Source organism: Apteryx mantelli, unplaced genomic scaffold, assembly GCF_036417845.1.
Source record: "Apteryx mantelli isolate bAptMan1 unplaced genomic scaffold, bAptMan1.hap1 HAP1_SCAFFOLD_180, whole genome shotgun sequence".
Taxonomy (NCBI): Eukaryota; Metazoa; Chordata; class Aves; order Apterygiformes; family Apterygidae; genus Apteryx; species Apteryx mantelli.
Genome location: NW_027118533.1, coordinates 30,297 through 98,894, shown reverse-complemented (window position 1 = coordinate 98,894; position 68,598 = coordinate 30,297). Strand labels below are relative to the sequence as shown.

The window sequence follows — 68,598 nt, the reverse complement described above, 5'->3', positions numbered from 1 at the left end:
GGATAGCTCCACCCTACGTGCACCCCGTATGCCTCATCATCTAAAGTTTCTATTGCTCTATCATATACATATGCATTAAATTTCCATGAGTTATTATACATATTCATTCTATTTCCTAGAACTAATTATTACATTTACATAATCCTTATGCATGTGGTCTGACTCTCTGGGGGTCTCTGGTGGTCCCTAGTGGTGTCAGAAGAGGTGTCACTCAGCATCTTGCCATGAACTTTGCTCTACTTTTCCATACATGGTCTCAACTTGGCCTGTCTTGCTTGTCTGAGAAAAGCTGTCTTGGTCCTAATTTTGGCTCCAACTGGCTTCTGCTGGTTTACCTGTACTTTCTCAGGATGTATCAGTGCCAGCTGCACCTGTGTCCTTGGGTATGTTTGTCTGAGGCTCCTGTTGAGACTCCTTCTTGTCCAAGCTGGTAACAGTTGCCCCATTCCCCCCCCCCCCTTCTCTTTGAGACTCTTTCTTGTCTGGGCCTTTTGGTAGCATGTGCTGGGGTGCACATGTGCGCAGGGGTGGGCACGTGCATATGTATGTGGGTGTGTGCACCAGGGTGTACATATGTGCATGCATGTGTGCACTGGGGGTGTGGGATGCAAGCAGGCATGTCTATATGTGCACAGGGGTGTGCATGTGTGCACTGGCATGCATGTGTGCACATGCATGTGTGCATGGAGGGGGCCGTGCGCATGCCTGTGCGCGCTGGAGTGTGTGTGTGCGCACATAAGCATGTGCATGGGGGTGGGCGCATGCGTGAGCAGGCACATGGACGTGTGTGCGCTGGGGTGTGGGACTACGTGCGAACTGGTGTTTGTGCAGGTGCATTGGTGTGTGGGGGGGGGCCTGGGCACATGCGTGGGGGGCAGTGCACGGACACACGCGTTGCGCGTGGGGCCGCCAGGGCAGCGTGCGAGTCTCGGCGCGCTCCCTGGTTGCACCAGGGGCCCCTGCCTCCCTCTGCTCTTGCGGAGGGGGAGGACGATGTAATCGGGGGTTCTGACATCATCATAGCTGCTCCTGACGGGCGAGCGAAGAATTAACAGGACTGAAGTTTGGCAACTGATATGCACAAGAACTGATGCGTGCAAAGCTGTTGAACAGAGGAGTTAACAGGACTAAAGAAGTCTACCAACCGATATGCACAAGGATTGATATGCGCAAGGCTGCGGATTGGAAGCATTAACAAGACTGAAGAAGTTTGCCACCTGGAATCTGCACAGACCCCCGCAGGGAGGGAAGAAACAATACGGAGGTCCTGTGGTCTTGCCTCGCTAGCAGGGTCCTCCCAAGCAGACAAACAAACAGTCCTGGGATTGTGAAACTCGCAGAGGTCAGCAAAAGCGTTGTTTGCCCAGAGCCCCAGCCATATAAAAAGAGACTTGGGAGCTAGGAGAGTTTGAGCAGGGACCCGAACGTGACCTGACCATCCTCTCTGGCTGGACTGTGAGTATTTCCCCCTCCTCCCCTTTTCCTGGGACACTGGGTTAAGGGAACTCCTCGAGGCTGAGAGTCCTCTCACTAAGAGAGCGAACAAGAAAGCTTTCAAGCAGGGATAAACAGTCCTTCCAATGAAGAGCGCAGTAATCGACGGTTTTGGGTTATCCTTTCTAAATTAGTAACAGATGGGGTTGTGTTATCCTTCCTAAATTAGTAATCGCATTATTTTAATGGATGTTACTAATCCAAGAACTTGTGTGAGGAAATAAACATTTTTTTACTATTATTATGCTACTGTCTCAGTCGTTGCTGTGGAACCTTCATAGCGTGACAGTGTAACAGCTCCTTCTGCCATCACCCCAGTTCTGCTCCCGGCTTCCACGCCGGGGTGCACCGCAGGGCGCAGCGGCACCTCGAGGTGCCGGCTGCTGAGCGCTGCCCAGAGCCCCCGGGCTTCCTAGCACGGGCTGGGAGCCCGAAACACCCGCCGGCACCTGCGACGCGCGCCGGGGCCGGCCCCTGCAGCTGCCCCAGCCCTCCTGCCACCAGGTACCGGCACCTGACGCCCCGCCGCTGCCCGCAGCCGCTTGGTATTTTACCGGGCTCTTTTCTCCCCTTTCAGACCCCACGGGGTGGAAACCTGCCCCCTGGGGCACTGCCATGCAGCCGCCGCTGGTGCCCGTCCCGCCGCCAGGGATCCTGCGGGAAGACGCTGGAAAGGAGGCATGGGTGACCAGGTGCGGAGCCACCGGCAGGCTCTTTCTCCAGCTAGCAGGGGGCTAAGCCAGCCCATCTCCCCCTGGCGGGGCCCAGGCCCGCATCTGGTGGGGCGACCCCAGTGCCAGCCCCCCACGTGTCGCGCCTGGCCGAGGACCTGAAGGGTGGTTTAAAGCGGGGGGGAGGGGGGGGGGTCAGTCCTCGGTTGGGTGCGATGCCTTCGCTGCCCCCTCACCTGGCCAGGACCCCCGGTCCCTGGCGGTGAATTTGTGCCTTGCAGGAGCTCACTGAGGGCCTGGCTTCACCAGCGCAGCAGGTGCAGGTCTGCGCGGTGCAGGCGAGGGGGCGGTGGAGCATCGTGGGGGGGTGGCGAGGCCCCTGGTTGCGCTGCCCTGCTTTGCGGCCGGGACAGGGAGGAGGGAAGGGCTTCGCCTGCTGCCACCCCAGCCGGGCACCCCGGCCCGGGCTTTCTTCTTTGCACCAGCCCCATGGCCCCGCTCCGACCCCCCTCTTGCTGGCTCTGCCCCCCAGGCCCTCGGCTGCCTTGGGAGTACGGAGGAGCCCGTCCTGGCCACTCTACTGAACACGTACGTAGTGCTGGCGGCAGCACCCGTCCCTGATGTGCTTTAGAGGGGTTTCCGCCTGCTTGGTGCGGGTGGAGACCCCGGGGTGCAGGATCAGCCCACAGCTGGGTTACTGCGGAGGGCAGTGGCAGAGCCGCCGGGTGCTTGGGTGCTGCCGGGCTCTGCCAGTTGTTTTTTGTTCCAGCTGCGCGGATGCAGCAGAGCGCCGGTGCAGTATGAAGTCATCCGGAACCTCGTCCGCCTGGGTGAGCCCGTCCCATCCTGTCCCGTCCCATCCTATGTGGTCCCCGTGCCAGGGGGCTCTGCTGGCCAAGGCGCATTATCCCTCACGGTGCCCCTGGCCCCGGCGCAGGCTGCCTGGCGGCGGCAGTGGTGGAGGAGCTGCTTGGGCGCCTGTGGGACAGAGGCCCTGCGCAGAGCGTGGACTTGCTGCTGGCACTCGGCAGCGCCCTGCATGCCCGCGCTGACGCTGCCAACCTGCTGCGGCTGCTGGGGTGTGAGTCCCTCCTCTGGGAGCGCCTGGAGGACAAGGCACAGGCGGCGCTGCTGGAGCGGCTGCACGCCGAGCCACTGCTGGTAAAGCCAGGTCTGCGCCACCGCTCGCCCCGCCGAGCCCTGCCCCGCATCTCCCCGCAGTCCGTCCAGCAGAGCGTGGCCGTGGAGGCTCTGCAGATGGAGGTGCAGATCTGGGGCGTTTTGGAGAAGTAGGTGGTGCACGGTGGCGCGGGAGCCGTTGCCTCCTGCCTCTCCGCTGCTGGGCATCTGCTGGAGATGCACGATACGTGCCCTCCCGCTGGGCTCGTTTGCCGCTCTTTTGTTTGTGCCGAGTCCCATCTTTCCTGGCGGGATGGGGTTTGGCTGCAAGGGGCTGCAAGGCAGGAGGCCAGGAGAGACGGAGACAACTCCAGTGGGATGACACCACCATCCTGGGGGACCTTTCCGTGCCTCCACAGATGAAGGGAGAGATCTCCAGGCTCTCTGGGAGCCAGGGAAACGCTGAGCTGCCTTTGGTGCTCGGCTTTAATCCTCCCTCACACCATGCTGCAGGGGACCCTGGGGGGGAAGCTGGGATGGCAGGATTGTGCCCTGTGCCTCTGGGAGAGGGGGATGCAAGTCTCCTGCTTGCCTTGCTCCTTGCTGATTTTCTCCCCCTCTTGACAGGCAACTGCAAGTGAAGCATCACCTGGTCCAAAAGCAGGCTGTGGTTTCGCTGGTAAGTCACTTTTCCCCCTCTAAATGCCCAGAAATCACAGCGCTGAGTTCCCCCAGCTGCACGCAGGTGGTGGCACAGGCTCTCCGGCCTCCAGAGTACCCGTTCCCGCGGGGCAAGCGTGAGCCGAGCTCCTGCCATCCCTCTGCTTCCCAAAGTAGATCACCAAGATGCTGTCCAAGCTCGGAGCCAGTGGGAGGCACTGCTGGAGGACCCACGGCTACCGCGTCCGGCGGATGAGGCTCTCGGCAGGTAGGATGCTCCGTGGCACTCGGAGCCGGATGGCTTCGTCCCCGTGCAGCCGCTCACCACTCCGGTTTATCCTCCTCCCTGCAGGGAGCGTGCGAAAGCCCAGCCAAGCCTGGAGAAACCCCCTGGAGCTGCGAGGCGATGGGGACCCCTGGCCTCTGGGATCCCGCCGGCAGCTCAGGGGGGCTCTCGGCAGCAGGGACCTGGTTCGGAGCGGCAGCAGAGGAATTAAAAGATTTTCTGCTATGGATTTTGCTTTTTCTCTTGGAAGAGTATTAAATGCAGCATGTGGCACGCCGGGGAGAGCTGTATGGGCTGTGCATGTGTTTCCATGAATAAGGAAGGGGAGGCCTCGCGGGGGCAGATTGGGGGTTCTGGCTCCTCGGGCTGATGGACATTGTGAAGGAGGAGACGCAGGCCAAAGCGAGCAGGGGAAGGTGCAGCACAAACTCCAGCCTTTTGCCCCCAAATTTGCCCTCAGGTGGGATGCAGATTGAGTTTTCCACTTCTTTGCAGCACAGAACTTCATTGCTTTAGATCAGAGGGAAACAGAGCCTGGGGGGGGTCTTCGAACCCAGGAGAAATCGGGGACTGTCTGAACCGGGCTGTCCAGGCTCTGCTGTTCACAGTGGGATCGAGCCAAGGGTTTTGCAGCAGCAGGGTCAGTGCAAAAGCATTTTGCCTCCCATTGCCCCAGCTCTGCCGCTGCAGAAGGGTGGGAGGGGTGCATGTGTCCACGCTGCCAGCGGTGCTTTGACTGGAGAGCCAGGAGAGAGAAAAGAAATTAAAGAAGATGAAGAAAAGCCTCTATTGCATAATTTAAATAATTTAAAATGAGCTCTGCATGCATCTGGGCTGGGGGGATGGAGGGGAGGGCTGCCCCGAGCTGCCCGGCAGGGCTCATGCCTGGGGCAGTGGCCGGCCGTGGAGCCAGGGGGACCACTGTGAGCTGACGTAGCCTGACTTTGATGCTGCTGGAGGAAGGGTCTTTTCGGGTGCCCGAGGGTCAGTGCAAAGTTTGCTGCCACCTCAGAGTCATGGGGCTGATAGTGAAAACAACCCTAGTGGCAAAAAACACCTGCAAGAAAATGTGGTGAGGGGAGCGGATTCTGCGTAAAACCATCCGGCTGCTAAGTTGTCTTTAAAAAAGAAAAAAGAAAAAGAGAAAAAGTAGAACCACCCCATTCGGGTTTCTGCGCGGCAGCTGAGGTCTGTTTCTAGCATAGGCTTCAAGGTATTACATGTGTACAAAACTATTCTCTTACTGACCTGTTTCATCCAGAAAGGCAAGAGAAGATACTGTACGTACCAAGCCAGTTTATTCCCCCCTTGAGCCAAATCTTCAGAAGTACTTGCCCATTTCAAGAAGCAGACAGCAGGATTAAAACCAGCCTATAATGGTTAGGTACACAGTTTAAGTGAGGAAAATGCTTACCCTGCTTAGATGCACAAAAGACCAGACTGTCTTTACACACTGAGTTGTCTTTGCATAGTTGGCTGTTGTTTATCTCCAGCCTACCCAACATTTTCTGCCCTAAAGCACAGCAACTAGCCCAGCTAATTTTCAGAAAAGGGCTTCAATGAGCTTGCTATCAACAGGTTGCTCTCTTCCATGGACTACTTGGGAAACTGAAGGAGGAAATTTCCCTCTCCTGCCCCAACGTGAGTGATCAAACACTGGATTAGGTGCAAATCTGTAGAATCTCCATCTGTGCTGATATTTAAAATTCAACGGGATCGGGCCAGAGCAATCTGATCTGACTGAACCTGCTTTCACAGAATCACAGAATCGCTGAGGTTGGAAGGGACCTCTGGAGATCATCTAGTCCAACCCCCTGCTCAAGCAGGGTCACCTAGAGCACGTTGCACAGGACCTCATCCAGGCGGCTTTTGAATATCTCCAGAAATAGAGACTCCACAACCTCTCTGGGCAACATGGTCCAGTGCTCTGTCACCCTCACAGTGAAAAAGTTTTTCCTCATGTTCAGATGGAAGTGTCTGTGTTTCAGTTTGTGCCCATTGCCTCGCGTCCTGTCGCTGGGCACCACTGAAAAGAGTCTGGTTCCATCCTCTCGACACCCTCCCTTCAGATGCTTGTACACATTGAAAGATCTCCTCTCAGCCTTCTCTTCTCTAGGCTAAACAGGCCCAGCTCCCTCAGTCTTTCCTCATAAGAGAGATGCTCCAGTCCCCTAATCATCTTTGTAGCCCTTCACTGCACTTGCTCCAGTAGTGCCACATCCCTCTTGTACTGGGGAGCCCAGAACTGGACGCAGTACTCCAGATGTGGCCTCACCAGGGCTGAGTAGAGGGGGAGAATCACCTCCCTCGACCTGCTGGCAACACTCTTCCTGATGCACCCCAGCATACCATTGGCCTTCTTGGCCACAAGGGCACATTGCTGCCTCATGCTTAACTTGGTGTCCACCAGCACTCCCAGGTCCTTCTCCGCAGAGCTGCTCTCCAGCAGGTCAGCCCCCAACCTGTACTGGTGCATGGGGTTATTCCTCCCTAGGTGCAGGACCCTGCACTTGCCTTTGTTGAATTTCATGAGGTTCCTCTCTGCCCACCTCTCCAGCCTGTCCAGGTCTTTCTGAATGGCAGCACAGCCCTCTGGTGTATCAGCCACTCCTCCCAGCTTTGGATCATCAGCAAACTTGCTGAGTGTGCACTCTGTCCCTTCATTCAGGTCACTGATGAAGTTGAACAAGACTGGACCCAGTACTGACCCCTGGGGGACACCGCTAGCTACAGGCCTCCAACTAGACTCTGCGCCACTGATCACAACTCTGAGCTCTGCCATTCAGCCAGTTCTCAATCCACCTCCCTGTCCACTCATCTAACCCACACTTCCTGAGCTTGTCTATGAGGATGTTATGGGAGAGAGCGTCAAAAGCCTTGCTGAAGTCAAGGTAGACAACATCCACTGCTCTCCCCTCATCTACCCAGGCAGTCATTCCATCATAGAAGGCTATCAATCAGATTGGTTAAGCATGATTTCCCCTCTGGTGAAGCCATGCTGACTACTCCTGATCACCTTCTTGTCCTCCACATGCTTGGAGATGGCCTCCAGCATGAGCTGCTCCATCACCTTTCCAGGGATGCAGGTGAGGCTGACTGGCCTGTAGTTCCCTGGGTCCTCCTTCTTGCCCTTTTTGAAGACTGGGGTGACACTGGCTTTCTTTCAGTCCTCAGGCACCTCTCCTGTTCTCCATGACCTTTCAAAGATGATGGAGAGTGGCTTAGCAATAACGTCCACCAGCTCCCTCAGCACTCATAACTCAGCACTTTGAGGAAGAGGTTGGACTTGATGACCTCCAGAAATCCTTCCCAACCTAAATTATTCTATGATTCTATCTGCAGATTGAAAATGATCTTTTTGATCTCTAAAATGAAGAAATAGGCCTACCTTCCTTGCATGAAGGTGCGAGATATTTTATGCCGTATTGACCCCAGAAATAAACTCTTATTTCAACAGCTACAAACATTTCATGTACCTTCGTAATAGTGAGTAACTTCCTTCTTCACTTCAAAGACATCTTACTGAAACAAATCAGAAGATTTATCTAAATAGAAAAACTTTAGAACTTCAAACTTGCAATAGAGCCCCTCCCTGCTCCAGACAAATGCCCAGATAAATGTTCTTTGCTTCGATGTTTGCAGAACTACGCCATTCAGTACTGCCTTTGGAGCAACAGCTCCTTCTTTTCCCTATATGTTGCAGCTGACTTGCAGCCTGGGGGTTGTGAAACATTAGTGGAGTGACACGCTGAGAAACAACTTCAATATGAAATGTGATATTCTAACACTCAGCTTGCCGCTTTGGAATTCTTTCTTCAGAAAAATGGTGTTACTGAAGTACTTGGTGTATTTATGACTCTCGATGCAGTTTAATGTCTGTAAATTAGATCTCCTGCAAGACACCAGGCCTTAATTAGGAGTCTCAGCAGATGCACTGTAATGAAGAATCTTTCTGTGAATTAATTTCCCCTACCCTTGGTTAGGGGTCCAGTCAACATCTATTCTAGGCTCCCCCTATAGACAAAGGAAGCAATATCACCTTCAGAGGACAATTCATCTCATCTTAAGATAAGTGTGATAGGCAGAAGGAATCATCCTCTAAGGGTGTCTTTGTTGTCATTGATTATAGGACATGCCCGTCTCATTCCTGCCCTTAGTACTTTTTACTAGTGAAACTGATGACATAAGTGTCCTAGCAAATTCAGTGAACCCTGGTCATGTCTGTCCCTATCAACTCACAAACAAAGCTTAACAAAGCTTTAGACTGCAAACTTTAATATAAATTCTTTTAATAATAATAAGACCATATTCATGTAAATAGCAGTACAGTGTAAGATATCAGAGTAATCAGTTCTGCTTATCTGACTCTGAAGAACTGCAATGCAACTCCGTGGAGTTTAAGTATGCCATCTGGATGTGAATTCACCTCTGTTATTAATTATGACCAAACTTGATAATTCTTCCTCTCATTAAAATCCACAGTCCTGATACACAGTTAGCTGTTTTTTCCACAGAAGATTCCTGTTGTCTCTAATAACACATCCACCCTTGGACTCGTGTCCTTTGTTAGATAACCCCTTTGTCTCATGGACCATCTAGTTTCAGGCAGCCTGCTCATCTGTGGAGCATATATTTTGCTGTGATAACCTGTTCATCTGTGGACTATCCAGGCTCAGATTATGTGTCCATCCATCGGGGTAGATTTTTCTTCAAATGCAGATAGAAAATTCTTCAAGTAGGTAATTGCTGGTGATTTGCTTAGAGTTCTGGTGCCTCTGCCTTAACACTGCCTTTGCACTTGCACCTAATCCCACATATATTTTTCTTCTAAGATCCTTGAATAATTAACTCTTTTGAAGAAAAGAAAAATAATGGTCTATTGGAAGATGTTGACATAGATATCATGCTTTAGTAAACAGTTTGCCATTAACCTCTCTCTGCTCTTCCAATATCACTGGACACTTACTGAAATTACTTTACGATAAGATGATGAAGAAAGCTGTTCAGGGAAGCTGAGGAGCCTTTGAGACATATGAACAAAGACCCTTCCCCTGATTCTGGCATGAGTTTAAGGACATCTCTACCTGCCAGAAAAGCTAGCTTATTTGTGCTACTTCGAGGGCTTAGAGGTTGTTCGACAAACTGTTGGCCTTCAGAGCAGAGAGCTGAATTGTGTTACTCAGCTGAAGAGTGATCTGCTCTGACTGTCCCTAGCAGGGAAAGTCATCAGTGGGGCTTAGGCAGGCAGAAATGTCCCAGGTAATGCAGCCCTGGTTAGACTGTGCTTACAGTGGCTGCTCGTGTTGTGGAGTGGGGGCGACTCCCGGGACAATGAATGTGCAGTGCCATGTGTAAGACGATGAGTGAGGGAAGCTCGTCTGTTTGGGCTGCACCATGAGGTCTGCAATGTATTTGCATTGGACCGAGTCCTCTTCCAGACTGGATTAGACTGGCAATGTAATGGCTTCCGGAGTTCTCTTCTAGACTACGTGAAAGCTGTGGTGTTCAGGAGATAGCTGGGTTAAAAGTGGATCAACAGGTATTGCTTGTCTGGGTTATTTATCTTTCTTTGCTGTAGTCCTCTCTCACAGTCTAGTCAGGAATATCTGAAACCTCCATGGTATTCTAGGAAGTGTGAAAATGTTTGCTTGCAGAAAATTTGTACTTCTAGATGCTGCCAGAGTTGCTCTGGGAGCTGACTGGTTATTGTTTAATAACACCTGTCAGTCTTAATGATAAATCTATGGATACGGAAGAGTGGAACATATTTCTTGCTCAGACACTACATTTACACATTAAGGGGTCTAAGTGGTTCAGGATGGGCAGAATGGGTTGCTCTGAGTGATGACCCCCAGTGAGAGGGAGTGTAGCTTTTTATGGCACCTTTACTTGCAGTCCTTCCTAAGGATAGGGAAAAATGGTCTTACACCCATTTGTCTAATAACTCTGTGTATTGAGGCAGTGTTACAGCAAGTTCCGTTTCCTTCTCTGTGCTACTTCCATGGCCATGTGACTGAAGTCTTTCTCTACTGAAGCCAGTGGCTTTTTGTTCTCTACGAGCCAGCTCCCTGAGTCAGATGGAATGTGATCCAAAACCAGAACTCAGGGCAGCATTAAGCTGCATTAACGTGGACTTGAAATAATTCCATAAACCTGAGCTGGTCACTCTACACTCTTCCTGTAATTCATAGATATAAATATAGACCTTTCAAGGGAGACAGAGACAGGTGTGATCAAACTATGGAGGCAAACAGACTTTTATTTGCCTTCATGAGCTATAGAAAGAGCCTACAAGTTTGGTTTATGCTTTGGCAGCTCATTAACAGAAGTCTAAACTTAAGTAAGATGAATCCCAGCCTCAGCATTTGTAAAAAATTCTTCTGTGTGCACATTTTTAGCCTGTGATGAATGTGAATTGGTTCAAGGATATTCACCCACAACAAAAGAGGGTAGGCTGTCCCTCAGGACCACCTGCTGTGTGGTAACTTTGTTCTTGCATGGAAGACTCGAGTCTCCCACATCACTAATACTGTAAACAGTTTAAGGTGCCTGATGAATGTGACCCGGTTTTACTGAAAGGTTAATGATCACCTTCAGACTGGGAGTCAGGAAAAAAAAGACTACAAGGATGTATGAGGTAAGGGAATGGAAACAGAACATGGAAGCGATACTGCTGAACTGATACTAGTTAGCAACAGTTGAAAACAAAGCTAGGATGTCTTCAAGGCATCAAACTTGAAAGTAAAAACTTAGGTGAAACTAATCACCTTCAAAAGTGTCACAATTGTACTTTCTCACAGTAAAGCTGTAGCTCTTGCTATTACAGAAAAGATTTTAATATTACAGTTATTTCTTTCTTCACTCTGCATTCACTTTTCTCCTACTTCTGTTGCATAATGAGCAATTATTTCAGAGTAAATTCTTCCATGAACAGCTGTACTCATCATTTTAATTTTTTAAGCACCTGTTCCAACTCCTTTGGAGGTTTTATTGACTGACAAACAATTTTCTCCATGTAACAGTCTGTTCAGTGCTAATTTACCTCCTTGGTCCTCAAGCTGTAGACTGTGGGGCTTACCATTGTATAAAACACAGATATCACCTGGTCTTGGTCAGGCAAGGAGCCAGAGCTGTGGGGTGTGTAGCTGGAGTGCCAAAGGATATGGCAAAAACTATCAAGTGCACAGGATGCACAGGTGGAGAAGGCTTTGTGCCTTCCATCGCTGGAGTGACACCTCAGGATGGCAGAGATGATGTAGATGTAGCAAAATGCATACCTCCAGTATGACAAAGATGTCACCTAAGATGCAAAATGCTGCAAGGATGATCTTGTTAACCCCGAAGTCAGAGCAGGAGAGGCTCATCAGGGGTACCACACCACAGAAGTGATTGGTGATGCTGGAATGGCAGAAGGACACCCAAAAGGCACAGCTGCTGTGTATCATTGAGATTAGAGACCCACAAGAATAAGAACCAAGTCACAGCTGGATGCTGAGACTTCATGACATGACGGCTTCGTATAGCAGTGGTTTCCAGCTGGTCATATGCCATCACAGCCAGAATGAAACATTCGTTGGTGCAAAATGTAGAGAAACAGTACATCTGGGCAGCACAGCCACCAAACGAGACAGCTTTGCTCTCTGCTAAGAGACTGGCCACAGTCCTGGGGGTGATGACTGAGCAGCAGAGGTCTAAGACCTCTGGGAGGAGGAACTCAGCTACTGTGGTGTAATTTTCTCCTACCGTTTTGCTCAGATATTTGTTCACATTAGGTAAGCAATCTTGTCTTGATACACTCTGGAGAACAACTGGCAAAAACCGATCATGATCATATGCTCCCGCTAGCGGTGAACAGCTTACTTCCTTTGGTCAACGAGGACAATACTGATTTCATCCAAAATGCCATTCTGAAATGTAATCACTTGTCTGTGTTATCCCAAACCAGCTGTAACATACATTATCTACCTAGATTGTTCCAGTGTGAAGCTGGAGCACTATGAATGCCACTAAGTCACAGTCTAATAATGGTAAATACATATGTATCAATGTTCAAGAGCTGTTAGTGGGAAGTAGGCTAAATGAGACTGGAAACAGAAGAAATAGTCTCTGACAGACCTTAAAGAGGTAGTAACATTTCCCAGTTCTTTGAATTCTTAAATCAAAATTACATATGCTTGTGAGCATTTCAATTACTACTGTTTCCAGGGTCTGAGGGCACTAATAGGCCTTAATGGGCCTGATCATCCTCGCCTGAGGCAGCCACTTGCACCTCCTGCCCATGGGCCCAGGAGCCCCATTTAAGCTCAACCCCGGGCCTTCAGTTTCTGTCTGAGCTACCCTAGAGGAGCACTGATCTCCAGCTCAGCTCAGCTCAGCTCAGCGTGCAGACTCCATTGCTCTGGACCCTGCCCTGTGGACTGACTTCCCAGCTTGACCCTGGACCTATCTTGTCACTTTGGGCCTGCCCAGTAGGCACTGGACTGTCTCTGTCCCTGGTTACCTGATCCTGACTCTGACCCGCAGGCTGACTTCTCAGCTTGACCTCATACCTGCTTCATCACCATGAACTCTCCTGGTCATCTGGACTCTTGGTTGAACTCAGCTGCCATCTCTAGGTCTTCTCTGCCCACCTTGCTCAGGGCCAGAGGGACAGGCCCTGGCTGCAGCCTCCTGAGCTTATCATTCTACACATCCTGAAATGAAGGTTTCAAATGCATTTGTCTGCATGGGATTACAATGATATTCCAGAGTAGTTGTCAACTGCACTTAAACTCCACGACTATGAAAAGAGTTAAATTCACATTCTTTTTCATTTATCATGTCTTTATTAAACCAAAGGTAAGTAAATGCAATTTGTTTGCACAGAAGAATACATCACTACAATCTGCTGCTGCTGTATCAATTCTATCAATAAATTGGACATACAAGCCACAAAGAACATGTGTGAAAATGAGGCTATTCTAGGATTCCTAGACTGTAACATTCTAGTTCCACATTGTCCTGAAATGATGTTTTGCTAAATTTCAGTCTACTTTTAAATAGAAACAGACTTTATCTCTGTTATTTCTGTTTTGTATAGCAGAGATGGTCTCTTTCCAAAATGTTGAGAAGATTTGGATTTATTCCACTCTTGCTAATACCCAGCACTCTGAAAAATAAGGAGATCTGAACAGGCTTTCATCTGGTTAACAATGGAGCTTCTATATGTAGGTATAGACATCTGGAGATCAAGGGTCTATAAGCAAATCTGGTAAATAATCCAGTCCTTACTGAAAAAAAAAAAACTTGCAAGCAATTACATAGCAACTTATGCTTGGCTCATACAAGAACTTCCAAAGTGAACACAGATGTTACTTCCCAGTTGAGAAAGCAAGCAACTCCACCTGTGTTGAAATCCAGTGTTGTAGCAGGCAGGATTAAGCAGTGGGTGTAAGAAAATGAATGGCCATCCTTCATAGCAAAGAAGCTAGAGATGGGAAATAGATCTTTCAGCTACTAATTTCTAAGGCCAGGAAAATGCAAATTTCATACTATCCAGTGCAACTAGTAAATCCCCTCCTACACAATGTAAGAGTTAGAAAAAAGAAAAAGAGAAGTACTTTTTTTTTTAATTTGATCTTAGTATGTAATATGGCTCAGATATCTTTCTCAGCTCCAATATTTCAGGATACATGAGAAAGTAACCGGGTTATAATTACACTCACTGACTTGGATTCCCCAGTTGGAAGGACAAGATGTGAGGTTTTTGCTGTCTGTGCTTTGGCTGTCTATGATATAAGGTATATGATCTCAGAAGTAATCGCCTTCACCTAAGCTCTGCATCTTGTGTTCTTCATAGTTTACAAAGAAGATTCATGGATCCCAGGCTATGAAGATGTCTCTTCTAAGAAAAGATGAACAGTGCCCAAGAAGTGCTTTTTTTTTTTTTTTTTTTTTTATTAACCTTAAAGGAAGATTAGATTGGTGAGGTCAGATGGACTCAAATCTGCTGCAGAGGTTTAAATTTGGGTGAGATAAATCAATGTGCCCACCTATGACTGGAATAAGCTGGGACAGCCTTTTGCTCAAGCCTATGACTAGATGCATAGTCAACTATCTGAAAAGAGCATGTCGGATATTTTTGTGCCACAACACTCAGATATGATGCAATGCAATGTTGTTCAGTACAATATAATGCAAGATAATACATTAAAACAAGTAGCAGCAGTAAACAATAAGTATCACCTATTTACAAAATAGAAGCTCTCCAAATGATGTGTATATATATAACTGATGGTATTATCAACAAACATTGAAAAACGGAAACTTTCTCAACCATCCTACTTATTTAGAATCCCCATTTTCAAACAAATATATACGGTCCAAAAACTTTCTCAGCTCTGTGGACATGCTATGATCGTGCTTTGCCACCAGATGGCGAAGGCACAAACCTGAGTGTATATAAATGTGTATACGCTGGTGCTGATGTTTTCCGGTAAGTTGAAGATGGCTATTTTATTTGTTGGATTTTCTTTAGCCATAGTAGGGCGCTATATTTTAAAAAACTTTTCTGAAAATTGTCATAATTCTCCTGCACAAGTTAATTATGAAAAATCATACAAGGGGACATCCATAGGTAAAGGAGGAAGTGACACAATCCAGTATTATAGCTGGGGAGGCAGCACAAGTATTTTGGGAAGCAGAGTAAAGGGAAGACAAGAGGGTTTTCTTCTGTGAGGTGAATTGAATAACTGTGAAACTTCCACCTTGCAGTAATTAAGTTACTGTGCTCCTTCAGCAAATTATCCATTATGAATGTATTAATTATGTCACCAAATACGTCAAAAGTTCAACATCTGCCAACAAGAGAAATACAGGGAGTTACATTATCTGTTTGTGTTAGACTAACTGACTCTTAGGATTCAGTTCATCTCGCCTAAATTCAGGCATCCTACTGAAGTACCTCATGCTGGTGCCTGGGTGGTTTGAGATCTCTCAGTAGAGATAAAAGGGAGAAATTAGGGAGGATTGTGGGTGAAAACACTCATGTCATCTACCAGGAAGTATGTAAAAGCTTTGTCTGAATCTAATCTAGTCATCTAAACCCCCTCTGTACTCAATGGAGAGAGACAGGCAGCTCCTGGAGATGATTCAACCCACCCTAAGGAAGAAGCACTCTGTGAAGATGCTAACTTCTTTCTCTCTGATGAACACAGAGGAAGCCTGATTAGCTTTAAATAGGTCACTTGCATACAGCTAAAGCTCAGTAAGGAAGTCTTCCCGTATGTTTTCCCCAAGTGTTTCACACCTATGAGCATTTGAAAGAGTAATCATGGAGCCTGGCCTCCTGCATTGCTGTGGTATGGAAATACGGTGTGATGCCATGGCGCAGAACTGCAGGCTTGGGAGGGTAAGGCTGGTGGATTTCCAGGGCAGGATTTTTTATTTTTCTTTTTAAACACATGCACGTGCAATTTCACACATGCTTTCTCCATGTCATGTTGATTAGGCTCCATGCATCCCAGATTTCGGGATGTGCATAGTTTACTGTGCACATAAAGACAGTCAGAACAGCACACAGTGCAGCTCAGTGTGATATTTCAGAGAATGTGAAATGCATCTCCTGGACATAGCTGTGCAGTAGATCCAGACCCATCATGGATCTTGAGCACATGCCACATGTCTATACAGCAGATGGGATTCATCTCCCTGCAGTTAAGCTATTTAAAAGTTAGGTGACTAAATCTAATCTAGTTGTCTAAGCTGCCTTTGTAGTAAAGGAAGGAGACAGGCCGTTCAAGAAGATAATTCATCATCTCTCTCTTGCAAACTCATCTTACAGGGAAGTGGGACATTTTCCATTTCCACTCATTTCCTGCTGGTATTTTAAATGCTATCTTAAATTTGCCCTCACTCCCACACCTGCAGAAAGAGAAGGAAGATCAGAAGCATTGGGGGAGTCATTGATATTCCTGGTGGAGGCTGCTCTCCAAAGATCTCCCATCTTTGGGCAAATAGTGTTTCTCTTCAATGGTGAATTCCTACTTCTCTAATCTTCCTTTTGCATGAGAGAGCAATGTTGAAACACTGAAATGTCTTCTGGGTCTATTATGCTAAATTTCAATTGAGAAAAATCAAAATGCTTCACTTTGAATCATTTAATTTCAATAAAGAAATTATTAGATATTTCAGAATGTATACAATAGACATTGCGATACAGTCATATAGTATGTAATAACAGAGTGTGTTTTGAATTAAATGAAGCTAGAGAAGAAAGTAGGTATGAAAAATGCTTTGGAAACTGGAAGTGCTTCTCCATCTCAGATGTAACAATGGATCAAAGTCAAACTATACCAGCTGACTAGCTGGGCAGTTGGTTTAAAAGGAAGTGCTAAAAACCTGGGAATAGGAGCACTTACAGAGATGATTTATTTATTTATTTATTTTTCCTTGGGAGATGTTGTGCTGGAAGCGGGAAGGGGACCTGTGGGAAGATGGAGGCACTGTGGGATGCGTGGAGGAATACCGGGGCTATTAAGGTAGTGGTAATTCTGCATGTGTGTCCATCACATGCATCTCTAAGCACATGAGGTTTATCAGCTGGAAATAACTGAGTATGTAATTACCTCACAGGAACAGCTTTTGGGAAAGAGGTCTTCAGATATGCATGGGGGTGAGGGCAGACTGATATAGCAGCAGGTGGCTATGGCCCAAAACTGAAGGGGCTCAGCTGGACTTCAGGCAGAAATAAAAGAATGGTGGAAACAGTGAATTTAGGAGCAGAGTTAGCCAGCTACAAACGAGGGACATGTCTGCAGAGGATGCGCAAATGACTTTTTTGCAATTTCTGATCGCCTCACAGCCTGTCATTGCTTGAAACAAGGTAAACCCTGGCCTCAGCTCAGTTCTGCCATTACGAGCATTCACAGTCTGTGTCGTTACCTGTGGAGGCTAGGTTGAGTGCCAGTCTGGACTTCCAGCTGTTTGAGCTTATCTAGGTAGTGCCCTAAACTGCGCTTCTCACGCTCACTTCTGTCACTTGCTCCAATTACTCATTTCTTCTCCTCCTGCTAGGCTGAGCCATTTCTCCTTTTAGTCCTCTCCTCCCTTCCTTTGCCTTCTCTCCATCCAGAGTCAGTGTCCTCACGCACAACCTAACCAGGCCACCACAGCGGGACCATTCTTTCCCCAAACAGCCCCTGGAGTCTTCCTCAGCTGAGTCCTTGCTCCAGGAGCTCAGCCAGACCCTGGCACTTACTTCACAGACCACCTCGGTGTTGGCTGTAGCCTGTCCGGCCACCAACACATCCAGGTTCCCCCACCCCCTGGACTCTACCTTCTTCAGCCATGGCCTTGCAACAGCAGCCAGCTTATCCTCAGTGCTGAGTTCTTCAGTTTGAAAGGCATTGCACTATAATAAGGTTAGAGGTCATGTTCACGGGTGGGGGCAAGTGGTATGTCTGCATGGTCTGACATTGTGTGAAAACCATCTGAGATGCCAAAGGTCTTTGCAGGACAGGGGACTGAACTCTCTATTTCCAAGTCTGTAGGTAGCAGCCCTCACTTGGGTCTGTGAGTTGACACATATGGAGGAGGTGGGCTGGAGGTATTGTTGATCTTGGATCTCGTAGGGAACATGGCAGTGGAAAACAGGATTTGGGATTCTTAATGGAACTATGGGGTGCTTGTTGGGTAAGGTTTAGGATGAGAGTTGCACTGGCAGACTTGAAGGGTTGGCTGACAGGCTTCTCGGCAGTTGAATTTTGTTGCCAAACCTGAAAGGAGGCCACAGAGTTGTGCAGGGACAGCCCTGAAGAGCTGGAATTTACTACCCGCTGCTAAGGATACAGCAAAAAACAAGGACACAGTTGCCAGTTTGGGGAGGGTCTGTTCTTCCCTCCCTGCCCCACTCCTTCCGTGACCACCTCCATTTATGCCCCACTGAAATTTTCCAGGATAGTGCTCTGTTGGGGTCTTGGCAATTTTGCTGCCATTACTAATCTGCTGCCCAAGGCAACCCCTCTGCTCTGCCTAATAACCTGAGAGAGGTGGCAGGAGAGAGAACAAGTTGGGCTGGATTATGTATACTGTCAAATTTCAATTATTTTATTATTAAAGTTCTTTTTTTTTTTTTTTTTTTTTCCGGAAGGGGCAACCTGTTTCATAAATTGTGGAAGTGATGGACTTCAGCACTGGATTCCTCAGTTGCCAGTTTAATTTCTCTCAGCATTAAGGTGTGTGCCTTTAAGAAGACATTTTGTGCTGGTGAGGCAAAATGGAGAGACTGTGGAAAACAGGCACGTTTGGCTGAAACTTATTAACGGATGACTAGTAATATTTGACGGATGCTAACATAGCCATAAGAAAAAAACTGTGGAATTTCAGATTTTTTTTAATTGCTTCACCTGTAATTGTGAAACTGTAATTTCCTAGTTTCTTTTTTTAAGCTTTACCTTTCCTCCAGGGGAAATGTCTGTGATTTCCTTTGCTTTTCTCTGCGGAAACACTATGCAGATTATTACATGTATTGATTTGAACTAATCACTCTGACTTTGACAAGGAAGCCAAATGCAAATTCCAGGTAGGTTACAGCTTTAAGGAGCCTGTGTCTAAAGACTCAAGGCAAGCAATTTAATATAATTGGTTGTCTTTCCAGGAAATGACTTAGGATGATTTTAGTAAGGTCTCCGTGGGCACAGTTAAGAAACTTGTGCCTGACAAATTGCAATGATGCAACTTGGCAAGTGAGTTTGCGAGTGTGTTTAAATTGGCTCCAGTGTGCATCATTAAAATCTCAAGTTCTTTCACTCCTTGAAATTAGCAGCTCTCTCATCTTACAGTGAGACGTGATTATTGCTCTAATCTAGGGACAGTGAGAGACTGCCTTGAAGGAAAAGCAGCCTGTGAAAACTGGCAGGATCTCTACAATGCTTTTGCTGTATCTCCAAAAACCCACAGAGACCCTGGTCTAATCTATTTCATTTAAAGATGATGGGTCAAACAGAGCTGCCTGCATTGCACTAGTGGGGCTGCAGCTTTAAAACTGCCTGGACTGAGCTGGTTTTGAACTACTCTGTTTTTTGCTGGGATGATACACAGCTGACTGACCAATTTGGTCTACATAGCAAAGGCAGTAAACTCAGAAATGGTTTCTGGCAAAGATAAGGCCAATTCACAAGTTTCCCTGTCTTCTTCTGCTGTCCCAGGCCTCCTACTCTGCAGATTTCTTCTTGCTACTCCATCTCCTTTGCAGAACCTGGAAAATAGGGGACAAAGTTTTCATTAGAAACCCAGTTTTTAATTTAATTTTAGAATAAAGAACATTCTGAGGGAGCCTAGCAGGGAGGATGGAGCCCACCTGCAATGTGAGCTGCAGTGAGGGATTATTCCCTTGCAACAGAACTACCTCAGAGCATCTTGTCTCTATGTCTGAAACACAAATGGCCATGAAAGAAAAAAGGATTGTTCTCAGCCCCATGTCTAAAGGCAGCAGCTAAGTCTGTAATTGGCCTGGGGTCATAACGAGCATCCTTAGCTGGACAGCTCAAGACCTGACAAAGCTCATTAATCCCACTATTAGTCAAAATCAGATTGCTTTGATCGCATTACTCCAGGAACATAGTCCTGGTGTGGCATGAGAGGGCTGAACAAAGCCCTTCTCCAGACAAACACTTGCCCCTCTGCTGCCTACATAAACCCCATAGTGACGGCTCCTCAGCTATAAGGCCGACGACCCTCGGTGGAAGCACCAGTCTGCAGGGTTACACAATGCAGTAGCATGCACAGTGCAAAGAAGAGGCCTAAACAAATCTCAACAGCAGTATGGCATGCATAAAAAGACTTCTCCTCTCCTTCCGAGCTTTCTATTTGCTTTGAGATCCAAAGCTAGGATTCAAAAACTAGGAAAAAAAAAAAAACAGCCAGGAAATTGCGATAATAATGAGTGTATAGATGTAAAAGCGTGTGGCTGGGCACCAGGGGGAATGGCTGCTTATTTGTCTTGTCCTGGTTGCTGCACTGTGGATCGAGATGAAACTCCAGAAGACTTCAGTTGCCCCAAACATCCTGACCTTTGAGAGCCTTTTGGAGAGCAAGTGCCTTTGGCAGGGCAGGAGTTTGGTAGGGAATCTGCAGTTTGAATGCAGATTAGAGACAACTGAGAGTTGCAGGGGGGCAGTGTGCTGCAGGACTTGGCCAGAGCGAGGCCTCTGAAGTGACAGAGGGAGAGAGACTCTCCTGGTGGGCCAAGAGGGCCAGGGCTGAGTTTTCTGCAGCCAAAAATGCCACTGAGAGGTGTTGACCTGGAAAGCAGGGCTCAAAGGAAGAACTATTTTTCCAAGGACTCACTGAATTCAGAGATGTGTGTTCAAAACTTTTTATTTAAATTGCTCCCCCAACAGGCCTGGGATTATTTGGGCCCAGCATGTCATCAACTAGTGCATGCATGTATTCTCCAAATAGACTCCTGAGATTTTTTTTTTTTTTTGCTGGGAGAACGAATATCCTTTTTACAAGCAATATGTAACATCTACTTGCAACTGGGCTAAAGGCCTCTTTTTTTTTCCTGAGTAATACTTCACAAGTACTGCAATTATTGCATATGGACTGAATATTTCAGTATCTAGAATAGAGAGAGGCTAGTAATGCTATTCTTATGAAATATTTCTCTACTTAGGTAAAATTCACTAGGCCTTGGTAACCGTATGACAAAGCTGATAAAAAGAACAGCATAATACAGACACAGCTGAGGACGCTTTTGGTAATTGCTGATATTTTCCTAAGGCCTTAAAGTCGGCATTTGCATTTGGTACATAATAGTGGCACATACAGTTCACAAGCATCTTGAGGATCAGTAACATCATATTCACAAGCCTAGACCTTTGTAGTCTTGGGCTAACAACATCACAACCAACCTGGTTAGTTGGAAGGCCTCATTAGATATGGCTAAGAACATATCTCAGATACTGTCCTATGTTTCTACTTTTAATTACCCGGTACAACTAAGAATATGCCTACAATGACACATCTGAAAACTAGAGGTGTCACTGAGAGCCAGCAGCCCAAAGCTCTCTCCATAGTCATGGGAGACTCTCACCTTGAAAGGGCAATGCATCCCAACCTAAAAGAGGTTTCTAAGGTACATGACGTGAAACTCTCCTTGAACTTGTTTATACTTTCACATACAACTACACCACTACCTTTTAGACGTGTGCATTTTGATGAGATAGTTAGCTTTACCACGTACTTCATGCTGATGGCTAGCAATGTATGGTTTAGCAGAATGCCAGACATTGCATTGTGACAGGATTGGATTATCAGCACTGGGATCTAGATGTAAGGTCTCAGGTTAGAAGTTCCAGAAAGGGAGCATCTCACAGGCAGGAGGTGCATTCGTTTGGCTAGTATTAGCACATCATCACTTGACTATCCCTACAGCACTGTATTTTGGAGCCGTGTATCACAGAGAGATTTTGTTTGAAGTATTGCCCTCTTGTGGCTGTCCAACAAAAGATGGGTAACCCAGAAAGTTTTCAGCTAGTGGAGAGCACATTAAGCCAGTTTGGGAAGATGGAAGGGCACAGCCCTAGTTCTACTCCTAGGTGCACATGAAATGCATCTGTTCACTGTGTCTATTTCTGGCATCTGTTGGGTTTATTACATAATGACTAGCTCCATTCTCTGTTTCAAAACTTCATGGGATACGTGATTTCTGATGGTCCTAGGGCTTACTGCAGTACACACAAAGAGAACTGGACCTCATGCATTTATTCCAGCCAAAGGTCTATGCAAGCATTGCATAGGGTAGACCTGTGTTTGGTAATCCTTGGAGAATACCAGCATATCTTCTAACATATACATGGGAGTCTTAATTTTGTAAGAGGCACACACTGCAAACATAGAGAAGAGGCTTTAGGAGTGATTGATAAATGATATTATCCGTGTTAACACTGCAAAAGTTGTTGGTTGGTAGTGTTGGAACAGTAACATATACACCAAGCCATGCATCCAGAGGGAAAATGGCATTGCAATAAATAAATGCATGGATGCTTCCTGGAACAAGAGTCGGATTTTTGATTGTTCTCCGAAGTAGTGCTGGTAATTTGTGTTCATTCTTATGCCTGGGTACACATGCACTTCAGGTAGTGCATGGATTTCACAAGTGGTTTACCTTTTGTCATTTCTGGAGGGCCTATACAAAATTAAAAGGTTGCTCCTGTGAAAGAATTGGATATTGTCCATAAAGTCAACACAGAAGGAGTTTGGAGGATGCTGTGCTAGCTGTCCTTGCAAAGCCATTCCGACACTTCCACAGCAGTCGTTCAGGCTCTGCTCTTTACTCTGCAAAGAGACTCAATGTATGTGTTACCACTGCTCTTTCCTAAGGTATGCTCCTTTGCTGGGGAGCTGTTGCCACATTTATTTTGGCCGAATCTGTGCAAGTGATTGATTTCAGACTTCACACCAAGAGAAACTGGTTTAAAAAACCATTTGGGATCAAGCCTTCTTAAGGCTGTAGCTTACTGTAAAGAAGTCATTTAAAACGGTGGACTCTCTTGAGATATGAAACTTTGGTAGCCTGGAAGGGCCCATGAGGCAGAGTTATAGGACCTAAGGAAAAAGACACTGTGTATTTCCTTTTCCTGAGAGTAGACTTAAGTTCCAAACCACCTATAGAAAGATCCTAGAACGTGAAAGTCCTAGGAACCAAAGGATTCAGGATGATGACATACTTTTATTCTGAAAAAGCCTCCCATACCCAATAAAGAGAGCATCCAAGAAAGCCTCAGAGACAATCCTCCCCAGATACTATCCTCAGCACATGTTTATGAAACCACATTAAAAAAAAGAGACACTTGCTCTCGCAATCAAGCAAGCGATTTTGCCAATACTTATGGATGTCTGTATGAATATTCCTGTGTTGCCAAATCTGAATTGACCACTTGCTTAACAGATTGGTGTTTCCTAAGTCAGCAGTGAAATAATTTTTCTGTCCTGTGAAGATATTCTTATCAGGTGTGGAAAGAAAGAAGAAAAGGACAGTTACATTTTCTGGAGATACAGATCAGTGTATATTACCAGTAATGAATTCCTTGTAGCAGTGAGTATTTCTGTGTTAATTTTCCATTGTATGTGACCTGAATAAGTTCCCCATTTTAAGAATACGTGATGCTGTGGTTTAAAGCACCATGTGTTCCTGCTGACTAAAACATTTCTTATGGTATTTTTCAGGTCTGACCTTAGTCCTTTTCAAGCTGGAAATAAGCTTCTAGGAGAAGGACAGGCAAGAGATGACCCTGTTTTAGACTGGGTATCATAGTTACCTATTTTATGTTGATCCTTTGTATCTCTTACAAGTGACAATGTATTATGTTATTTACACCATGTCATCATTGTGATCCAGATTTCAAAATAAGGATGTGAATAAGACTTTCTTTTTTGCCTGTGTTCCTTGGGTGTTGGCCAGGGAGTGCAAACGACTTGGCTGATCATAGTAATGAATTGCTAGAATGGTTATCAGTAAAGAATGTCCTGCACAAGATTCAGCTAGAATATTCTTGCGAGCTCTCGCTATAGAACCAGTGTGTAAGTCATTCCTGCAAGTACTGAGTTACTGTTTAATATAGTAATGCAAGGTATACAGAAAGATCCTTCAATGCCAAGTCTGCCTAGACTTCTATGCACTGGGAGAGGGGAAAAAAGTAAATGTCTGAGTAGATCCTAAAAGTGATAATACTGTTATGAAAGTCTACAGGGCAAAATTTATAGGAAGAAATGAAGTCTTTTATCAGATACTGGATTATATATTCCATTTTGTATCCCACCAGATAAAGCCGAAAGAACAAAATGCATTCTGGGTACACCATCCCTTCCAGCGATTACTGGGGGTGGGATTCCTCTGTGCTAGCATTACTTCATGTAAACACTAGGTCTCTAGTTTCAGCTAGTCATCTAACCTCCTTTGACGATATTAGCATCATGACATAATTGAAGCTGAAAGGATTTCTAGAGGTCTGTATTCCAATCCCCCTGTTCAGAGCAGGGCTACCTTCCAAGCCGTATTGGGTTGCTCAGGGCCTTGTCTAACTGAGTTTGGAACAGCTCCAAGGACGAAGAGGACAATACCTCTCTGGGCACTGCTTCCAATGTTGTAGCACGCTGGTGAATTTCATGTTTCTTATCTCTAGTTGGAATTGCCCTTGCTGCAGTTGGTTCCTGTTGCCTCTTGTCCTTTCTCTGTGCATCTCTAAGAGTCTGACTTCATCTTTACAACCTTTACAACAAGTAGTTGAAGTCTGCAAATAGGCCTCCCCTTCAATTTCTCTTCTAAAGGCTGAAGTTGAATCCTTTGATAAATTGACTTGACCTCTGCCTTCACTGTACCCACCTGAACTGAGGCAAGATTAACCCTACCTCTGACTACTCCTAACATCCTTACTGGGGACCACTGGGCTAGGTTTACACCCCTTGCTTACAACGCAGGGGTGTAGAAGGGGGCAGGCAGAGAAGAGCTGTCCCCAGGGCTGGTATGGGCAGAGCTGGTGAGGAGGAAGCTTCTCTCCTGAGTCCAGGATTGGGCTGCTCTCGCCACAGACTCTGCAGCCCCAGCATTGCAGTGACTGCTGGCCTGCCTACTGCATGCCTCCAGCCCTGTGTCACAGTGGGAGCGGGCCCTTCTGATGGGCTACTTTTCAGCGGTGACCCACACCAACCTGAGGGACCAAACCTTGCCTACTTCTCCCACATCGGACTGCAATGGAGATTACGTGGCCTCAGAGAAGGCGCCCAACATCTCCCAGAGCTTGGGAACAGAGGGCAGGGTTGGCACAGGGACACCAAGGCAGAAGACATGACCCCTGATGTGATCATCCAGCCCTTGGCCTCCGGCTTATGAGGTACATAACTCTGTCCCTTCAGAGGCATCCCCTCAGGACCCTGTAGGCCCCTGAGTCAGATGCCTGGTGCTGCTCACAGAGCAGCTCCCAGGGTTCCTATCCCCTGTGGAACTTCCCCTTCTCTGCCAGATGGGTCCGCAACATGATCTATACCATGCCATGGCAGGGGGGCTGAGCTGGACGGACAGAAGAGCCGGGAGAACTCACACCTGGAAACAGAGATGAGATGACCTGGGCCTCTGCTCCTCCTGCCATCTCTCCTGCCCCACAGCCTCGCTCTTCAGTGCCGTTCATAACTCTAGCAGCAGTGTTTCCTCCAAATGCTCCCCTCTGCTCCCAGTCTCACCCAGGCCCTTTCTGCGATTTCTGTCTTCATCCCATCACTAACTCCTCCCTCAATCCCTCTCTCTCTACATGTCTTCTTGCTGAAATCCCACAGACAATTAATGGGGGGGGGGGTGGTGGCAGGGGTGGTGCCTAATGGGACAGGAGGTAGCACACACACTCACCCCTCACCCGCCAGCTCTGTCTATGTCCCCTGAGGGAAATTTTTACCGGTAAAAACCCAGGCAAAGAAAGCACTGAGGGCCTCTGCCTTCTCGGTGTGGTTCAATATACCGAATTATTGACAGATTTCACCTTTCCGTTTTTCATTTCTTTGCAGCAAAAAAGAGTGTACTCAACTTTACATACTGCATTTACGAGGAATCTGGGAAAAACTTGTTCTCCCTTTTCATCTCCTTTCTGAAGGCTGGTTTCAAAGCTAGAAGTTGTGAATGAATACCTTGCTTTCGGAAAAGATCTGAAGCATGGAGTGTTTGAGGTAGAGTAATGCATACGACAGGAAGAGTTGAAAGTCACTGAACACAGCATCACTTGTTCAGCACACTTCCAGGTAACTACAGGTCACATTTCATTTCCCAGGAAGAGCAGAGCAGGGTGTTAGAGTGTTTCTTGGCCAGGGTAAGTCTTTGCTAGAGGCAGGTAAGTCTACTGACAGACATATTAACAAGTAATGGCAACTTTTAAGCTACAGTTGAAAAACGGAGTTTGGACAATCATAGCATCGCACTGGCACCAGCCGTCAGTGCTGTATCAGCCACCTGAAATTCCTTGACCAAGTCAGTCTCTTTCCAAGGAAAAATCACAGACTGAGGAGTCGGGGTTCTCAGTTGTCCTTTATATTGTTAAAGAGAGGGTGAGCTTAGTGGCAAGTATTCAGCAGGCAAACATCCCCCACAGCAAGGTGTAGTCGCGGCTGGACACACAGTGTGCCTGCACATGCCACTCCAGATGTGCGCAGTGGTGCCCCCGGAAAAGGGTGGTGCTGTACAGTCGGATGTTTGCCTGTCTGCACGGCGCCCAGTCTTCCTGTCGCTCTCTACCCCACACGGTGCAAGGCCAGGCGTATCAGAAGGGTGGCGGCCGTGCTGGGCAGCTCCCAAAGGCGGACGCCAGCCTGCACGGCAGGTCCCAGCTGACGCTGTCGCTCTTGAGCAGGACCAGGCAGAGCAGCAACACCAGCTGCAGGCAGGCAAGGAGCAGAAACTGCCTCCTGCAGGCCGGGAGAAGATTAAGACACAGGACGGGAAAAATCTGCCTCATCTCTTTCCAGACATCATCTGCAGACACCGCCAGGCCAGCACTGGCACCCTGCATCATGCTGGCCACACCACCCCCTGCCCCGCTCCTGGGCCTCAGGTTAAGGGCCCCGGCAGCTCAGATCTGCTCTTCATCTCCCTGCTGGGCCCACAAACAAGCACCACCCCACAACCCAGGCAAAAGGGATCCTGAGCAATGTCAGTGCTGAGAAGTTAAAAGCTGACGGATGCCTTGGGACCACTAGCCCGGACATCCCACCACCCACAAATAAGCCCTGGCACGCCGAGCCCCACAGGGCAACTCACTGCAGCCAGAAACTGATCCCACGCCTCTTTGCCACCAGCTGCTCCTCCTGCAGGTCAATGCACAGCAGGGACATGCATTGGTGTGGGCAAGACTGTTGGGCCTTGGGGGCTCAGACCCCCACCCTCATCCCCACTGATATCAGTGCCCCCAAAGCCGATGGCTACCCTGCAGACCCTCTCTTCCCCAAGTCTCGCATCGGGCTTCTCTGACCTACCAGCTTCACAGCCACCATCTCCTGCATAAGGGACGTGGACAGCCTGGCGGCCTGCTCCGTCTTCTGCCTGTTGTGGGCACCGCAGGTGTTTGGGCTGTGAGGAGAGAGCTCGCTCAGCACTGGGACCGCCACATGGCGAACAGGGAGCCAAGGTGCTGGGCAGGCTCTGCTGGGGCTGAGGCAAGGCGCCGCAGGGTGCCAGCATTGAAAAGACCCTGCCCTCTACTCCCTTCCCGCCTCAGGCTCCAAGGGCATTTAGGAGAGGCTTGGAGCTCTTCAGAGCTGCTTCAAAGAGCCAAGCGGCGTTTGGGGATTTTTTTTTTCTTTTTTTTTTTTTTCATGAGCTGCTTTGCAAAAGGCAACGGGCTCTTCAGAGAAGGGAAGGGAAAGCTGAAAGGTGTCCTAGAGCCACTTAGGGCTGTGCAGAGCTGCTCAGCACTCCTTAAAGGATTTTAGAGCTTGCGCGAGTGGTCGACTGCTGTTTAGAGGTGGTTTGAAGCCATGCAGGCAGTTGGGAGTGCTCCAGAGGCATTCTAGTGGGCTTGGGAGCAGCTTAGATGTCATCAGAGGAGTATTAGATCAGCGGCTCTGTTGTCCAACGTTGGCACAGACCTTGCCAAGCCGGCCCTGGGGACACAGATCCCTGGGAGCTGCACAGAGCTCCACCCCCACAGGTTGGGCTCGGGTGCCTGTCACCACTCACCCAGCTGTTTGCCGTTGCAGACCCTTGCATCTCTCCCTGAGGTGCCTGTGTTCTTTCCTCAGGACCTGCACAAAGGGCGGGCCCTGGTTAGTAGTCCACTCCCGTGCCCGCTCTGAGGGGGCTTTCCCCATACAAAGACCTTGTGCCACCGTGCCTCCTGTGCCTAGTACCTTCTCGATCTCGGCCTGCTCCTGCAGGGCCTCTGCCAGCTTGACTGCTGACTGCTTCTCCTGCAAAGCAACGGGGGCGCATTACAAGGGGCCCAGGTGGGCCTGGGCATCCGCAGTCAGTCTCCAGGGCACTGTGAGGCCAGCCAGGGCCCGGGAGGCAGGGACACTGGCATCCTTGGGAGCTGGCACCACATGCAGCAGCTCTGCCCACCTAAGCGGTGTTTTCATGTGGGTCACAGACCTGGTGGAGCTCCTTCAGGGCTGCATCTCCCTCTGCCTTCACCTCAGTCAGCTCTGCCTGGGAGAGAAGAGGCAGCGAGAGCATCTCAGTGGGGGCGGCTGGAGGAGCAGCATGAAACCAGCATGGGCTCAAGGCCCAATGCCCTGGCTGAGACTGGGCGTCCCCAAACCACACAGCTGCCCGCCCCCATCAGGGTGCCTGTCACACACAATGTCCCCAGACACCTGGGAGGGTTCCCCAACCCACTTTGCTCCCCCACAACCCTTCTGGGGAGCCTGCAGACCCACATCAGGGTCCCCCCGCCATTCCAGGCACCCTGCGGGTGCCCCAACATGCCCACCCCCAACCCTTCTGTCATGGTGCCTGTCAGACCCACAAGAGCAGCAGGCCTGGGGGCCAGGTGCGGAGCAGAGCATCTGCCTCACCTGGAGCTGCATGAGGACTTCTCCGGTGCTCTCCAGCTGCTGGGAGCTCTGGGCATGCTGCGCTGCCAGGGTCAGGCGCTGCGGAGATGAGACAGGGGTGAGTGCCAACCGTGGGGTGCTCATGGGGCAGCCAGAGGTGTGTCCAAGCAGGTGTGGGCATGGGGGTCTCGGTACCTCAGTGGTGAGCTCCTGCAGGGTGGTGCGCAGCTCCTCTTTCTCCCTCTCCTGCAGGCATGGGGACAGTGGTGGAGAGCAGGGCTTGGAGCCCCCTCTGCACATGCCCGGGCATCGCCAACACCTACCAAGCACCTGAGCTGCTCCTGTGTTGCAGCTGCCTCACTCTCGCTCTCCTTCAGGCAGCCCAAGAGGGCACCGAGCTCTTCCCTCAGCCCCACATGGGGCTCCTCAGGCACCTCCCCGGAGCACTGCAGCCTGCAGGATTGAGGGGATGGGAGACTGCTGAGTGCAGACCCCCAGGGCAGAGATGAGGCACCCAGGCAGGCAGGGAGTGCACAGAGCCCTCCAGGACTGGTGGCAGGGCCCCCCCACCTCCACCCAGCCCCGCAGGAAGCCCCATCAAGGGCCCAGGCGTGCAGGTGCTGCGCACAGCCCCTGCGACCTGAGTCTCAGCCCCAAGCAGCACGCAGCCATGCACACCCGTCTTCCAGCTGGCAGCTGGCTGCTCGCAGAAGCCCGCAAGCCTGCTCCAGCTCCAGCAGCTTCTCCAGCAGCTCCCGGCGTTCATCCTGGTGGCACTGCAAGGAGAGCTGCAAGTCCTCCAGCTCCATGGGGCCCAGCATGCACTGCAGGCCAAGGGGCCTCCAGCTCCTTTGGGCCAAATGAGCTTCACGCCCTCAGCCCGAGAGCACCCTTCCTCCAGGAGCCGCAGGCAGCTCTGTGGCCCAAGTGCCAAGGATGCTGATGTGCCCCACTGTGATGTCAGCCCACCTCACCTGAAGCTGACTGCCTGCCCCCACCCCACCCCACCTCGTCCCGCCCCAGGCTATTGTGACATGCCTGCTCTTCTCTGACCTCACTGCCCTTCTCTGACAGCACTGCTGTGCCTGCATGTGGCTGCTGGAGCACAAGGGGCAACTGAGGGTTGCACACGCCTCAGCCCCATCCAGCGCTGTCTACACACCGCCACCTAGACACCAAGCCGCAGGGCTGCACTACACCCCAGGCTTGCGCAGGGCTCTTCCAGAGGGCGCTGCAAGTTCCAGAGGGCTGTGCTAAGCACCGTCCGAGTCCCACCGCTATGTACGAAATGGCAGATGTGTCAGGGAACTACGAGAGGCCCATGAGGCAATCATGTTCCTAGCGGATATCTGCTCCTCCTGCAGGTCAACGCACAGCAGGGCCATGCATTGGTGTGGGCAAGACTGCTGGGCTTTGGGGGCTCAGACCGCCACCCTCATCCCCACCGAGATCGTCTCTGTCCTACCAGCTTCACAGCCACCATCTCCTGCACAAGTGATGCGGACAGCCTGGCTGCCTGCTCTGTCTCCCACCTGTGGTGGGCACCGCAGGGGTCTGGGGACGAGCAGGGCAGGGACACAGGCATGCTCTGGGGCTGGCACCATGCCCAGCAGCTGTGGCCACCTAAGCTTTATTTTCATGTGGGTCACAGACCCGGGCAGTTTAATCTGGCAACGGGTGTCAAAGACAACAAGAAGGGCACAAGAGTCCTGGCCTTGGGATTCCTCGGGCAGCTTCTGCTGCCCAGCGACAGAGCAGACTGCCCTGAGCTGGCACCTGCAGAAACTGCTGATTTCTCGCCGGTTACTCTTTCTCATTCTTTCTCACCACATGCACACGCACACAATCCTCTGCTCTTCTCCAGGAAGGTCACTGCTGCACACAGCGGCTTTCCCCAGGGAAGTGCATCCATGCTGGCCTGACATCCATGCTGTTCCTGGACCCCCTGCCATGTGCTCCCTGCAACAGCCCCATGTTTGTAGTGCCCCAGGTGAAGGGGTGACTTGCACTGGCAGTGATGGTGAGGGCAGGAAGCAGACCCAGCTGGAAGGGACTCACAAATACTCTGCCACCTTCCACTGGCTCTGTGGCTGAGGATGATACTTGAAAGGATCATGGGGCATTTCCAATGGCCTGAGGTGTGTTTGGGTGTGCAGCCAGATCCAGCCTGAAGCATTTCATTCAGCGTGACACAAATGACTCTCCAGTCTCTCTTCCTTGCGTCTCTTTGGTCCTCACTGCCTCCCCTGGGGTTGCAGAGCCCTGGCTTACCTGTGGATAGCTACATTTCACACTTTACCTTTGAGTGAGTTCAACTTGAAGGGTCTCTCTTTTTGTGAGGCTCCAAATCCTTACCCACCACTAGGCACATGGTGTCCCCGCAGACTCCCTGAGCTCTCCTGATGATGTCCAGATTCCCCTCCATAAGGCTGGGCATCTGCCATTAGCCCTGTTACATGTGGGACAGCCGCAGGCAGGTAACTGCAAGAAGACCATTCACCATCTCCACTGGCACTGGCCGCTGACCGACCAGTGAGTGCTAAATGCAGCCCTCACTCTTTGAGCTCATGCTGCGGCTCTGATCTCGTCCTGCTGAGCCCAGGCAGAACCCAAACAAAGCAGCAGGCCTTTTAGAGCTGCAATCCCTTGGTCCTGCTCCTGACTCCAGCTTTGGAAGAAAAGCCCACCCTTCGGCACTGGAATGAGCACCGACCATTTTATTACAGCGCTGCTGTTATGGAGGCCAGCTCCGGCCCAGAGGTGCACATTGTCTGGTCCTGAACACACAGACACAGCAGTACATGCAATGTTACAGTAGCATTTTGGCCTTATGCGCACACAAGAGCTCGAGAGGAAGGTCAGGAAATGACCGTAGCTCCAGGAAAGCAGCAGTTCAGACTCAACTACTGTGGTAAGGAAGTGCCTGCCATGGCAGTGAGGGGACTTTCCTGACAGGCACTAGGACTGTTCCTGCATGCTGTGGCTGGACTTTCCCTCTCTGCATCTCCTCTGCACACTGGTGCTGCTGCTTTGGCTCCAGAGACGTGCTGCTCTTTGTGGGAGGGGAGAGCCCAGGCTGGAACTGCTGTTCTCCTCAAAGCAGCTCTGAGTACTGGTACAGTGCAGAAGGAAGGCATCAGAGCATAATCCCATAATAACACATTTTGATGTTCTTCTCTTACATGAAAGCACTTAGAGCAGATTAAAACATTTATCGTACTCTTTTGTTTGTTGAATGGACCACGATACTAAGAGAGACCTGCAGTGAAGGAGACATAGTAGCCAGTTTCCTTAGAGAAGGTGTCTTGTCCTGTACTTTAGGGCTTGCTGTACATCTTGAGAGATAGTAGTGAATGACAGGTCTCCTTTTAACCCCTGGGGAGCAGAAAGTTGTGACTTGAGGGCAAATTGTTTCTTGCAGCTGGGTTAGAAGAAGCTGGCTACCAATCAAAAGTAATGACAATTCTGTGGAGTCCCTGGAAGTTTTGAAAAGACCGTATTTACCTTTTAGAGAAGGCTATGCACTTTCATTACTAATACCTGTGGTAATCAAGCCAGGTAAGTGGTACACAGGTGATCAAGCCATTAGTCTTTTTCGGAACGGCACCCGGGGGGGGGGGGGGGTGGCGCATGCGCACTGCGCCCCGCCGTACTTACTGCTGCCCTCGCGTGTCGAAAAAGTAGTACTGCACCTGCAACACGCGCACTGCTTCCTGCCGTGCTCACAGCTGCCGTCGCGTTCCGAAAGTATCAGTCTCTCCGTGGACAGTGTCGGGGGAATCCCGGGCCGGTGTTTAGGATCGCGAGGCGGCGCTCCGGGCTCTGCGGCGGCATCCGGGTCCTGAAGGCGGGCGTGCGGCGGGAAGAGGGGCGAGATGGAACACAGTCGCCGCAGGATCAAACACTGCAGCATCCCGCCCCCCCGGGCATGCTGGGAGCAGTAGTCTTCCGTCACTGGGCTTCCGGGCGGCCATGTTAGTCTGCACAGCATGCGGGGGGGGGGGGGTATAGTTTTCCGGCAGTGGTTTTCCCAGTGGCCATTTTAGTCTGCAGGGCATGCCGGGAGATGTAGTCTTCCCATAGGGGGCTTCTGGGAGACCATGTTGTGCCTTTCGAGGTGGCGGGAGGTTCAGTTCTCTGTCAGCGAGGTTCCCACCAGCCGGCCGCGTTGTGCTCTGTGGCAGGCCTGGAGCTGTACTTCCAGGTGCCTGTGCCTTCTCCGCCCTGCAGCAGTGGCCCGCTGTGTCTGTTCCTTACCACACATGTGTCGCTCGGGTGTCGAAAAAACACTACTGCACCGTAGCGCATGCGCCCTGCCTCCCGTCGTTCTCACTGCTGCCCCCGGGTGTCAAAAGCTCCGTACTGCACACGCAAGGTGAGCGCATGCGTACTGGCTTCCCGTGCTCACTGCTTCCCTCGGGTGTCGATGCACCCGTACTGCAGCCACCACTGCCTTCCCCCCGCGTACAAAGAACACTGCAGCCAGCCGGCGCGCAGACGCAGTGCCCGTCGCCGTGTTCGCCACTACTCTCCAGTGCTTCGGTAACAGGTAAGCGAATGGGCCGTGCTCGTCGCCCCTTCCTGGTGCTCACAGGCTGGTGGCGCAGAACACTGTTCCTTATCAGTGCTTCCTGGTGTCGCGGGGATGGGCGGTGCCATCTCGGAGCTGCTCCGCGGTGCCCTTTCACCGGGGCAGCACCAGAGCCTGCTTGCTGATGCCCGCCACAGGCACGGGCACGGGCACGGGCAGCCTCGGGGCGCTCGTTGCTTGGTGGGAGCCCCACGGGGCCACAGTGGGCTGCGGTTTACACGCCCGAGCTGGCCGGCTGCGGCACCATGCCGCAAGCACGCGAGGGCGCCATTGCAGGTCTCACCTCACTCCCGCTCCCCCTGCTCCCCCCTGCCCCTCCCGCTCGGTCCGTAGCCAGCGCACGCACAGCGCTCAAGCACCGGGCCCTCGCTGCAGCCACGCTGCGTTGGTGGCCTGCACATGCGCGGCAGCGGGGAGCAGCATGGCGGCAAGTGGGGCTGGCATTTTCGCTTGGTGGCGGTGGTGGGTGAGGGCCAAGGCCGCCTGGAGTCGAGGATCTGGGGGTGCCGGTGAGGCGAGCGCAGGCCTTTGGGCGGCTGCGGGCGTCAGGTTGCATCCTGGCTGCTGGTGCCATTGGTGTGTGGAGGCAGCAGTGCAGGGCAAGGGGTGGCAGGGACTGGGCCTGGCGCCCAGTCGTGTGTCACCTTTAGGGCCCCAGTTCCTCCCCAGCGCGGGCCGGGGCGTGCACTCGCCCCTGCGGATGCGGCCCGGAGGAGCGGGGAGGCAGGCGGGCCCCAGAGCAGGGTTGTGGCGTGGTGTCCATGGGAGGACGGCTCCTGTTATGGCAGGCACGCCCGAGAGTGCTGGTAAGTCCCGAGGAGGTTTAAAACTTCTGGACCCAGCAGGTTGAAGGTCACTTCAATTGTACATGAGGTACGATTAGTGCAGCCCCAGGTTATTTCCTTGAGAGTTGTGGCTAGGCAAGCAAGAAGATGGATAGAAGAACGACACTCCCAGGCACCTGGAGCCTCCCCCACCCCCAGGCACAGACTGTGGTCACCAGCCAACGCGGGCACCAACCGACTGAAAGCCCTGCTGAGCCTTGCTGAGCCCTGCTCCCTCCTGTACGGCTCCCCCAAAGCCATGGGCTTCCCCAGTGCAGTATGTGGTGACAGGTCCTCCGTTGCCTCTGACGGCTCCCCGGGCACTCATGTGCTGCACAGGGGTCTGGATGTCTCCAGCAGTGGCCCAGCAGCCTGATGCCTCCTCTTGTCTGGCACGTAGGGTCCTTCACAGCTCTTCTGGGATATGGGGCCCTTGGGGAGTTCCCTGCTGCCTCTTCTGGCATTCTCTGCAAGATCATAGATCCCTCCTCCTCCTCCTCCCCTCTCATGGGGCAGGAGACCAGTGGCTCCTCCTGCAAAGCTGACAGCCACATGCGGCACCCCTACGCGCTCACTGCGCATCTGGGATGGCCCCCCCCACCCTGAGGGCCCTGCAGATTCCCACCCTTCCTGCAACCAGCCCCCCCAAAGCCATTAAACCACCCACAAGTCCTGCCCCAACAGCCCCACAGACCTCTAAATGCCTCCAAACCCTGCCGCAACATGGTCACTGACTCCAGACTTTCCCCTAAACTCTGTCCCAAAGCCCCAAACAATCCTAAAACCACTCCCAGAGCCAGTCCCCACAGCAGTGAGGTGTTCTAATAAATATGGGGGGTGATCTGTGTCTCCCCCTTGACTTGGTCCCACTTTAGAGAAAAGGGAATTTACAGCACTTCTTGGTGAAGAATCTTGACGGGTGGGTGCACAGCTGACAAACAGATTTTTCTCTCTTTTCTTCTGAGCCACATCTTAGTAGCCTCTGTGTGTGCAAGAGGACTCTGTAAAGGTGGCTGACCTGGGATAATCATGCTGTGCACAATGCTTAGGGAGAGCATTGACATAAAATTACAGGCTAAGGAATAACCTAAAAAAATAAAAGTCTCGGGAAAAGCCTAAGAGAGCACTGATGGGCTATGGGAAGCCCCAGTGATGCTACAGAAAACAGCATGGGTTTTAGGCACCTCCTCAGAGCAGGAGAAATGTCTTACTCCAGCTCATAGGACAATGGGTGCTCTTAATTACCACCTTTAATTACCGAAAGTGTTGTGAAAGCAGAAGGGACTAGAGATGATGCATAGCAGGTTATGGACTATATGTAAAGTTTCAACAAACAACAGTCCCCTCTTCAAATAGAAACAGTTTAGTCTTAGGTAATAGATGAATGTGGCTTTGAGTAATGTGAAGAGAAGCAATTATGTCAATCACCCAGAAAGCCTTGGAGAAGTGGTCCAAGGATCTGATACCCTCACAGCCTCATCAGTCTTCTCGGTTTGTTTGGCAGGGTAGCCCACCGAAGAGGGGCATCTTGAAGAGAAGCAGCTAGACCTAGTGATCCAGTTGTTCATTTTGGTCATCACCTGTGAGGTCGGCATCCGAGCGTAAGAGGAATCTAGGAGCTGTATCAAAAAAGTAATAGGTTTGAAGCAGAGAGAGGCAAATCAAGTGCTGTTGTACTTCCGTGTAGCTAAAGACTGAGAGACTTGTCGGTTAAGCGTGTGTATACAAGGGTTTGAGAAAGGATACTGAACAGTAACAATAATACTGAAGCAGAATAAAAATCAGGTTTCATGGAAGATGGTGTAGGTAAGTATTAGGTGATGTGCCTCCCTGTCTATTAACCTAGCCCTAATTGCTGTATGTCATGTTTCCAAACTGTTTACCCTGCAATGTATGATGCAAAGTGCTGTATTAAGACCTTTCCTTTAAGAAAAAGAAAAAAAAAAGAAAAGAACACGGTAAAGAGAAAAAGAACATGCATAAATCTAAGTAGTGTTTCACTGCAAGTAAAATGCAAGTTTATCTCTTTCTAACGGAGGTGGAACCAATGACAGGAAATGCTGACAAAGAGAAAAGCTGGACAAGCAGGTTTTTTGTGATCAATACTGAAGGGATGGGATGAAACAAGGAAGCCAAAATGCAGTTTAGCGGACCCTTGATATCACCAGAAACTGCTACAGAAGGAGGTGTTCTGGCATGGGTAACTAAGGTAACTCTTGATAATGACTGTTAGTTATTTCGGCCTCCCAGAGGCAGCACTGAGAACCAAGTAACCCGTTCCGTTTTGTTATCATACGTGCATATATAGAAAGGGAAAGATATAATATTTAATTTTTAGATTAATTGCCATGGCTGAAGCTGAAGAGACCAGAAAAATGTAAGCAAGCTGAAGTAATGAAATCAAATGGAAGCAACTGAGAGCTGGAACCAACTCCATCGCCCAAAAAGGGAAAGCCCATTCCTCCTGGCGAGGAAGGATCGCCATTAATAGCGGTCGAAATAATAGATCACCAGCATACAATGGAAGGTCTGTACGCATTACAAAAAGTATGCTATGTACATATATTTCTGCGCGTGTGACTTTATGCATCTATGATGCATCATACTTTAAGAGCTACAAGACAGCAAACTATTACCTTAGGGGAATGGTGGTCAAGTGGCCAGAGTTACTGAAGAGACAGAGAGACAGAAGTGTCCAAATTGTAAAGTTAAGAGAGCGCTTTCAGGAAGGCTCAGTTAGCGCAGCCCCAGGTTAATTACCTGGCAATGGTACTTGGGGAAACGGGAAGACAGTAGATGGAAGAAAGGTTAAAGCCTTGTGGAGTTAAGGCTCCTTCTCATCAGTTCCAACTTAGAGCAGTTTTAGGAGGATTTAATTTCCTCCTGTAGTGTTAACATAGCTTTGCTGGTATCAGCAGACTGTGGTGGAAATGACTGGAAAGGAGTCAGGAACGGAACAAGGAACGTGAGGCTGCTTTCACTGAACTGGAAGAAGTGGCTGTAAAATCTGCTGCCCTCGAATTCCCAGGACAAGGCCAGCCTTTTTCAGTAATGCTTTCCACATCTGCTGAGTCCATGGGAGCAGCACCGTTAGAAAACAGCAGTAAGGGAAAGTGGGTGCCAGTAGCATCATCCTTACATCCCCTTTGGGGCCAGAACAAAAATTCTCCCGCTGTGAGAAAGACTGTTTAGCGGCAGTCTGGGCTGTAACTGTCTTTGAGACTTTCACCTTTGAGAGGACAGAGGCAATCCAATCTGCTCAATTCCCTCTGAAGTAGCTAATGTCAGGGAAGTGAATAGACAGCAGAGTATCATCTATCCAAGTGGCACAGCGGGCACTAATCTTAACAAGCGGGGCGCAGTGGGGTGAGGGGGTTTACTGTGCAAGTGTTACAAGAAGTGGCTCTTCTTGTGCGTGTCTGAATTGACAGAGCACGGTTGTGCCAAAAATGTGGACACAGGAGGCTTCTGAAAGATTAATCTCTAGCGGCTTCTTAGTCTAACTTCCCTTTCACAGCAAGCCCGACTGTTGTCATAGCTTCCAAAACAGAGATTGGGGGAAGCGGTATTTGTGGCTTGCGTATTCTCGTTTACCTTGCTTGTGCGTGTATTAGATCCGCTTTTGTGCTTATAAACAGCTTTGGATTCTTATGATTCTCTGCAGAGCTTTGAATGTTTTTTTTGTTTGTTTTTTTGCTTTGCTTTATACTTTTGTAGGGCAATGGATTTTACTATGCCTCCATCAACAAGCACTGGCTGACAAAGTTGTTATGTCCCAGCAGAGACTCTTAGGCAAGACAGAGGAGTTCAGCTACGCAGCCTGCCAGAAGAATGTCGCCTGGGAGGGGTTGCTAGCCTTGAGCTATAGGCGCTGGTGCATATGGCTCGTTCTGTCAGACATGAAGAGGTTTTCTTTGGCTGCAGAAATTTTAACTTGGCTTTATACCCTATAGTGGTAATATTTTTGTATTTATAAATTGTGTTAATTCTAGGTGTTCAGAACATCGGGGAACGACTGTATGCCGCCATGAAGAACTACAGGCTCCCGCCCTCAGCCCTTTGTAAGTTATCACGTGTCAAGAGCAGCCAGGAGACTCCAAATGCCGATGGAAAGGTTCTCTGCCTGGTCCTGACGAGAAGCCTTTGGCCATAGGAGGGTCGGCCACGTCCTTACCGGACTTGTGAGTAATAAGCCACAATTCACGGACCAGCAAAGGAGGGGGGGAATAGCGCCTGGTAGCCCAGTTGCTACAGCATTGCTGTTGCTAGCGAGGCCACAAGGTGGCTGCTTAATGTCATAACAGCAACTTGGGACCCCAGAATAAAAACCGCTACAGTGCTTAGAGGAGGATCTGTGTTTGCCCAGGTTTGGGAACCATCATTAAAGCTTTGGGGGGGGGGGAAGAGCTCCAAAACGAGACTCTCCCAGTGACCTTGGTGGTTTGATTCATTTGCAGGCTGACATTCTGAGGGCTCGCAACTTGAAGAGGAGCGGCTCAGCCCATTTTGTTGATTTTGGTGATACTGTTTTAAGGAAGCATGTAAGTACAGAAGGGGTCTGGAAGGATTTTCAAACAAGACGGGAAAGAGCAAGGAAGACTGGAGAGTGGAAAAACTAGGTGCCGTGGGTACTGAAGTTGTTAAGGGCTGAGAGAATTTGGGGTTAAGCCTCTGAAAGGGGCTAAGGCACAAGGAGTAGTAAAATACCGTGACTGAACACAAAGTTCCTCCCCAGTCTGTGCCTGTGCGCGCACCCTCGCTCTTGCAGACGCAGACACCCTGGAGCTGTAGGGAAACAGGCCAGCAGACCCACAAGTGGGCTTTGGGCACAGTGGTGTGCAGAGAGCTCTGCGTGTTTGGCAGGTGAACGGGGATGGAGAGTGGCAAGGGCTGTTCCAGGCTGTCTGGATTCATCCAGTTCTGCTCCCTGTCCCTCTGTCCAGCTCTCCATCCTTCTCTTTCTTTCCCCATGGCTCGGTCCAGTGCCTCATCCCTTTGTTTAGCTACTCTTTTCTCTGCCCAGCTGCCCATCCCTCTTGTACGCTTTCCATCCCTCTGTCAATACCTACATCCCTCTGACTGGCTCCCTGTCGCTCTATCCAGCTCCTCTTCCTCTCCCTATCCCACTACCTGCTCGCTGTCCTTCTGTCCGCCTCCCCATCCTTCTGCCTTCTGCCGCTCTCATCTGTCTCTCTGTACCTCTCTTTGCCTCTCCAGCCCTCTGTCCTCCTCTACAGCCTTCTCTTGTCGGAGTGGGGGGACGGACCCGGAGTAACGATGAGTCTCAATATGAGTATGGTCGTTCTCCCTTTATTAGAGCTTACACAGAGTATATATAGACAAGCAATAAGCATGCACTAGCAATAGCTGTATGATTGGTTTACTTCTGTCCATGCACCTAAAGCGGATATATGATTGGTGCAAAGTTGCTGTTCATGTGGAGGGGCTTGTCGGCCCCCTCCTTTACTTGTTTACCACTACTTGCCTTTCCCTTTTGTAATGGTCTAGGAATGTTCAAGGACAGTTCACATAGCCGTGGGATCCTCCCTTCATCATGAAGGCAGGATTGCTCACTTCTAAGAGATCATGCCCTCTCTCGCTTAACCATTCTCCCACATTCTCTTTCTATTTCCCTCCCTCTGTTCAGCTCCCCATCCATCTATTGGCCTCCCTATCCCTCTTTTCTGCTGTTCTATCCCATCTCTCTGTCTGACTTTCCCTCCCTCTTTTTCTCTCCCCACCCTTCTGGCTGGTTCTTCATCCTTCTCTTTCTCTTCCCATTGCTCTGACCAGCTCCCTGTCCCTCTCTTCCAGTCCCCATTCCTCTCTCTGGTTCTCCCCCCTTCTCTTTGCTGCCTGTCCCTCTGTCTGCCTCCCCGTCCCTCCTTTCCTCTCTTTATTCTTCTGTCCACCTCTGTATCTCTCTTTTTCCCTCTTCTGCTCCCCAGTCCTTTGTGCAGCCCTCCATCCATCTGTCTGGCCCTCTATCCCTCTCTGTCTATTCCTTTGTGCAGCACCCTTAACCCTGGGGCCAGGTCTCTAGTCTTCTCTTTCTTTCTCCATCCGTCTGCCAAGCTCTTTATCCCTCTTTTCTTCTGTTCTGCTCTCTGTCCCTGTGCCCAGCTGAAGGTCTGTCATTGCTTTGTGTTTTGTCTGGTGTGGCAGGTACCAAGAGGCAGTTGGCACTCAGCAGAGATGATCAGCAACACCCAGAGGGTCCCATCAATCTGCCTGGTTCGGGTCTTGTGAGACACCTCTGCAGGGACTTTGCGTGCTCGGCAGACAAGTGGGTTGGAGTGTGGCGAGAGCTTTTCCAGGCTGACTGGATCCATCCGGTTCCACTCCCTGTCCCTCTGTCCAGCTCGCCATCCTTCTCTTTCTTTCCCTGTCACTCTGTCCGGTGCCAGCAGCGACCAGTGGGTCCCATCAGTCTGCCTGGTTCCAGTCATGTCAGACACCTCTGCAGTGACTCTGCGTGTGGAGGGCTGTGGCTGTGCAGCGGGGGAGCAGTAATGGGCCAAAGATGCAGTGGGGGATGGAGCAGGCAGTGAAGAGGCTCCTGGGAAAGGAAGGTGTCATGGAGGCAGAGAGCAGCAGAGGCTCCGAGTACTCGGGCGTTAGGACAGGTGCTCGTGGCAGGGCGCTCCGGAGCTGCTGCGGTCATCTGTCCTGCTCGTCGGCGCAGCCCGCGGTTCCTGTGTCTTGGCCGCCTGCGGGCAGACGGGGCTGCCGCGTGGTGCAGCTCGAGTCGTGATCGCGGCGCTGGCATCGAGCCCGCTTTTCTGTCAGGTCTGCCTTTACGCAAACTGGTGTCTTCCCTACATCAGCCTTGCTCTGCTCCTCTTCCAGGAGCCTGTGCTCGACTCTGCTTTCTGGCACGCGGCCATGTCATAGGGCTTTCCAGCAGGGTCTGTCTGACTTGGGCCACTTGTGTTGTCCGCTAGGCAGCCTGAGCGAGTGAAGCAAAATCCTCCTCCTGGCACTGTCCCGGCCAGAGTCAGTTTCCCATCAGCTCAGTCTCTGCAGAGTTTGGAGTTTCTGGAGGCCTTAGTTTTTATCCTGCCTTGGCTGGACAGCGCTTTCTGAAGGTGTCTGTCAGTGGCAGTTTCCCTGAGGAGGATCATCTACCGAAGGCTGGAGGTGGCCAGGTGACTGAGCGAGCCTGATTGTATGTGAGGGTTGCTGTGACATCCCTGTGATGAAACGGAGCCAGAGAGGGTGACTGAAGGAGCACAGAGGGTCAGTCATAATTGCGGAAACAATTCCGGGCCTTGGACTAGGGAGTAGTTCTAGGAGGGCTGTGCCTCTCAGTAACCGTTCTGGCCGCTTTGCAGGTGCTGAAGCATAGTCCGGCAGTCAAAGGAGCGTCGTCACAGCTGGGAGCTCTGCGGAGCTCTGCGGCCGTCCATGGAGGACGAGCTCTGACTTGCAGCGTGGACACAGCTACGTCCTGGGGCTGCGCTGTATGTGAGCAGGGCTGGGAGGTGGAAGGTGGTTTTGCCCTCGGTGGTTACTGGTGTCATTGGCTGTGGCTGTTTGCCCATGGAGCTGAGAGGACCAAAAATATTAATGGTCTGTAAGAGAGATGAATTAGTGCTTGCGGTGTTTCAGGTAGGTTCAGTGGAAGTGCAGCTTAGTGCAATCCAGTGGCGTAATTCTTGTACGTGCTCACGTTTGAATGGTGGCTAAGACCGAGCCTATAAACAGCAGCTGTAACATGATTCTGGTGCGTGTCTTGCTGTTCTGCTGCCCTTCTAAACGAAGGGGAAACTTCTTAAGCTGTGGGCAAACCCCTTGGCTTCTCTGTACTGTTCTCATGCTCATGGGTGCTTTGGTGTTTCTTGCTTAAAGCTGAGGCTTTGAAGTTTTTCACTTAAGGTTTATTGTTTAGTTTGTTGTTGAGGGTCTGTCGCTCAGGGGTTCTGCTTTGGCCCCTCCTTTGACCTTTTAGTTTCCCCCTGCAAACCTCTCTTGGCCCTCCGCTCCCCTTAGCACCCCTCTAGTGCACTCTGGACTACTCTTTCTGCCTTCTTTGTGTCCCAGAGCTGTCTTCTGGCCCTCAAGTCCCCTTAGGACCCATCTAGTCCGCTCAAAACTCCTCCTGAGGCCTTTGTTATGCCCCGGAGCCCTGCTTTGCTCCTCCAGCCCTCTCAGCGACCCTCTAGTCTGCTCAGGACCCCTCTTTTGGCCAAAATCAGGCCCCAGAGTCCTCTAGTGGCCCTCTAGACCCCCTAGGACTCCTCTAGTGCTCTCCGGACCCCTCTTTGAGTCAAAATCGTGCCCCAGAGCTCTCTTCTGGCCTTCCAGCCCCCTTTAGCACCCCTCCAGTCTCCTCAGAACCCTTCCAGCTGTCTTCCCTGTTCCCCAGAGTGATTTTTTGGCCATGTAGGCCCCTGAGGTCCCCTCTAGGGTGTTCTGGACTGCTCTTTTGGCATTCCTTTTCCCCCAGAGCTGTCTTCTGGCCCTCCAGCCCCCTTTTGGACCCCTCTAGTCCCCTCTAGTGCCCCGGACCCCCTCGCCTGGGGGTCCCTCTGCAGCCGTGCCTGGCCCCCGCCCAGCAGCCCTCTGTGAGGCGTCGGTCCCCCCCATGGGTCACAGTGGCCCGCACAGGTCACAGTGGCCCCCACGTGTCACAGTGGCCCCGCAGGTCCCCTCTCCCTCCGGCCCAGTGGCTCGCGACTCCCACAGGAGGAGGTGCTGGTGGAGCAGTGCATCCGTCCAGGGAGTCCTGCCGCGATGGGGGTGCTGCGAGCGCTCCGAGGTGGGTGCCGGCACCACGCTCGGCGCCCTGCCTGCCGGCACGCTGGTGGGGGTGACGGGGACCTGCCAGTGCCCGCGTTCCCGGCTCGGGGAGAGCCGAGGTCACCCGCTTGGGGCCAGCACCAAGCTGCCCCGGGCTGCTCTTCTCCAGGCTCCGCAGAGCTGGCTCCACCGGCCTCTCCTGTCGCCCCGTGCTCCGGCTGGGGAGATGTTTGCCCCGACTCGGGGCCAAGCCCCGCAGCTGCCGGAGCGATGCAAATAATCCGCTGCTTTCCTTCCAGGTTTCTTCACTTGTGTACGTCCCCAGTCTGGACCTGCACGTGGCGAGGACGGCGGCAGGGTGGCCGGGTCGGTTCCTGTGGCCATCGCTACCTTTGCCGCTGTGGTGACTTCTCTGTTGGACCGGCTGCAAGACGCCAAGGTGAGGCGGAGGCATCCTGCAGGGCTCCATGGGGGTTCGAGGGCTCCTGGCAGCACCCCGGCTTCCCCGGGTGCCGAGGGCTGATCTCGCCTGACAGCGCCCCTGTGCTGCTGCTGCACCTCGTCCCAAAATGCTGATCCTGATGGTGGCGCTGGGCAGACGCTCCCACACACCCTCCTTTCCCGCAGGAGGTGTTGGCATCCCCGGGGTTAGGGTTAGGGTTCGGGTCAGGAAATCCCAGTGCAGGCTTTCTCGCCCGCTCCCGATGGCTGCGCTGAGCGGTGCCGGTAGCTCATCCGCGGCGTTGGCGTAGCAGAGCTGCTGTGGGGCAGCACGTCCCATCGCTGCCGTGTGCGGTGTGTCCCCAGAGTGGCAGAGCGGAGACCTACCGCGAGCTGGAGAGCGTCTTGTGGGGCGACGAGAGCCGTCTGCAGAGCTCTGTCGTGGACAGAGTGATAGCGGTGGCGTGCGAGGACCTGCGAGTGTCCCAGGTGAGCTCGTTCTTGCTGAGGGTGACCCCGGACGCCAGCGTCCAGCCCGGCCGTCCTACGGAGAGGCTTCGGGATGCGTCCTGGCGGGGGGTTGGGGCGGTGACCCAGAGCTGTGCAGAGAGGTGGGGGCGGACTGTTTGTGAGCGAGGGACAGTCGGAGTCAAGTTCCCGGTTCCTTGTCCTGCCTGGAGGCCAAGCCGTGGCAGACGGCCGGTTGTGCTCCTGCCACACGTGAGCTGCTGTCTTCCAGGGTGCGACAGCCGCCGTGAGGACGGCGGCTAGTGACGTCCTGGTGGCGCTGGCCGGCTCCCACTTGCACGACGTGGTGTCGGCGCTGCAGGGCCGCCTGAAGGCCATGGAGGAGATGTCGGAGGAGTTCATCCTCATCACCCTGCGCAACCTCGCTGCTCGCTATGGTACGGCCCCCCCAGCCCGCTGCTCCGGGTTACAGTGGGTGCCAGGCGGGAGATGGTGTTCCTGCCCCTGCCCAAAACGGGCTGGGCTGGGCTGGGCTGGAGGGAACCCACCGGAGACCAAACGTGCCAGACTCTGCCCCGCGCTGTCCTCCCCGTGCCCCAGGGCTTCCCCATGCCCCTCGGGGAAGGTGGCCAGCGCACGGGTGCCCTGGCAGGACCCTTCCCGTGCCGGGGCCTCCCCCAGCGCTGTGGCAGCTCTCCCGTCCCCCTGCCCCCAGCACGGCCCTGTAGCCCTGGCCCTGGCCTGGCAGTGCTGCCAGGGGATGGAGCCCGCGGGCCGCAGCAGCTCTGGCTGACCGGGACCGCCCGTCCCTGCCCTCTCCGCAGCCCTGCAGTGCGTGCCCTTCGCGGAAACGACGCTGTCGGCCCTGCGCGGCGTGCTGAGCATGGTGGGAAGCGGCCGGATGCTGAGTGCTGTCTGCGGCGGTGAGCGTCAGTGCTGCGGCAGGGCCTGCGGGGAGGGGAAGGGGAGGGGGCGGCCCTGGGCACCTCGCCGGGGTCTCGGGGCGAGCACGGCAGGGCTGAGCCCGCAGCGAGCTCCGGCCTCAGCAGCTCCAAACTGCCCTGAACATGCAGGAGCGGTGGGTGCCGCCGGGGTGTCTGTGGGCAGGCCGGGCCGGCGCTCCTTGCAGCTGCCCCGAGCAGCTCCTGGGTCCCTTCCCGGCCTCTGCTCCCGCGCTTGCCTCCCGGTTTTACCTGCCTTTGGCTGAGCTCTGTCCAGTTCTGTTTCCCCCCTGCTCCTCCCTTTCCCCCAGGGCAGCCTGGGTTTGTGTTTGTGGGCTTTAAGGGAGAGCGCAGGGAAGAACTGCCAAAGCCCCCAAGCTTGTGCTGAGGGGCAAATGTTTGGGAAGGGAGAGGCAGGGCTGCAGCAGGCAGTGGTGGAGGGGAGCGAGGCTGTGCGGAGGAGGAGATGTGCTGGGGCGGAAGAGGGGAGAAACAAGGCAGCGTTTCAATCCAGCCGTCTCAGACCGTGGCACAACGCGTCCCTGAAGGCAGATCTCCTCGCAACCTGCGCCCCGTCGAGCCTGGCCTGGGCTTAAAGCAGGCCTGGGGGCCGGTGCGAGGTCTCCTGCCAGTCAGGCTTCGAGGCGATCCTGTTTCCCTTCTTGTGCTGCAGCTGTGGAGCAGTGGTGCAGAGGGATAAGCATGTAGTTGCGTGAGGGGGAGAAGTGTGCCTTCCCTCGCCTGGGGGCCGCCCAGCTCTGCACCCCCGTTTACCTGCTCTTCTGCTACGCGGGCAGGAACTGGTGGGGCTGTGAGCAGGAGGAGGTGAGTGTTGCTGCTCTCGCAGCCGTGGGCAGCAGCAGCTGCCTGTGGCGGCCCCGAGCCGGGAGCCCGGAGGCCAGGGGCTCCCTGTCGGGAAGGAGCCAAATCCTGGGACCTTTTGGCGGGGCAGGCCGGGGGTGCTGGGAGGAAATGCTCTCTGTGCTGGCAAGCGAGCCCTTCTCACCAGGGGTGACAGGGAGGGGAAAGCCCCATGCGGGAAGGGCGGGCTGGTGTCTGGGGGAGGCGAGCGCTGGAGAGACCCGCAGTCCTTGACACAGTGTGTCACCGTCCCTCGGCAGGACAAGCAGGCCGTGCTCAGGGCGATGGGTGCCATGATGGGTGTCCTCCTGCACGCGGAGGAGCACCGCGAGCACGTCTGGGAGCAGCTCCTCTGGCTCCTGCACCAGTATCGCGACGTCTGGGACCCCTTGGGGGTGACCACGGTGAGGCGTTGTGCAGGGCACAGCATGGCCGGGGGCCGTCGGGGAGCTATGGGGTGCCGGGAGGAGCCGGGGCCCTTTGAGCAAGAAAGGGGGAACGGGGGCCTGGGGCTTCCCAGGCTCTTGCTGGAAGAAACCAGCAAGGCAGGAGGCCCAGGAGGCAGCGGAGAGTCACTGGGGTGAGCGTCTCAGGAGGGGAGGCTGCGCCGCCTCCTGGGGCTGGGGGCGCGCGAGGAGCTCTGCCCTCGTGCCCAGGGCCACGTCCAGCCCCTGTGACAGGGAAAGGTGCGAGGGGCGTGATGTGCTGGGAAAGGCCATCCCGGTGGGGCCACGCAGAGGAGAGAGACCTCGCAGTGCCGCTCTGCGGGAAGGACGAGCCAGAAGCTCCGTGCGGGGCTGGGGTTTCCCTGGAAGTGGGTTCAGGCCGTGGCGCCTCCCAGCAGTGCTGGTTTCTCCCTTTCTGGGCGGCTCGCAGTGACAGCCGCCCTCTCCCTCCCGCACTGCTTTGCAGACTCTCGGCTATTTCCTGGGGGCCGTGGCAGGCGTTCAGACCCACGTGCCCCGGGCCAAGCTTCTGGCCGTCAATGCTGCTGTGCACCAGCAGGTAAGGTGTGACGCTGCATTGCTGGCCTGGGGCTCCTGGGCCGCCTCGGCTGCTGCACAGCTCTGCATGTGCCCGGGGCTCTGGGCTTTGGCTGTGGGTCCGTGCCCAGAGCTGCTCGTGAGACGAGAGCTGGCAGCGCAGTTTCTTTGCTGTCCCTTTCCATGCCAATCCGGCTTTCTCTGAAACGCGCCTTGTTCCCACAGCTCTGCGACGAGATCGAGCTGCCCAGCCCAGAGCACAGAGCAGAGCTGTGCCGCTGCATCACGCTGCTGGGTAAGGAGAGGAGAGCCAGCGCCGCGCCACTGTGTCCCGGCAGCTCTTTCGCAAACCTGCCCCTGTGGGAAGACACTGGTCACTAATGCCAAGCGTGATTTCTTCCCCACAGCCCAAATATGCCCGGAAGAGATGATTGTCTTCCTATACTGCAAGCTGAGGAATGGGAGCAAGGCCGATCGCGTGGCAGCCGTGGAAATGCTGCAAGCTCTGGTCCGTTCTGACGGTCAGTAACATGGGCCGGAGTACTGGAGTCCCTACTCCATTGCTGGGATGCTGCTGCTTCCTCTGACATCCCAATCTGGCCCTGCTTTTCTGTCCCGCTTGTGTACAAAAAGCCGTGGAGCCGTGACGAATCCCTCCGGAAATGGGGGCTCGGCCTCAGCGCAAGCCTCTCCTTGTCTCTTGCAGCCCCCGACACAAGGGAGAAGCTGCCCCTGTTCGCCAAGCTTGCGCAGTCTGTGTGCCGCGACACCACGGCCCAGGTGAGCTGGTTTGGGCAGGGCCAGTGCTGCCGTGGGGGCAGAGCAGCCCTTTCCCCGGGGCAGAGCCTGGCGAGGCTGTACCAGGAGGCAAAGGCAGGACCGGGGGCTAGAGCCCGGTGGCGGCCACGGAGCGAGGGCTGCTGCTGCACCCTCGTCGCCTTGGCCCGGCCAGAGGGGCTGCAGTGCCGCAAAGGCAGCTCCCCTCGGGGTTTGGGCCGGGGTCGTGACTGCGGCCTCCCCGGCAGGTGAGGAGGGAAGTGCTGCATTTCATCGGGGAGCTGCTGCACTCCAGTGCCCCGGGCTGCTCGGCGTGGGACGTGGTGGGGCACATCTTCAGCGAGTTCAGCCAGGCCTCGGGCAGACTGGTAAGGGCAGAGCGCGGCGCCGGGGCTGCCATGCCCCAGCGGTGCCGCACTGCCGTGGGCATCCCTGGCGGCGGGGAGCCCGGTGCAGCAGGACCAATAGCGCCGGTGCTGCGGTGGGAGCGGGCCTCCCTGTCACCGTGCGCCGCAAGGTCTGGGAACAGGCAGTGACGAGTGTTTCCCACCTCTGTCTCGCAGGCGACAGGAAAACTTTGCGCAGTGGAAGCCCGGGAGGAAAGGGCTATTCAGTGCCTGTGCGTGCACGTCCTGGGCACGCTGGACATCTCTGCAGGAGCAGTGGCCAAAGTCAGTCATCCTCTCCTGCTGCTGCTGCTGCTTGTCTGGGGACACTTTTCCTCGCCCTCCCCGTGGCCCGAACCTCTCCCCGACAGGCTGCAGAGCTCGTGCAGCTCACGGAAACGCTTCCGTCCTTTCCGTCTGCGAGCTCCCTGAGCGGTGGGGTTGGCGGTGCCCAAGGCTTTCCCCTGTGCACCGGGACTCCCCATCTTAGCCACTAAAGCAGCCAAGAAGAGCTGGGGTTGAGCTGTGTGGGGCCATGCTTGCTCGTCCAGTGCGTCTGCGCTGCCTGGAGCACCGCTGGGCGCGCGTCTTGGCTGCGTCCCGCAGAGGAGCTGTAGGGGCTGGCGGGGCCGTACGCCTCCTGCGTCCCCTTGCAGCGGGGAGGTGAACTGCCCCTGGGGTGGGCTGTGCCGGCAGCTCTCGCCAAACGGGCAGCCAGAGGGAGGGGGAAAGCGGCATGAAGCAAGGTGGGCGAGAGGGAGAGAAGGTGGAGGAGGAAGTCGGGGTGAGACTGAGTTAGGGAAGGAGCGAGGCCGAGGGGCCGGTGCCGAGAAGCGGCAATGACAGGGGAACTGGGAGGGAGAGGCAGAAATGCCGGCGTGCCGAATGGCCTGGTTCTTGCCTGCAGCTCCTGTGGCCGAGGCTGCTGCGGTACGTGGTGCCAGCCGAGTACACGGGCATGCTGGTCCCGCTCTGCCGCTGTCTGCGTGCCCTGGCCGAGAGACAGGAGAGAGCAGAGCACGAGGAAGAGGAGGCGGCGCCCGAGGCCCTGGAGTCTGAGGAGCAAGGTGGGGAGCAGAAAGACCTGGCGCGCTGGGCTGGGCTGGGTGGGCGCGGGGCAGCGCGTGTCCCTGTGTCCCCTGCCAGCCCCACACAGGAGGCCCGGGGCAGTGCAGGGCAGAGCGGTGCCCGTTGCTGGGTGCAAGGGCTCTGCCCCGCGTGCCCCTTCCCTGGCAGAGCTGCCTGGTGCTCCTGCATCCAGCTCTCGCCGGACCCGGGGGCTGGTTCCTGCCGTGCCGGAGCTGCCTTTGTCAGTAGCTGTTCAGCGCAGGATCCCGGCAGGGCTGGTGTGGAGGCAGCACAGCCGGGGTCCCCTTCAGCCCCGCGCGAGGGTGTGGGACGTGGCGCGGGCAGGGCACGGTGGGGCTGGGCATCTCACGCAGCCTTTCTTTCTGCCCACAGCTGCTCTGCCGGCTCCCCAGGCCCTGCTGGCTCGCCTGCTGGTGAGTAGCGGGGCCCCGGGGAAGAGCTTTTGGGGCCGGAGCGAGGGGAGAGGGTGGGAGAGATGGTGCCGAGGCCGGTGCCGGGCGCCCCGGGAGGAGGCAGGAGCGTGTTGGAGGGTGCCTGAGCCTCCCTGCCCGTCGGAGACTCCCGCTCCTCCTGGGGGATGGCAGTGCCCAGGCGAAGCCATCGGCTGCCTGCTGCCAGCCAGGGCAGTGCCGACTTCCCTGCCTGCAGGGCAGCCGCGGCTCCTGGGGCAGGTGTGAGCCCGTCTCTCTCCTGCCCTGGCCTAGGTGGTGGCGGCGGTGGCTCCGCACGCAGGTGGTGGCCGTGGAGCAGCGGCCCTGCAGCTGCTGCAGGTGCTGCCCGGCACGATCCACGGAGCCGTGGGGGCGAGCTGGGCCGCGGAGATCCCCCTGCTGCTGCAGCACCTGGCAGGTAAAGTGCCGGCAGGAGGGAGAGGCTGGGGGCGGAGGGGGCAGCAAAATGCTTCAGCTCTCCAGCCTGGTGGAGGGCAATGGTCCCGGGTTTGCTGGCACTTGTCAGCCCCGTGGCCTGAGGCTTTGGGGCATCAGACTGCAAAGGAGACCCCCAGGCTCTCCCGTGCTGCTCGCTGGGATAACAGCGAGGACTTTGCTTCCTCGGGCTTTGCAGGAACAACCGCCAGCTCCCTGGACGCGGCCGAGTGGGAGAGCCTTCTGCTGAAGGTACGACATCCCTGAGGGGGTCCCAGCTGGATGGGGCAAACGAGGGGGCAGGAAAAGCGGTGGGAGGAACCTGGGGGCTCCCTGTTTGGGCACCGAGCGGCACGGGCACTTCCCAAGCCCCCAGCACCTGCCCTGGCCATGGGTGCTGCCTGCTCAGAGGAGCCGCTCTCAGCCCGTGGGGCACGGCTGAGCACGAAGGCAGCCGAAGGCTGGGGCAGAGGCCTCCGGAGTGGCCCCATGGCACCGCCTGCTTCTGGCGTGTGGGGAGCCCAGGGGACTCAAGTGGCGCGTTAGGGGAAGAGCGAGAGGCAGGTTGCAAGAGGGGCGGGTGGGGAGATGGACTGTCATGAGGGGGAGCTCTGCCCCGACAGTCTCTAGGGCCACTTGGATGTACAAAAGGCCCTGGCCAAGGGCAGGGGAGCATTTGCTTCATCTCCCGCTTTGCCCTAGTTTCTGCGAATGTCGCTGGAGGTCATCAAGAGCGAGGCCTGGACCGTGGGCCTGAGCCGGGAGCTGAGCCGGCAGCTGGGCAGCTCTCCCCACCTGTCCTGGGAGAAGGTTTGTTCCCTGCGTGGCGTCGCTGCCGCTCACGCACCCCGAGGGCTGCGGCGGCAGAGGCGCGGGAGGCTCAGGCCAGGGCGAGGGCTGACGGTGGCGCTCTGCCCCATGGGCTGGTTTCCCTGCTGCCCACTCTTTCCCCAAGAAGGTGCTCGCGCTCCCCTCCGTGCTGGGCTGGTGGCAGGGCTGGGCTGGCCACCGGCCGCTGTTGGGGCTGGCGCCATGGGCACCGGCACAGTGGGGCTGCCGTGGCCTGGCCCTCTCCCGCCAGGCCGGGCTGTCACCGCAGCTGGGGCTCGGTCTCTTCTCTTGCAGCGGTTCCTGTACAAGGCTCTCGGCACGGCCCTGGCAGCTTGCGGGTGCCTCCGCCACGTGCGAAAGCAGACGCTGAAACATCTGAAAGCAGCCAACTTCCTGGAGCTGTGGGAGGCACAGGTGAGGATTTCTCGTGTCGCCCTGCTTTCCCGAGTGTCCCCTGCGTGTCCCTGGGGCAGAGGGGCCCTGCATGCCCTGCTCCAGCCCTTGCTGGCGTTCTGTTCACGCCCGTTTCCCTGGGGAAAGGTCCTGCCTGGCTGGTGGAGCCGGCCAGGGCTGGGCGTTGGGGCTGGAGCGACTCCCCATTTCTGCTGCGTTGCAGGGAATGGTTTCAGTTGTGTCCCGCTGTGCCGAGAGCCACTTCCAGCTGGCCTTGTCCTCGGTGAAGGAGTTCACGGGGACTTTGAAACACCAGAAGGTAAAGAGCCTGTGGTGGTGGTGTGGGGAGCTGCTGGGAGGTGCATGGGGAGCTGCACCACCGGTCGGGTGCAGGGCAGCTCTCGCCTCGTGAGCGTGTGGAGTCCTGGGCACAGTGGGGCCGCGGGCTGACGTCTCGGTGCTTCTCTGGCAACCTCCCAGCAGAGCGACACGGTGAGGACCCGCGCTACTCGCACTGCGCTGATGGTGACATATGGCCAGATGGCGCTACGCGCCCCGAGGGAGCAGCTGCTCGCCCACGTTGAGAGAGACATGGTGGGGAACGTCCTGCAGCTCTACCGAGAGGGCTGCCAGGTGGGTGCTTGGGGCGCGGGGCAGAGCCGGCTGGGTGCCGCCGGCTCCAGCCTCTCCTTGCCCTTCCCATGCGCACCTCTCCCGTCGCAGCCATGCCAGCACTGCTTGCCCTGCTCCCTTGGGCAGGGGTCCGCAGTGTCTTTCCGGCCGGCAGTGGGGCAGCTGCTTCCCTCCCCTTGGGAGGCTCCTTCCCAGGAGGGGAGAGAGGTTTCCTTCCTGGGGCGCAGGTGCCGAGCTGGGGTCCGCGGGGTTCCCGGAAGGCATAGTGTCCTCCCCGTGCTGTGCTTGGAGGCAGATTCCCCCCAGCCCTGCTGCTCTTTCCGCCCTCGGACCTTCGAAGTGCTCAAAGTGTGTTTTTCTCCTCTGGGATCAGGATGCACAACTGAAGCTCTCCCTGGCGCAGAGCGTCACTGAGATCAGCCTTGCCATCCAGGCTGCAGTCACCGGCCCCGGGTTCGAGCTCTGCTGCAAGCGGGAGCTGCTGCAGACCCTGCTGGTGAGTGCCCAGAGCTGGGACTGTTGCCCAGGGCAGCTGTGGGCTCTGCATTTGCGCAGAGGTGCAATGGTCTCCCGGGGCATTGCACAAACTCCCACGGGCCCCGAGCCATGTCCCAAACCGTTGGGGGACATGGGTGCTGGCGCTCGGGGCTGTGGCGGGGAAGCGTGGTGCATCCGGGCGCCAGGGAGCTGCCACCTCGTCCCACGGGACCCTTGTGGGAGCCGTGGGGGTGGCGGGGCCGGTGCCTGCGGGGTCTGGCAGAAGAGCCTACGGCCAGGACGGGTGGGAGGGCTCTCCCGCGCCGCTGCCCACTTTGCACGTGTCTGCCTGTGACTTGCAGGAGGTGATTCAGGAGGAGCCCCAGGAGTCCCCGGTGCACCCCCGGGCCCTCGTGGCCATGAAGCAGTTGAGGTAGGGTCTGTCCCTGGGCCGTGGGAGTCGCTGCGTGTCCCAGCCCAGCTGGCTGGTGTGGCTGGGGCTGCAGGCGTTGGATTTGGGGCTGTCGATGGGGACAAAGGCAGTCGTCCTCTGACTCGCTCTGGAGAGTGCTAGTAAGCCCCTTCTCTTTCTTCCCTCCCTTTTTTCTCCTGGCAGCAAGCTGCAGCCCCATCTGAGCAGGGAGGAAAACTGCAGCCTCCTGGCTCAGTGCTGCCAGGGCGTCGTGTGCCTTCGTCGCCCGGAGCAGACAGACGTGAGAGGGGAGATGGCGGCGGCTGCTCCACGCACCCTGGTACCTGCCGGCCCTTCTGGGCCGCCCCTCGGTGGGGGCCCAGCTCCGGGCGCCCTGCGCTCTGGCAGCTGCTGGCTGCGCTGGCATCTCCGTGGGGTGCCCGGCCTCAGTCCCCCTTTCTGGTGTCAGGGTGTGCAGGCGCCCTCTCTGCGAGCGCTGGGCCAGTTCATGGCAGCCCTTCTCCGCGCAGAGCTGGTCTCCATCTGCCTCAAGGACATGGTGCAGGTGAGTGTCCCCGGGGCGGTAGGGAAAGCGTCACTGCTGCCAGAGTGGGGCAGAGCCGTGGGGATCCCGCCTGCAGGGCTGGTCCAAGGAGGGGAGCTTCCCTGTAACTAGGTGCAACACCCAGATTGGTGGACAGTGAAATGGTCCTAGTTTCAGGCTCCCTTGCCCTGATTTCACATCCAAGCTCTTCCCATCGGCCACAGCTTCCTTGCAGGCAGCTCGCAGTGTCCTGCAGCCCCCTAGACCAGCCAGAGCCTCTCCCCAGCCGCAGTTGTGAGCGAGGGGCGCTGCACAAGTCAATGCTGCCCGTGGCGAGAGCAGCCTGGGCTGAGGCCGGAGCAGGGAGGTTCCCGTGGGGAAGGGCTCCTCGCCCGGGGCCGGGGCACCCGGAGAGACTGGGGCTGTGGGGTGGCAAGGCCGAGAGAGGAGGGGGCTGGCAAGGGTCATTGGGCAGAAAAACGCCCATGGTGAGACAGGTCTGCCCATGCCCAGGTTCTGCGGCGCTGGCTTGCCTCGACCCACGCGTGCGAGTGGGAGAGGGCCCTGCAGGTGTGCGTCCAGCTGCTGGGCGCTTATGAAGACGGACGCGAGCACAGGGTGAGCGGGGACGCCACGCACAGGGAGCTCTGCCTCGGCGGGCGCCGGACTTTGGGTCTCCCGGGGCCGTGGGGCAGCCCCTCGTTCACCCCTGGCTCAGCCACGGCTCGGGGGGCAGCACAGCCGGGAGAGGGCGAGCAGCCGCGGGGCTGACGGTGACCTTTTTGCCTGCCTCTTGCTCCCGCAGCGAGACCGCGCCTGCGAGCAGTTCGGCTCCCTGGCGGGACTGCTGGGGCCTCTGACGTGCGACGTGTCAGCCGTGTCCCGACAGCGGGCAGCAACCTGCCTTGGCCACCTGCTCCAAATAGGAGGTGAGGAGAGCGGCGCAGGGCCGTCCGCCACTGCTGTCTGAGGGCAGGACGTCGTCCCCGGCGCCAGGGACCGTCCCCCTCCACAGCTGGCCCCTCGCCTGGCTCGCGAACCCACTGTGCCATGTTGGGGGGGCCCTGGCTTCGCGTGGCCTTCGCCGCCCTCCCTCAGATCCTCCATTATCCGCACGTGGGGCCAGAGGTTCGCTCCCCGCAAACGTGACTCCCCTTTCTCCCAGCTCCGGCTGAGACCACGGACGTGGTGCCCTGGACCAACGAGATCGGGCACCTGCATGAGAGACTCGGCACCGTCACCTCCGAGTCTCTGCTGGCGACCTCCGCCAACATCGCGAAGGTAACTGGCCCCTGAAACGTGGGGTGGGGGCCTGGTGACGGGCTCCTGCCCCTCTCCCTGCTCCCTGCAGGGTCTCGCGCCGTTCCCCGAGCGAGCTGTCACGTGGGGACATGTGGCGTGAGCATGGAGCAGCAGGCTGGAGATGTGTCTGTCCTTTTGCTCCACGGCAAAGGAGCAGATGCCATGATGTGTGTGTGAGTGCACTGCTCTCAGGACATGAGTTTTGCATCTGAGCAACCTGGGACATGGTCTCTTGTGTTTCTGATTTCTCCCCAGCTTGTTTGCAAGTATTTCCCCCGAGGCCAGGCCACAGACTTCGTGAGCACTGTCGTGGAGAGCTTGCTGTGCGCCAGGCGCGTGTGTGCGTGGGCCGCTGGGCGGTGGACGCTCACCTTTCTGGGGGAGTGCGGAGAGCAAATATTCCAGGAGGAGGTAAGAGAGGCATTTTTTTGCATTCACCTTTGGCTGGTCTCTGTTGTTGGCTGTTGGCCCCGAAGAAGGACGGGGAAAGGACGCACCGAGCCATTCTTTCTCGCCTTCCTCCTTTCAGGTGCCCGAACTCGTGCGCATCCTTTACACCTGCCTGCAGAGTACCCGGCAGAGCACTCGCAGGCGCTTCGTGCTGCGGGCGATGTTCCTCCTGGTCCGCTCTCACCAACAGCCGGTGCTCAACAGCCTCCTCCAGAAGCAGCTGCCCACAGACAGGTCTGCGCACTGGCCCTTCCCCCTGCCGTCAGACCCAGCCCCAGGGCGCGCCTGCGTGGGGGGTCCCGGTCAGAAGCAGGTGGTTTTTCCCCAGGAAAGGCTGAGCGCTGCAGGACCATGGGCCAGTGTCTCTGTCCTGACGCGGGCCTTGCCAGCCCCGTTGCAGACAAGGAAAGCGTTTGGCCTCTTGTGAGGACGTCGCAGGTAGCTGAGGATAGGGGCTCACGGGCAAGCGTCTGTTCCCTTGCAGCGACACGGTGGAGGTGTGGAGGAGCCTGGGGAGAAGCGCCCTGGGACGCCAAATCCTGGAGCGCTTAGCCAAAAAATTGAGGGCAGCTGGAAAGAGCAGCCACGGGAGCGACTGCTGCACTCAGGAGCTGGGCAGCAGCCAGGCTGCCCTGGAGCCTCGCACGGTACGGTCAGCGGCAGAGGCGTTAGTGCGGCTTCGCATCTACTTTCCAACTCGTGCTTCAGTGCGAGGGAGTTTTGTGCCCTGTGCGAGCGCCGGTGGAGCCTCGCAGGGTGCTGTGCCGGGGCGGTGGCAGCGTTAGCGGTGTGGGGAGCCAGGACAGTTTGCTGTTGCTGGGCCACACGGCCATCGCCACAGTGAGAATTGGAGACAGTAAAAGTCCCCAGGCTGGCGGGGGGACGTGGCCGGTGGGAAAGCCCTTGTTTTACCAGGTGGTTCTTGGCTGAATTTCTCTGTAGATCACCCGCGCCCTCTCCGAGGTAGTGTCCGTCCTGCGGAGCAAGAGGCTGGTCCAGCACCTGCTTCCCTGCCTGCTTCCCGGCCTCCTGGGGCAGGTCAGCGAGACGCTGGGGGAGGAGATGGCGCTGTCCCTCGGGGAGCTGGGGAGCGATGACACACCGGGCAGGTGAGGAGGGGCAGGGGCAGGGCTGGCCTGTGGCCCGGGTCTTTGCTCGTGTGGTTCGTGGCCTTGCAGGCGCGCCCGACTGTCCTGCTGGCGCTGGGCTGCCTCCGTGGGGAGGCAGGATTGGTCGCTGCAGGGCAGCGCGCCTGGGGATTTGGCCGCAGCATGGCCGTTCCTGCCCGTAGACTCTGTGTTGCCAGCCAGGGGCTGTTGGGGAGCTCCCCATAGCGCTGTGCTCTGCCCGCGCTCCCGCTGCGCAAGGGCAGGAGCAAATGGGTGCTGTGTGCCGCCTGCAAGGTGCTCTCCACAAAGCGCTGCTTAGCAGAGCCGCTGGGGATTGCCCTGGGCATCTGGCATGGAGTCAGCCGAGGGAGCCTGGGTTTTCTCCTGCCGTCCATGGGTTTGGGGCAGGACAAAGGATGAAAATGCCAGTTTTTGGTTAGCTTGAGACTTGAAGGCTGCGGAGTGTCATTTCAGGGGTACTTTGCCTCTCCCTCAGTGGAGTTTAGGATGAGCGAACAAACAGCTCCCATAGCGGCGGAGCTGTTCTAGCTCTGCTAAAGAGAAATCTTCCCCCAAACTTCTGTGACCGGAGATTTCTTGGGTTTTTTTTTTACCAGACTATTTGTGGAGGCGATGGAGCTGGTGCTGGCAAAATGCCTGGAGGAGCAATGGCTGCAGCTGCTCCGGGAGCAGGGAGTGTGGGCGTCCCTGGCAGACCCCCGGGCTCACACCACTGGCGTGTGTCTCCTGGCGAGGTGAGAGCCGCCAGGATGCGCCCTGCCGTGTCGTGGGGGCTGTCCTGGGGAAAGGGCTGCTGAGACCTTCCTGAGCGCCCGGGAGCTCTGCTGAGGTGCAGAGCAGCATCTGCGTCAGAGCGGGAGAAGTTGGGAGTCGCGGCCCGTGGCCGTCCCGCACGATCGCGTGTCACAAGCCTGCTTGTGCTTTGTGCGCAGTGTGCTGCTCCGCGCGGAGCTCGTCCCGCAGCGCCTGGTGCAGAGCCTCTTCCCGTGGCTGGATTCGCGCTCGGCCAACCTGCGGCTCACGTCCACAGCTTTCTTTGCTGAGGTGAGGCAGCAGCGGTGCAGGGAGGGCTCGGAGGGGTTCCTGTGTCCTGCCTGGCGTGAATCGCGCCCGATGCTAGCGGCCATGTGGCTTGATTGCAGCTGATGAAGGACAAAGTGGTGGAGGAGAGGAAGCTCCTGAAGCCCCTCTTAAAGGCCTTAGCAGCAAGATCACGGGACCCCGTCAGCACCGTGCAGCAAATGGCCATGAGAGGCGTGGGCAACATGGCCAGTGGAGCGCCCGCGAAGGTGAGATGGCCTTTCCTGGGCTCCGAGCGCAGCCTGAACTCGCGAACTGCCAGTGGAGAGCTGCCTGGGGTCTGAGGAGCCTGGAGAGACGAGCTGAGGCAGACGCGGGGCTGTGCTAAGGCCACGCTCCTCGCTCTGATGTCAGCAGGGTGGCAAAGGGGACACTGGGTGCAAGTTGGGGCTCCCTGGGCTGGGGTTTGCTCTGGGCTTGCTCTAGCAAGCGCAGTGGTGAAGAGCAGCGGTGAGAGGCAGGAATAGTGAGCAGCTCGTGTGCCCGTTGCTTCGCAGCTGCGGAGGCACAGCGCAGCCGTGGTGGAGGTGCTGCTCGGGGGCCTGGAGGACGTGGCCGGCGCGGAGGTGGCTGCCGAGAGCCTGCTGGCGCTGGCGAAGGTGCTGGGGCAGCTGAAGGCGAGGGCTGTGGGCTCTGCCTTTGAAGAGATCGCCAGGTCCACCCGGGCGTTCTTGGGGGCGGTAAGTGAAGCCGCTCGTTCTCCTGTTGGCAGGCGAGAGCCATCCCGGCGCTGCCGTCCCCTGCGGGCAGCGCCCCGGTGGTGCTGAGCGGTTTGTACGCGGCGCCCTCGTTAGCAGCCTGCCAGATGGGCTTTCTCGATCGCAGGAGGAAGAGGTTCTGCGCTGCTCGGCCTTCGCCCTCTACAGCGCCCTGGCCTCGTCCGCCTCGGGGAGGAGGTCCTTATTCAGCAGAGAGGTGCAGGAAGCATTTCCCAGCCTCGTGCTGCACCTCCGGGACCCGGCCCCAGCTGTCTCCAATGTAAGAGCCCCCGGAGCGCCTTGCAGAGCTGCAGGAAGCCCCGTGGCGCCAGCAGAGCCGTGGTGCCGCTCCTGCCTGCGCAGGGCTGCCGGCGTCTGCTCAGACCCCTGCTTGGACGCTGCCGTGGTGAGGTTTCTCCCTCGGCACCCAGGCAGGCGAGCAGCATCCCCGTGACAGGACCCGACGCTCTTTTCCAGGCGTGCAAGGTCGCTCTCCACCTGTGTGCCCCATTTCTGGGGTCGAAGAGGGTGCGGCGGCGCATCGCTGCAAGCGCTGGGCTGAGCGCAGCCGAGCTGCAGGACGAGGTCTGCAGTCACCTGGTGAGTGAGCTCTGCGCTGGGGCCCGCGTCCCTGCGGCCGGATGCCCCGCGGCTCCTGCACCGCAGGGCCGCCCGGCCGTGGGTGGGCGGAGGGGCGTTGGCAGCCGGAGACGAGCTCCCACGTCCCTGCTTTTCCCCAGGCCCAAGACTGCCCCACGCTGCTGGAGAGGCTCTTCAGCATGGCCCAGAGCTGCTGCACGGGGAGCTACCAGGCGTCGCAGGCGGCAGCTGTCATCGTCCTGGGTGAGAGGCAACACCGGGCTCTCGCGCTCCTCCCGGCTGCGTCCCCGGGTCGGGGTCAGGGTCCAGGGCTGGGGTTGGGGTTTAGGGCTAGGGCCATGTCCTGACAGCTGCGTTTCCCCGTGTGCCAGGCATCCTCCAGGACACCACGCCAGCCGAGTGACTCCAGCAACGGGACCTGGCATTCCTGTTGGGAGGTATGTGATGGTGGCCGGGCTCCCGCCTCGAGGGACAGGGAGGCATCCGGAGGCCCCGTGGGTGCCGGGCCAGGGATGCTGGTGCTGAAAGCCAGCGAGGCGCCCAGGCTCCTGGCCAGAGAAGCCACCCCCAGCGGGGCTCCGTGGGGGAAACGGCTGCCAAGCACCCATGGTGCCTCCCTGCGTTGTCTTTGCAGCTCAGCAGAGGCGGCAGCGTGCCGAGGCCTCCTGTGTGCAGCGGGCAGCAGCCCCGGTGCCCTGCACTGGGGGACCCCAGCACCCTGGGGCAGGAGGGCAATAAAGCTCCATCCACGCAGGGAAGGTGCCGGCTGTGTCTGAGCTCTCTGGAGGTCTTGCGCTGACCCCGGCCCTGCCGCCCCCAGAACGTGGCCCTGGTGCCCCCCGGCCGATCCCTGCCCAGGGACACAGCCTGGGGGGAGTAGGGACACGGGGGAGCGGAGAGACCGGGGGTGAGTGGGGGGCACTGGGGGGCAGCGGGAGGTGCCTGGGGGCTCCGGGGACACTGGGGGGCACTGGGATGAGAGGGGTCCTGGGGATCCTGGGGGGAGTGGAGGGGCCGTGGGGCTACGGGGGGCCCCAGGGGTCACTGGGGAGGCACCTGGGGGTGAGTGCAGACCTGGGGGCGGAGCTGCTCTCCAGGGGCGGGGCCAGGAGCGTGGGGCAGGGCCAGGAGCGTGGGGCAGGGCTGGGAATGGGGCCAAGGCAGGGCGAGCCCCAGGGGTGAGTGTGGGCTGCCGCGGGTGGGCAGCTCGATTTGGCCCCTGGTGGCGGCTGTCTGCCCCCCTCCCTCCCTCCCTCCATCCATCGCGACCCGGGTGCTGGGGGATGGGAGGGAAGCGGCGGCGGCCTCAGGTGAGGAGCAGCGGGGCTCGGCTGTGGGGCCACGCCAGGCTGGGCCAGGGAATAAAGCCCGAAGGGCCGCAGCCCGGCACCCCCTGCTCCCCCAGCGCTGCCCAGGCTGCCCCGGGGCCGGGCCCTCCCTGCGTGGCCGCCCCAGCCGAGTTCCCAAGCACGGCCCGGGGCCGCCCGGAATGGGGCTGCTCCCGCAAGCCCCGCACACGGGCCGGCGGCAGGGGTAAGCTGGAGGTTGCGTCCCGAAAAGAGGGATTTGGGGGCCACGTGCCACGGCAGGCAGGAAGGGAAGTTGTGAGGTTTGGGGGCCAAAAACGGAGACTTGGGGATGCATTTTTGAGCTCAGAAACGGGGGCTTAGCCATCTGTTTTTCTGGTTGAGAACAGAGACTAAGTTCCCCGTTTTTGAGCCAAAAATGGGGACTAAAATCCTGCATTTCTGGGGCTGCAAACACAGGCTAGTTCGAGCACTTTGAGGACCAGTAATGGAGCCTTAGTTGGCTGCCTTTGTGTCTGAAAACCGGCCAAGAAGTCCTGCATTTTGGGGGCTGGAAAGAGGGGCTTTTAGTTGGCTGCCTTTGTGGTTGCAAACAGCGAGGCCTGTGTTTTGGGGGCCTGAAGTGGAGCCTTAGTTGGCTGTGTTTACTACTCAAAATGGAGACCAAGTCCTCTGTTTTCGGGTCCAGAAACGGAGACTGAGACGTGTTTGGGGGACGTGAAAACGGTGGCGAGGTTGACTGTTTTGGGGACAAAAAGCAGAGGCTGCATCCCGCATCTTTGGGGCCAGAAATGGAGGCTCAATGGGCCATTTCTGTGGCTGAAAATGGAGGCCAAGTCCTGTGGTTTGGGGTGGCTTCTCGCGCGGTTGGAGCAGCGCGGGGATGGGGGGGGCCTGGGTCAGATCGGGACCATGTCGGCCAGGGGGATCCCAGGGGCAGCACTGCGGGGGGTCGCGGGGGGGGGCAGGGGCAGTGTCGGAGCTGACCCGGGGCCGGCGGCGGCGGTGTCGGGGGAGTCCGGGATCGGCGTTGGGGACGGCGGGGCCGCTCCGGGCTCTGCAGCCGCTTCCGGGTCCTGGGCAGGGGGGGCGGGACGGAGCGGAACGGAAGCACCACAGGGTCAAACCTCACTGAGCGCTGCGGCATGCAGGGAATTCTGGTCTTCCGGCACTGAGCTTCCGGGTGGCCATTTTGATCTGCAGGGCATTCTGGGAGGTGTAGTGTTCCGGCACTGAGCTTCCAGGCGGCCATTTTAATATGTGGGGCCTTCTGGGAGATGTAGTCTTGCCATTATGGGCTTCTGGAGGACCGTGTTGCGCCTCTCGAGGTGGCGGCAGGTTACTCCTCTGCAGGCGGGTTCTCACTAGCTGGCTGCGCTGTTCTCTGTGGCAGGTCAGGAGCTGTAGTTCCTGTGCCTTCTCAGCCCTGCAGCAGTGGCCCTGTCTGTCTGTCCTTTCCTGAACATGTGCCGTTCACACCAGAGTCCCCGTAGGTCATTGGGGACAGTGGAATTTCCCTGTTTTTCCCTGGTACAGGGTTGGGGTTTAGGGTTACGGCCATTTAGGGTTAGCGTTAGGGTTAGGTTATGTGGTATGTGCTAATTTGTTACATCAGCGAGAAACAGCCTTGGGAACATCTGTGGGAACATCCTACACCCTGTGATGGGGGGCATGTACCCCGCCTGAGATAATTGAGTTGAGCTAGCGAAGCGGCAATGTTAGTTTAGATAGCCTAATATGGTGCACAATGCAGAGGAAGACTCCAGCCTTCATCCCCACGACCACCAGAGGGCTGAAGAAGACCCCCTAGCAACAGCCGGCGCAACCGTAGAAGTTACAGGAAGTGCCATGTATACCCGGAACTGGAATCGCATATAAGGAGACTGTGGGGGGGGGTTGCGCACGCCCTTGGTGGAGCAGGAGACTCCCCGGCCGCCCAGCGCTGTTTTGCTTACTTGTGACTTGCTCAATTATTCTATTAAATTGGGATTTATGCAACCCGGCCCGAGTGGTTGTCAATTTGTCACGTTTACCTATAACAGGTTAGAAGGCTGGGTTTGGGTTTGGGTTAGGCCTGTTTGTTGGCCATGTAGACCCCTTAGCACCCCCCTAGTGCGCTCCAGACTACTCTTTCAGTCTTCCTGCTGCCCCAGAGCTGTATCTTGGCCCTCTAGACCACTTCGGACCCCTCTTGTTCCCCCAGAACCCCTCCGGAGACCTTGGTTGTGCCCCAGAGCTGTCTTCTGGCCCTCCACACCCTGCACCACCTCTCTTGTCCCCTCAGACCACCTCCGCAGGTCTTCCTTGCTCCCCATGTGATAGGTGCTAATTTGTTACATCAACTCGGGAAGTGATTATACGATGAAACTAGGCGCTAATTACGGGCTAAAACCACAACATCCTGTAATGAGGGCATGTACCTTGCCTGAGATAATTGAGTGGAGCCAGCGAGGCGGTGATGTTAGTTTAGATAGCCTAATATGGCAATGGCGAGGTCACACAGTTGTAAAATATATGCATGACCTGAGGGTCACCACACACAACGCAGAGGAAGACTCCAGCCTTCATCCCCACGACCACCAGAGGGCTGAAGAAGACCCCCTAGCAACAGCCGGCGCAACCATAGAAGTTACAGGAAGTGCCATGTATACCCAGAACTGGAATCGCATATAAGGAGACTGTGAGGGGGGGAATCGCGTGCGCTGTTGGTGGAGCAGGAGACTCCCCGGCCGCCCAGCGCTGTTTTGCTTACTTGTGACTTGCTCAATTATTTTATTAAATTGGAATTTATGCAACCCGGCCCGAGTGGTTGTCAATTTGTCACGTTTACCTATAACACCCACTTTTTACTTTTTGGCCCATCTAGTGCCCCTAGCACCCCTCTAGCGTCTTCCCGACTCCTCTTTGGGCCTTCCTTGTTTCCCAGAGCTGTATCTTGCACCTCGAGACCCCTTAGGACCCTGGTAGTCCCCTCAGAATCCCTCCGGAGCCCTTCTTCACGCCCTGGAGCCCTCTGTTGGCCCTCCACACCCTTTAGCAGCCCTCTCTTCTGCTCTGGCCCCCTCCTTTGACCTTTTTGTTTCCCCCTGCAGGCCTCTGTTGGCCCTCTGCACCACTTAGCTTCCCTCTAGTGCGCTCTGGACTATTCTTTCAGCCTTTCTTTGTGCTCCACAGCTGTCCTTTAACCCTCCAGTCCCTTTAGATGGGGCAGCCCTGACAGTGGGACGTGAGAAAGACGCCTTTGACCGTGTGCAGCCGAAGAAACGTCAGCCGAGGGATCCCAGTAAAGAACTGCTCACCTAGGTTTGCTGCCTCGCAACGCATTGTCAGAGTTTTTTATGAACGATCCTCCTTGGGGAAGCGCCTGTTCGTTCCGTGAATATTAGTGCAAAAATGTGTACGTTACCGACCCTTGAAAGCGAGTCTGTGGCGCTGGGGTAGCGTGCGTAGCCAAGCCTAAATCCCGTAGTAACTCCTTTCGATGTCGTTCTCTTCTACGAAAGCCCTTAGAGCAGATGAAAACATTTCTCGCCCTCTTTTGTTTGTCAAATGGGCCGCGATACCGAGAAAAACCTGCAGCGAAGGAGACGTAGTAGTGGGTTTCCCTAGAGAAGGTGTCTTGTGCTGTACTCGAGGGCTTACCGTGCGTTTTGTCCGAGGGCGGTGAATGCCCGCTTTCCTCTCGAGCGGCCCCTGGGGAGCAGAAAGTTGAGCCTTGGAGGCAAACTGTTTCTTGCAGCTGGCTTTGAAGAAGCTGGCTAGCCGTGCAAAGTAACGACAGTGCTGTGGAGTTGCTGGAAGCGCTTAAAAGAGCGTCTTTCCCTTTTAGAGAAGGCGATGCGCTTTCCTTGCTAATCCCCGTAGTAACGGAGCCAGGCAAGTGGTAGCTAGGTGAGCGAGCCGTTAGTCTTTCTCCCATAGGAATAGCCTTTAGGCTGGGATCGCTGCTAGAAAAGGCCGGCTCTTTTCAAAACGGAACGAGTCTTTGGCGGCACTACAGGAAACGAGCTAAAAAGGTGATGGGAATAGTAATGTTTTCATGCTTTAACGTGCCAGACGTACTGTGTGCCAGCATCTCGTGCTGTTTAATAATAAAAACTGAGCAGTCTGTCAAGCAAATAGCGCGGCTTGCTTTGGGCTGTTTATTTCGTTTAACAATCAGTAAAGGCAGGAGGTGGAAAGTCCTAAAGAAGAACGGCTGCTTCTTGGAACGCTTGCAGATTGTCCCATTAAGTAGGTGGGTGGGTTTTTTTGTTTTTTTGTTTGTTTGTTTGTTTTAAGTGCAGCCTCTGACTCTTTTTTTTGTCTGTGGAGTATTTTGCAACCACATTCAAAGGAAAGCGCTGTTCCTGAAGCCTGCAGGAGAAGCGGCTCGAGCACGACACGCAGCGACTCTGCGCCTCGCAGCAGGCACTGTAAATAAGGGCGGGTGAGCTGAGGCGAGGGCGGTGAAATCTCTGCAAAGGGCGGGCGGGCTCTGCGGGGCGCTGCGGTGGTGTGCGGGTGCTGAGGGCGGGCAGGCGGGCGGTGGGCAGAGGGGCGGGCCGGAACGCGATGGCTGCGGAGCGAAGGGCGGGAGGGTGAGGGAGCGCTGCGCCAACCCGGCGCCGGGCATGCTGGGAGCGGTAGTCTTCCGTCACTGGGCTTCCAGGCGGCCACGTTGCTTTTGCACGGCATGCTGGGAGTGGTAGTCTTCCGGCACCGGGCTTCCGGGCGGCCCTTTTAGTCTGCACGGCACGCTGGGAGCTATAGTTTTCTGGCAGGGGTTTTCCCGGCAGCCGTTTTAGTCTGCAGGGCATGCCGGGAGGTGCAGTCTTCCCGTACTGGCCTTCTGGGAGACTGTGTTGCGCCTCCCGAGGTGGCGGGAGGTGCGGTTCTCTGTCAGCGGGGTTCCCGGCAGCCGTTCACGTTGTGTTCTGGAGCAGGCCAGCAGCTGTAGTTCCAGGTGCCTGTGCCTTCTCCGCCCTGCAGCAGTGGCCCGCTCTGTGTGTGTGTGTGTGTGTGGGGGGGGTCCTTACCGGACACGTGTCGCTCGGGTGTCGAAAAAGCAGTACTGCACCGTGGCGCATGCACACGGCGGCCGGCCGTGCTCCCTGCTGCCCTCGGGTGTCCAAAAAGCGGTATTGCACGAAAAGGGGGGGCGCGCGTGCGCACTGCGTTCCGCCGCGCTCACTGCTGCCCTCCGGTGTCCAAAAAGCGGTACTGCACCCGGTGGGGGGGGCGCGCGTGCAGGCGGCGCGCACATACTCAGTGCCGGTCGCCATGTTTGCCGCTGCTCTCCGCCGTTTTGGTAACGGGTAAGCGAATGGCGCGTGCTCGTCGCCCCTTCGCGGTGCTCACGGAGCGGCCACGGGCACGGGCAGCCTCGGGGCGCTCGCTGGGAGCCCCGGGCTGCCGCGGCGGGCTGCCGTTCGCACGCGTGAGCCGCCCGGCTGCAGCGCCGCGCCGCGAGCACGCGAGTGCGCCATTGCGGGTCTCGCCTCCCTTCGTGCTCCCCCCCGCCCCTCGGGCTCCCCTCGCTCCCCCCCGCCCCTCGGGCTCCCCTGGCTCCCCCCGCCCCTCGGGCTCCCCTCACTCCCCCCGCCCCTCCTGCTCCCCCTCGCTCCCCCCCACCCCTCGGGCTCCCCCGGCTCCCCCCGCCCCTCGGGCTCCCCCTGCGGCAGGGAAGCAAGATGGCGGCGAGCAGAGAGGGCGTTTTGGCCGGGCGGCGGCGGCGGGTGAGGGCGGAGGCGGCGTGGAGTGAAGGACGTGGGGCCCCCGGTGAGGCGAACGCGCAGGTTCGGGGGGCGCCGGGCGTCGGGCTGCGTCCTGCCTGCTGCGGCCGTCGCTGCGTGGAGGCGGCGGTGCGGGGCGAGTGGGGGGGGGGGGCGGGCTGGGGCCGGGCGCCAGGAGCGCCGGGAGCGCGGGGCAGGGTGTGCTGGAGCACGGGTGCGATGTTGCGTTTTGCGTGTGCGGCGTTTAGGGCGCCGGTTCGTTGGCAGCGCGGCCGGGCAGGAGCGGGGGGGCAGGCGGGCCCCGGAGCAGGGTTGTGGCACGGCATCGGCCCTGTAGTGTTTCCAAACAGTTTACTCTGTAATGTATGATGCAAAGCGGCGTATTAGGACCTTTTTTTTTGAGGGAAAGAAAGAAAAAGAAAGAAAGGGGGGGGGAAACATGGGAAAGAGAAAAAGAACGCGCGTAAGTCGAAGTGTTTTGTTGGAAGCGAAATGCAATTTTCTCTCTTCGTTACAGAGGCGGAACCGACGATAGCAAATGCTGACAAAGAGCAAAGCCGGACGAGCGAGCGGTTTTTTGCGCTTGGTCCCTAAGGGGCGGGCTGAAACGAGGAAGCAAGAACGCAGCAGCGGACCCTCGATCTCCCCAGAAGCTGCGGCAGTAGGAGGCATTCTGGCCCAGGTAACTAAGGTAACCCTTGATGCGGAACGTTCGTTATTTCGGCCTTCCGGAGGCAGTGCTGAGGACTAAGCGACCCGTTGTTACTCTGCGGCTATCGTTAGCTGTAGCTGCCTTAGTTTTGCTTCGGTCGTTTGTATTTTGTTTTGTTATCATACACGCGTACGTAGAAAAGGAAAGATAGGATATTTAATTTCTAGATTCGTTGCCACGGCTGAAGCTGAAGAGACCAGAAAAACGTAAGCGAGCCGAAGTAATAAAATGAAAAGGAACTGAGCGAGAGCCGTCTCCGTCGCCCCAAAAGGGAAAGCCTGTTCCTCCCAGCGAGGAAGGTTCACCATTAATAGCGATCGGAATAACAGATGACCGACATCTAACGGAAGGTGCGTACGCGTTACACAAAGGATGCTGCGTCCATCCGTCTCTGCGCGCGTGACTTTCTGTGTCTGCGAAGCGTCGTGCTTTAAGAGCCCCAAGGCAGCAAATTCCTGTCTTAGGGGAATGGCAGTCAGGTGGCCAGAGAGAGAGGGAGAGGGAAGCGTGCGAATTGTAAAACGAGGGGAGCCCAGGGGAGGAAGGCTCAATTAGCGCAACCCCAGGTTAATTGCCTGGCAATGGCATTTGGGGCAGCAGGAAGACGGCAGCTAGAAGAAAAGTTAAAGCCTTGCAGAATTAAGGCTCCTTCTCGTGTATTAGATGCGCTTTTGTGCTTAGAAACAACTTTGGATTTTTACGATTTTCTGCCGAGCTTTGAATCAATTTCCTTCCTTCCGTCCTTTTTTCCATCCTTCCTTTTTTTTTCTTGTTTTTGGCTTTTACTAGGCTTCCATCGACCAGAGCTGTTCTGTCCCAGCGCAGACTCTCGGGCAAGACGGAGGAGTTCAGCTCCGCAGCCTGACAGAAAAGCGTCGCCCACGAGGCCTTGCTGGCCCCGAGCTGTGGGCGCCGATGCGCGTGGCTTGTTCTGTTGGGCGCGAAGATTTGGCTGCCGGAATTTCAGCTTGGCTTTACGCCCTGTAGCGGTGCTGTTTTTGTCTTTATAAATTGCGTTACTCCTAGGCGTTGGCCACATCGGGGAACAACCGTGTGCTGCCATGAAGAACTGCAGGCTCCCGCCCTCAGCCCTTTATCGGCAAGTTCTCGGGTGTCGAGAGCGGCTGGGAGACTCTGAATGCTGGCGGAAAGGTTCTCTGCCCGCTCCTGACGAGGAGCCTTCGGCCGCGGGAAGCTCAGCGGCGTCCTTCCCGCACTCGTGAGTCGTAAGCCGCGGTTCGCGGGCCGGCAGGGGGGTGTGTGTGGGGGGAATAGCGCCTGGTAGCCCGGCGGCTCCAGCATCGCTGTTGCTAGCGGGGCCCCGAGGTCCGTGTGCAGCCTCAGCTGCCTGTCGGGAGTTTTGTTTTGGTGCGTTTGCTTGGCAAAAGCAGCGAGGGAGGCCTCAAATAGGAATTTTCGTGGCTAGGTGGGTAAGCTCTGCCCCCAGCTGCCTTTGCCTTGCTTTGCCGCTTAGTGTCGTCACGGCGACTTGGGAGCCTGCGATAAAAACCGTTACGGGGCTGAAGGGAGGACCTGCATTTGCCCGGGTTAGGGGACCATCGTTAAAGCTTGGGGTGGGGGGGGGAGCTCCAAAACGAGACTCTCCCCGTGACCTTGGTGGTTTGATTCATTTGCAGGCTGACGTTCTGAGGGCTCGCAACTTGAAGAGGAGCGGAGCAGCTCAGCCCGTTTGGTTGATTTCGGCGATACTGTTTTAAGGAAACGCGTAAGTACAGAAGGGGTCTGGGAGGGTTTTTGAGCAGGACAGGAAAGAGCAAGGAAGATTGGAGAGTGTGGAAAAACTAGGTGCCGTGAACGTACTGAAGTTGCTAAGGGCTGAGAGAATTTGGGGTTAAGCATCTGAAAGGGGCTAAGGCGCAAGGAGCAGTAAAACACCGTCACTGAACACAAGGCTCCTCCCCAGTCTGGACCTGTGCACGCCCCCTCGCTCTGGCAGACACAGGCACCCTGGAGCTGTAGGGAAATGGGCAAACAGGCCCACAAGTGGGCTTTGGGCACAGCGGTGCGCAGAGAGCTCTGCGTGCTCGGCAGGCCGGTGGGGTTGGAGCGTGGCGAGAGCTGTTCCGGGCCGACCGGACCCATCTGGTTCCGCTCCCTGTCCCTCTCATCCAGCTCTCCATCCTTCTCTTTCTTTCCCCATGGCTCGGTCCGGTGCCTCATCCCTTTGTTTAGCTACTCTTTCCTCTGCCCAGCTGCCCATCTCTCTTGTGCGCTTTCCATTCCTCTGTCAATATCTACATCCCTCTAACTGGCTCCCTGTCGCTCTATCCAGCTTTTCATCATCCTCTTCCTCTCCCGCCACCTGCCCGCTGTCCTTCTGTCTGGCTCCCCATCCTTCTGCCGCTCTCGTCTGTCTCCCTGGACCTCTCTTTGCCTTTCCAGCCCTCTGTCCTCCTCTCCAGCCTTCTCTTTCTATTTCCCTCCCTCTGTTCAGCTCCCCATCCATCTGTTTGCTTCCCTATCCCTCTTTTCTGCTGTTCTATCCCATCTCTCTGTCTGACTTTCCCTCCCTCTTTTTCTCTCTCCACATTTCTGGCCGGCTCTTCAACCTTCTCATTCCCTTCCCGTCGCTCTGACCAGCT

At 55.5% G+C, this 68,598-nt stretch overlaps 1 protein-coding gene and 1 long non-coding RNA gene across 3 annotated transcripts; both read left to right on the top strand.

Annotated features, from left to right (window-relative positions):
* The first annotated feature begins 37,907 nt into the window (after positions 1-37,907).
* Positions 37,908-40,628, top strand: LOC136995919 (uncharacterized). 2 transcript variants are annotated; one of them, XR_010887431.1, is made up of 4 exons: positions 37,908-38,065; positions 38,151-38,339; positions 38,616-38,699; positions 40,324-40,628. It is a non-coding gene; the product is annotated as an uncharacterized lncRNA (long non-coding RNA). The 2 variants fall into 2 exon arrangements; XR_010887430.1 differs by having other exon boundaries at positions 37,908-38,339.
* Positions 40,629-42,894: 2,266 nt separating this feature from the next.
* Positions 42,895-62,872, top strand: LOC136995918 (maestro heat-like repeat-containing protein family member 2B). The gene is made up of 32 exons (XM_067316915.1): positions 42,895-42,919; positions 43,200-43,339; positions 43,708-43,830; positions 44,081-44,246; positions 44,634-44,695; positions 45,872-46,015; positions 46,524-46,616; positions 46,962-47,115; positions 47,301-47,374; positions 47,620-47,739; positions 47,935-48,042; positions 49,551-49,695; positions 49,912-49,964; positions 50,415-50,522; positions 50,838-50,957; positions 51,160-51,255; positions 51,420-51,569; positions 52,409-52,479; positions 52,663-52,798; positions 52,928-53,023; positions 53,516-53,620; positions 53,808-53,931; positions 54,168-54,283; positions 54,560-54,715; positions 54,834-54,988; positions 55,239-55,401; positions 55,697-55,863; positions 56,817-56,928; positions 57,027-57,173; positions 57,790-57,942; positions 58,403-58,505; positions 62,763-62,872. The coding sequence occupies exons 1-32, from the start codon at positions 42,895-42,897 to the stop codon at positions 62,870-62,872; spliced, it is 3,795 nt and encodes a 1,264-aa protein (XP_067173016.1).
* The last annotated feature ends 5,726 nt before the right edge of the window (positions 62,873-68,598 follow it).

What these genes read in the sequence shown, in the direction of transcription:
- LOC136995918 (XM_067316915.1), top strand. Translation starts at nt 42,895, where the DNA reads ATGGGGGTGCTGCGAGCGCTCCGAG. An exon ending in ATGCTGCTGTGCACCAGCAG is followed by an intron (nt 46,617 to 46,961) that starts GTAAGGTGTGAC and finishes CCCTGTGGGAAG; the next exon opens with ACACTGGTCACTAATGCCAA. An exon ending in AAGACGGACGCGAGCACAGG is followed by an intron (nt 53,621 to 53,807) that starts GTGAGCGGGGAC and finishes TTGCTCCCGCAG; the next exon opens with CGAGACCGCGCCTGCGAGCA.